The sequence below is a fragment of the Mesoplodon mirus genome (assembly GCF_964341445.2).
Source record: "Mesoplodon mirus genome assembly, contig: HAP1_SCAFFOLD_1130, whole genome shotgun sequence".
Taxonomy (NCBI): domain Eukaryota; kingdom Metazoa; phylum Chordata; class Mammalia; order Artiodactyla; family Ziphiidae; genus Mesoplodon; species Mesoplodon mirus.
The window spans coordinates 42883-114971 of record NW_028294939.1 but is presented as its reverse complement, the minus strand read 5'-3'; the positions used below and the strand labels follow the sequence as shown (position 1 = coordinate 114971).

Sequence of the window (72089 nt, the reverse complement as noted above, 5' to 3'; positions counted from 1 at the left end):
CTTACTTCACTCAGTATGACAATCTCGAAGTCCATCCATGTTGCTGCAAAAGTCATTATTTCATTCTTTTTCATGGCTGAGTAATATTCCATTTTATATATATATATATATATATATATATATATATATATATATATATATATATATATACCCTATCTTCTTATGCACTCCTCTGTCGATGGACATTTAGATTGCTTCCATGTCTTGGCTATTGTAAATAGTGCTACAATGAATATTGGGGTGCACGTAACATTTCAAATTATGGTTTTCTCCAGATATATGCCCAGGGGTGGGATTTCTGGATCATATGGTAGTTCTATATTTAGTTTTTTAAAGAACCTCCATACTGTTCTCCATAATGGTTGTACCACTTTACATTCCCACCAACAGTGTAGGAGGGTGCCCTTTTCTCCACAACCTTTCCAGCATTTGTTGTTTGTAGACTTTTTGATGATGGCCATTCTGACTGGTGTGAGAGGACACCCCATTGCAGCTTTCTTTCTCAATTGGGGTATAGTTGTTTTACAATGTTGTGTTAGTTTCTACTGTACACAGTAGAAGTGTAGAGTTCCCTGTGCTTTACTGCAGGTGCTCATTAGTTCCTCATTGTAGTTTAGACTTGCATTTCTCTTAGAATTAGTGACGTTGAACATCTTTTCATGTGGTTTTTGGCCACCTGTATGTCTTCTTTGGAGAAATGTCTATTTACGTCTTCTGCCTATTTTGTGATTGGGTTGTTTGTTTTTTTGACATAGACCTGCATGAGCTGTTTGTATATTTTGGAGATTAATCCCTTGACAGTCACTTCATTAGCAAATATTTTCTCCCATTCTGTGGGTTATCTTTTCATTTTGTTTATGGTTTCCTTTGCTGTGCTAAAGCTTTTCAGTTTAATTAGGTCCCATTTGTTTATTTTTGTTTTTATTTTCACTACTCTAGGAGGTGGATCAAGAAAGATATTGCTGCAATTTATGTCAGAGAGTGTTCTGCCTATGTTTTCCTCTAAGAGTTTTATAGCCTTATATTTAGGTCTCTAATCCATTTTGAGTTTATTTTTGTGCATGGTGTGAGAAAATGTTCTAATTCCATTCTTTTACATGTAGCTGTCCAGTTTCCCCAGCACCACTTATTGAAGAGGAGTCTTTTCTCCATTGTATATTCTTGACTCCTTTATCAAAGATAAGGTGACCATATGTGTGTGAGTTTATCTCTGGGCTTTCTATCCTGTTCCATTGATCTATATTTCTGTTTTTGTGCCAGTATCATACTGTCTGGATTACTGTAGCTTTGTAGTATAGTCTGAAGTCAGGGAGCCTGATTCCTCCAGCTCCGTTTTTCTTTCTCAAGATTGCTTTGGCTATTCAGGGTCTTTTGTGTTTCCATTAAAAATTGTAAAAGTTTTTGTTCTAATTCTGTAAAAAATGCCATTGATAATTTGATAGGTATTGCATTGAATCTGTAGATTGTGTTGGGTAGTGTAGTCATTTTCACAATGTTGATTCTTCCGACCCAAAAACATGGTATATCTCTCCATCTGTTTGTGTCATCTTTGATTCCTTTCATCTTATAGTTTTCTGAGTGCAGGTCTTTTGCCTCCTGAGGTAGGTTTATTCCTAGGCATTTTATTCTTTTTGATGCAATGGTAAATAGGATTGTTTCTTTAATTTCTCTTTGTGATCTTTCATTGTTAGTGCGTAAGAATGCAAGAGATTTCTGTATGTTAATTTTGTATCCTGCAACTTTACCGAATTCATTGATGAGCTCTAGTAGTTTTCTGCTGCCTTCTTTAGGATTTTCTATGTTTAGTATCATGTCATCTGCAAACAGTGACAGTTTGACTTCTTCCTTTCCAGTTTGTATTCCTTTTATTTCTTTTTCTTCTCTGATTGCTGTGGCTAGGACTTCCAAAACTATGTTGAATAAAGTGGTGAGAGTGGACATCCTTGTCTTATTCCTGACCTTAGAGGAAATGCTTTCAGTTTTTCACCCTTGAGTAGTATGTTATATAATACATAATTTTTAAGTATGGCCTTTATTATGTTGAATTATATTCCCTCTATACCCACTTTGTGGGGAGTTTTTATAATACACAGATTTTGAATTTTGTCAAAAGCTATACCTGCATCTGTTGAGATGATCATGAGTTCTTTATTCTTCAGCTTGTTAATGTGGTACATCACATTGATTTGTGGATGTTAAAAATCCTTGTATCCCTGGGATAAATCCCACTTGATTATGGTGTATGATCCATCTGATGTATTGTTGGATTTAGCTTGCTAATATTTTTTGAGTATTTTTGCATCTATGTTTATCAGTGATACTGGCCTCTAATTTTCTTTTTTTGTGTGTGATACCTTTTTCTGTTTTGGTATCAGGGTGATGCTGGCCTCATAGAATAGGTTTGGAAGAATTCCTTTCTCTGCAGTTTTTTGGAATAGTTTGAGAAGGATGGGTGCTAACTCTTCTCTAAATAGTTCATAGAATTCACCTGTGAAGCCGTCTGGTCCTAGAATTTGTTTGTCGGAAGTTTTTTTAAAAAATATATGTATTTATTTATTTATGTATTTATTTATTTATTTATTTATTTATTCTTAGTTGTGTTGGGTCTTCGTTGGTTCACGCGGGCTTTCTCTAGTTGTGACGAGCACGAGCTACTCTTCATTGCAGTGCATGGGCTTCTCATTGCAGTGGCTTCTCTTGTTGCAGAGCATGGGCTCTAGGCACATGGGCTTCAGTAGTTGTGGTACGTGGGCTCAGTAGTTGTGGTTCCCAGGCTCTAGAGCATAAGCTCAGTAGTTGTGGCACACGGGTTTAGTTGCCCTGCGGCATGTGGGATCTTCCTGGACAAGGGCTCAAACCTGTGTCCCCTGCAATGGCAGGTGGATTCTTAACCACTGCACCACCAGGGAAGTCCCTGTTGGGAGTTTTTTAAATTTTTCTTTATTTTTTCAATTTCATTAATAGTAATTTGTCTGTTCACATTTTCTATTTCTTTGTGTTTCACATTGTACATTTTGGTAATTTGTCCCTTTCTTCTAGGTTTTCCGTTTTATTGGCATATAGTTTTTCATAGCAGTTAATTATGATCCTTCGTATTTCTGTGGTTTCCGTTTTAACTTCTTTTCTATTTCTGATTTTATTAATTTGAATCCTCTCTCTTTTTTTCTTGATGAGTCTGGCTAAAGGTTTATCAGTTTTGCTTATCTTTTTGAAGAACCAGCTCTCATTTCATTGATTTTTTGTTTTGTTTTGTTCTGGTTTTTTAGTCTCTATTTCATTTATTTCTGCTCTGATCTTTATAATATCTTTGTCTCTGATTACAGTCTTTGTTCTAAATTCTATTTTTATTATATAAGTATTGCTACAACAGCTTTCTTTTCATTTCCATTTGCAAGGAATACTCTTTTCCATCCTCTCACTTTTAGTCTATGTGTGACTTTAGATCTGAAGTGAATGTCTTGTAGGAAGCATATTTATGGGTCTTGTTTTTTATCCATTCAAGCCACTCTATGTCTTTTGATTGGAGCAAAAATTCATTTACATTTAAAGGAATTATTGATAGGTATATACTCATTGCCATTTTAATTGTTTGGGGGTTGTTTTGTAGTCCTTTTTCATTTATTTCTTCTTTCCCTTACTTCCCTTGTGATTTGATGACTATCTTTGGTGTTATGTTTGGATTCCTTTCTCTTTTGTGTGTGTGTATCTATTATAGATTCTTGGTTTGTGGTTACCATGAGGTTTATATGTAACAATATATATACATACATATATATATATATATATATATATGATTATTTTAAGCTTAAAATCTCTTAAATTCGAACACATTTAACAATGCTGAATTTTTACTCCCCTCGTCCATATGTACTGTTTTCTGCATCATATTTTACATCATTTTGTTTTGTGTATCCCTTAACTACTTATTATAGGTATAGATGATTTTACTACTTTTGTCTTTTAACCTTTCTACTAGCTTTATAAGTGGTTGATCTACACCTTTACTGTATATTGCCTTTACCAATGAGGTTTTTCCTTTTATAATTTTAATATTTCTAGTTGTGATCTTTACTTTTCCACTTAGAGAAATCCCTTTAATAATTGTTATCAATCAGTTTAGTGGTGCTGAATTCTTTGAGCTTTTGCTCATCTGTAATATGCTTTATCTTTCCTTCAAATCTAAATGATAGCCTTGCCAAGTAGAGTATTCTTGGTTACAGGCTTTTTCCTTTCATCACCTTAAATATATCATGCCACTCCTTTCTGCCCTGCAAACTTTCTGCTGAAAAGTCAGCTTGTGGTCTTACAGGAGTTCCCTTGTAGCTATCTAGTTGCTTTTCTTGATTCTCTCTTCATCTTTAATTTTTGCCATGTTAATTACAGTGTCTTGGTGTGGCTCTCTTTGGGTTCATCTTGTTTGCAACTCTGTGCTTCCTGGACCTGGATGTCTGTTGTCTTTCCAAGGTTAGGGAAGTTTTCAACTATTTTGTCTTCAAATATGTTATCAGTCCCTTTCTCTCTCTCTTCTCCTTCTACGACCCCTATGATGTGAATGTTAGTATATGTGACATTGTTTCAGAGGTCTCTTAAACTATCCTTATTTCTTTTAATTCTTTTTTTCTGTTCAGCTTGGGTGATTTCCACTATTCTGACTTCCATTCACTGCTTCATTCTTCTGTATCATCTAATCTATTGTTGCTTCCTTCTAGTGTATTTTTTATTGATTGTTGTATTATTCAGCTCCATTTGGTTCTTTATATTTTCTAACTCTTTGTTAAGTTCTCACTGTGTTCTTCCATTCTTCTCCCAAGTTCGTTGAGCATCTTTAGGATTATTTCCTTGAACTCTTTATTGGGTAGACGGCTTATCTCCACCTCACTTAGTTCTTCTTCTGCAGTTTAGCCTTGTTCCTTTGTTGACAACACATTCCTCTATCTCCTCATTTTGCTGAATTCTCTGTGTTTATTTCTGTGTATTAGGCAGTTCAGTTACGTTTCCCAATCTTGAAGAAGTGGCCTTATGTAGGAGATGTCCTATGGGGTCCAGCAGCACCCTCCCCTCTGGACATCAGATCTATATGCTCTAGGGGTGCCCCCTATGTGGGCTGCATGGGCCCTTCTATTGTAATGGGGCTGACAACTGTGGGCATGCTGGTAGGCAGGGCTAGCCCCTGGGCTTACTTAGCTATTAGGCCCTGCTTTGTGTGTAGGCGCCAGCTTGCTGATGGGTGGCATCAGTTCACAGTGTGCCTGGCTGCATGGCCTAGGGGACCTAGAGTTGTGGTGACCCACTGGTGGAAGGGGCTGGGTCCCAGCAGCTGGCTGTGAGCCTTGGGGGACAAGGCCCAGGACTGGTGCTGGCCCACTGGTGAGCAGGGCTGTGTCCCTTATGGCTGAATTCTGAGCCTGGGGAGTCCTGGGACTGGTGCCAACCAGTTGGTGGACAGGTAAGCTCCCAGCACTATTAGGCCTGAGGGAGGACTCCAAATGGGGTTTGCCTGCACCAGTGTCCTCATGGTAGAACGAACTTCCATAAATGGCTCTCACCTGTGTCTGTGTCCCCCGAGGGAGTCCCAGTTGCCTCTTGCCTCTCCAGGAGGCTCTCAAAGATCAACAAGTGGATTTAACCCAATCTCCTTTCAAATTACTGCCTCCACACTTAGTCTTGAAGCATGTGAGATTTTTCATGCGCTGTATAAGAACAGAGTCTCTGTTTCCTACAGCTCTCCAACTCTTCCATACACAAGCCCCACTGGCCTTCCATGTCAGGCATTCTAGGGGCTCATCATCCTGGTGTAGGACCCCTAGGCTAAAGAGCCTAATGTGGGGCTTGGACCCCTCACTCCTTTGAGAGACCCTCTGCAATTATGATTATCCTCCAGTTTGTTGGTTGTGGATCTTGACCATACCTTGTCTCCACCTCTCCTACCCATCACATCGTGGTTCCTTCTTTATATATTTTGTTATGGAATATCATTTTTGGCTAGTCTTTAGGTCATTCTCATCAATAGATTCTCTGTAACTAGTTGTAATTTGGCCTTTCTGGCAGAATATCTGTCTGGCAGAACATCTTCTGTCCATCTGTCCAAACATCCAGTCATCTGAGGTTTGTCCTTCTGTCTGATCATCCATGTGTCAGAACAGCCATCTGTTAGTATGTCTGTCCACCGTTTGGAACATTCATCTGCCTCAACATAGGTCTCTGTGTCTGAATACAAGCATACTGTGGAGATACTGTAGGTTCAGTTCCAGGCCACCACAATAAAGCAGACAATGCAGGAGAGTCACATGAAGTTTTTGGTTTTCCTGTGCATATAAAATGACATTCACATTGTACTGTAGTATATTAAATGTGTAATAGAATTATGTCTAAAAAATAATGTATATACCTTAATTTAAATGTACTTTCTTGCTAAAAATTGCTAACCATCATCTGAGCCTTCAGCAAGTTAGTTGTAATCTTTGTGCTGGTGGAGGGTCTTGCCTCACTGTTGATGGCTGCTGACTGATCAGCATGGTGGTTGCTGAAGGTGACTGGGGTGGCTGTGGCAATTTCTTAAAATAAGATAATAATGAAGTTTGTGGCATCGATTGACTTCCTTTCACGAATGATTTCTCTGTAACATACAATGCTCTTCGGTAGCATTTTACCAAGAGTAGAACTTCTTTCAAAATTGTAGTCAATCCTCTACCCTGCCACTGCTTTATCAACTAAGTTTATGAAATATTCTTAATCCTTTGCTTTCATGTCAACAATCTTCATAGCATCTTTACTAGGAGTAGATTCTATCTCAAGAAACCACTTTTCTTGCTCATCTGTATGAAACAACTCCTCCACTAAGTTTTATCATGAGATTGCAGCGATTCGCTCACATCTTCAGGCTCCACTTGTAGTGCTAGTTTTCTTGCTATTTCCACCACATCCGCAGTTACTTCTTCCACTGAGGTCTTGAACCTCTCAAAAAAGTCGTCCACAAGGGTTAGAATCAGCTTCTTCCAAATTCCTGTTAATGTTTATATTTTGACCTCTTCCCATGAATCACGAATGTCCTTAAATTTACTTCGCCAAGATCCATCAGAGGAATCACTACCGATGGCATCTATAGCCTTACAAAATGTGTTTCTTTCTTTCCTTTTTTTTTTTTTTTTTTTTTTTTTTTTTGCTGTGCTGCATGGCTTGTGGGATTTTAGTTCCCCAAAAAGGGACTGAACCCAGGCCCTTGGCAATGAGAGCATGGAGTCCTAACCACTGACCACCAGGGAATTCCCCAAATGTATTTCTTAAATAAGAAGACTTGAAAGTCAAAATTACTCCTTGACCCAGAATGGATGCAGCCATGAAAACATTAATCTTGTTGTACATCTCCATCAGAGCTCTTGGGTAATCAGGTGCATTGTCAGTGAGCAGTAATATTTTGAAAGGAGTCTTTTTTTCTGAGTGAAAGATCTGAACAGTGGGCTTAGAATATTCAGTAAACCATTTGAAAACAGATGCGCTGTCATCCAGGCTTTGTTGTTTCATTTATAGAACACAGGCAGAGTAGATATAGCATAATTCCTAAGATCCCTAGGATTTTCAGAATCGTAACTAAGCATTGGCTTCAACTTCAAATCACCAGCTGCATTAACCCCTAATAAGAGAGTCAGCCTGTCATTTGAAGACTTAAAGCCAAGCATTGACTTCTTTCTAGCTATGCAAGTCCTAGATGACATCATCTTCCAGTATGAGGCTATATTAAAAATCTGTTGTTTGATATAGCCACCTTCATTAATTATCTTAGCTAGATGTCCTAGATTACTTGCTGTATCTTCTACATCAGCCCCTGCACTTTGATGTTGTAGAGACAGCTACTTTCCGTAAACTCATGAATCAACCTATGCTAGCTTCAAACTTTTCTTCTGTAGCTTCCTCACTACTCAAAGCCCTCATAGAATTGAAGAGAGTTAGGACCTTGCTCTGGACTAGGCTTTGGCTTAAGGCAAAGTTGTGGCTGGCTTAATCTTCTATCCAGACCACTAACACTCTTTTCATATCAGCAATAAGTTTGTTTCACTTTCTTATCATTCATGTGTTCAAAGGAGTAGCACTTTTACTTTCCTTCAAGAACGTTTCTTTGCATTCACTACTTGGCTAATTGTTTGGCATAAGAGGCCTAGATTTTGGCCTATTTGGGCTTTTGATATCCCTTCCTCCCTAAGTTTAATCATTTCTAGCTTTTGATTTAAAGTGAGACACATGTGATTCTTCCTTTCACTCGAATATTTAGAGGTCATTGTAGGCCTCTAGATTGACCTAATTTAAATATTGTTGTGTCTTAAGGTAGAGAAAGGCCCAAGGAGAGGGAAAGAGATGGGGGAGCAGCCTGTCAGTGAATCAGTCAGAACACACACATTTATTAATTAAGTTCACCATCTTGTATGGGTGCCATTCTTGGCACCCCAAAACAATTACAATAGTAATATCAAAGATCACTGATGACAGATCACCATAACAAATTAAATGATAATGAAAAAGTTTGAAATATTGCAAGAATTAGCAAAATGTGATACAGAGACACCGAGTGAGCAACTGGTATTGGACAAAATGGCGTAGATAGACTCACTTCATGCAGGGTTGCCACAAAACATCTGTCAGCACACCTGTCTGCTGAAATGTCTGTCAGAAGAATTGTTTGTCTGAACTTCCCTCTCTGTGAATAACTGTTCATCTGCCTAACTGTCCATTAGTGGGGACATCCATCCATCTGAACACTGGTCTGTCTGAACACCCATCTGTCCACATGCCCATCTGTCAGAAAGTCTGTCTGCCAGAAAGGTTCTCTGTCAGAATGTGTGTCCATGTGTTTGAATGTCCATCTGTAAAAATGTCTTTCTGAATATTAATCTGTCTAAATATGAATCTATCAGAATATCCATTTTTCAGAAAGTCCATCTCAGAACGTCTGTGTGTCAGAACAACCATCTCTAAGAATGCCCATCTGTCTGAATGTGTATCAATCTGTTCCAATGTCCATCTGTTTGTATGTCCATCTTTCTTAACTTATGTCCATCTGTCTGAACACCCACTGTCCGAACCTCAGTCTGTCTGTGCGAACATCCATCTGTCTGCATGCTTATCTGCAAAAATGGCTCTCTGTCTGAACATCTATCCATCTGTCCAACCAACCATCTGTCTGAACATCTGTTCACTTTTCTGAATGTGAGTCTGTTTAAACGTCAGTCTGAACCCCTGTCCATGTGTCTGATAATCGTGTTTCTGAATGTCCGTGTGTCCAAAACTTGTGTGTCGGAACATCTGTCAATCTGTTGAAATCAGTCTGAACATCTGTCTGTCTGTTATACCAAGCAGGACTCTTTAGGACCCTCTCAGGTATACAAGCCCACCACCCCGTGCTCCGGCTCTCTTAAGTAAAAGGCTTTGCTTCAGGCTCCCCTGAGTCTCAAAAGCTGGCTCAAGAGTTAATGATTAGGAAAATGTGAACATGTAGAAACAAAGAATAGCTGTCAGGCAGGGAAAGTGGTAAAAATTTAAACAATAGATCAGCCATATAGCAGAGCCACCAGACCTTCCATTTCTCACTGAAAGACATAGATAATAATGTCTGACGCACATTCCTAAGTTGTTTTTACAGAAACCAGATTCCCACCAGATGGAAACTGCTGACCACAAGTACACAGACTCTGAACTCATTGGGACCAGAGGTTGATGATTCAGATTCTTGAAACTTCACCCTGTTACCTCACCACCAACCAGTCAGAAGAGTGTCCATGAGCTGATCAGACATCCTGAAACCCACAACCCTAATGTTGCCTTTAAAAACACTTCCCTGAATGCCATTAGGGAGTTCTGGTCTTTTGAGCAAGAACTGTCCTTTGTCTTTGCTTGGTGCCTTGCAATAAGCACTTTACTTTCCTTCACTACAACCAGTGTCAGTAGATTGTCTTTGCTACATGAAGGGCATGTAGATCCAAGATTGCCAGTAACATCTGGACATCTGTGTGCCTGAACACCCATCTGTTGGCACACCCACCTGCCAGAAAGTCTGCCAAGGGAGGCATGCCTCATTGGAAGGCCATCTTTGGAGAAGAGCCTCCACACACCTTTATTAACCATTCTGGAGGCAGAATTGTGTGGTCTGCCATTTATTTGGGGCTGTGGACTACTTTCCTATTCTCATACACCAGGCCGCTCCAGGTTTTCAGTTTTTGCCTTAATTTGTAGTATGTGGCCTCATGGCCAAGAGATGGTACTCAAGTACCCTTTAGATTTAAGGTTGGTTTTACATTTCATGAATCATTACCTTTCTAATTTAAGGTTCTGTTTTACTGGATTCCTTATGCCACTTACAGAGGCTGGCCACTGACAAACAGTTCTGGTTGACAAATCAGCTGAAATATGTCATTACCAGAATTCAAAGCCATGCCTAATGCTGGTCTCTGTGGGCTAAAGTACAGAGATTAGTGCATGGGGAAGCCAACTTTGCTCAGAACCAAGGGTCCAGTTAAAATGCTCATGTGCTGTTCTCCTCAGATTTTTGCCAGCAGACACATAAGAGATTAGGACAAACAGAAAAATATAGAAGACAACACAAGCAAAACATTCTCTGACATAAATCATAGCAATGTTTTCTTAGATCAGTCTCTCAAGACAATAAAAATAAAAGCAAAAATAAACAAAAGGAACCTGATCAAACTGAAAGCTTTTGCACAGCAAAGGAAACCATAAAACTGGGAGAAAATATTTGCCAGTGATGTGACCAACAAGGGCTTAATTTTCAAAATAGACAAACAGCTCATACAACTCAATAACAAAAAACCAAACAACCCAATCAAAAAATGGGCCTAAATAGACCTAAATAGACATTTCTCCAAAGAAGACATCCAGATGGCCAACAGGCACACAAAAAGATGCTCAATGTTGCTAATTATTAGAGAAATGCAAATCAAAGCATCAGTGAGGTATAACCTCACACCAGTCAGAATGGCCATTATTAAAAAGTCTACAAATAATAAATACTGGAGAGGACTTCCCTGGTGGTGCAGTGGTTAAGAATCTGCCTGCAAATGCATGGGACACAGGTTCAAGCCCTGGTCTGGGAAGATCCCACATGCCACAGAGCAATTAAGCCCACATGCCACAACTACTGAGCCTGTGCTCTAGAGCATGCGAGACACAACTACTGAGCCCACGTGCCACAACTACTGAATCCCGCGCACCTAGAACCCATGCTCTGCAACAAGAGAGGCCACTACAATGAGAAGCCTGTGCACCAAAACAAAGAGTAGCACCCACTCACCACAGCTCGAGAAAGCCCGCATGCAGCAACAAAGAACCAACGCAGCCAAAAGGTAAATAAATAAAACAATAAAATAAATCAAAAAAATAATTAATTCTTTAAATAAACAAATAAATAAATACTAGAGAAGGTGTAGAGAAAAGCAAACCCTCCTACACTGTTGTTGGGAATGTAGATTGGTACAGCCACTATGGTAAACAGTATGGATGTTCCTTTAAAAACTAAAAATAGAGTTACCATATAGAGTTACCAGCTATCCCAGTCCTGGGCATATATCTGGAGAAAACTATAATTCAAAAAGATACATGCATCCCAATGTTCATAGCAGCACTATTTACAATAGCCAAGACAAAGAAGTAACCTAAATGTCCACCAACAGATGAATGGATAAAGAAGAAAAGAATATGTGATATATATATATATATATATATATATATATATATATATATATATATATATATATATATATAATGTGGACTATTACTCAGCCATTAAAAAGAATGAAATATTGCTATTTGCAACAACATGGACGGACCTAGAGATGATCATACTAAGTGAAGTAAGTCAGTCAGAGAAAGACATATATCATATGATATCACTTATATGTGGAATCCAAAATATGATACAAAATGAACTTATTTACAAAACAGAAACAGAATCACAAACATAGAAAGCAAACTTGTGGTTACCAAAGGGGAAAGGGGAGGTGGGGGATAAATTAGGAGTCTGGGTTTAGCAGATACAAACTACTGTACATAAATTAGGTAAACAACAAGGTCCTACTGTATTGCACAGGGAATTATATTCAATATCTTATAATAAACCATAATGGAAAAGAATATATATATATATATACACACACACACACACACACACACACACACACACATATACAACTGAATCACTTTGCTCTACACCAGAAACTAACACAACATTATAAAGCAACTATACTTCAATTTTTTCAATTAAATTTTTAAAAAAGAAAAGAAAAAGAGTAGACTGGAAATGTAAGGCATTTTTGACTCTAAATTAGGGGATGTTCAAGGATTTATTGTATTTCTTATTGGTGCATATTTGAAGAAAGTTTGTTTTGCTTTTCTCCTAAACATTACTCCTATAATGACATAAAATTAGTATATATGTAAAGGTTATCATCAAAACACTAAATGCTGCGGTACAGAGGCCCTTACAGTCAGCTCTTACTTTAATAGTATTAATGTTGATGATTTATGTACTTTCAGCCAATTCTTCTCTGTGTAAAGCTCACATTTTTGTATCAGTTGTTCCCCCAGGTTCATCACTGTCAGCAAACACGTTGATGTATTGTCATGAAAACAACCGTGCCAACGATAATAATACGTACATAAGTGTAGGGTCCTGCGAATAAGAGCAGAGGATTTAGGAGACTGGAAGGTGATGAGACTTATGGCACATGTCAACAGACACAGAGAAGATGAACTTCATTTAGGAGATGAAAACCAAAGGAGACATTTACAGACAGCAGGAATTACATGTTCTGATGTCTCTAAAAGAGCTCTCATGAGTAACAGAGATTGGATGAAGCCAAGCAAGGGAGTGGGAATTCCGCCAGGCACAAGAAGCTTCCTTCATCTCTCATAAGGTTTTGATCTCCTTTCCCTAGCATCTCTCCTCCACACACAGACATTCATAACTGTTCTCAAGAATGACTATGTGTGTTCACCCTCTCAACAGATACAAGGAAATGGCACACTACTAAAACACCAGTTAATAAACAAAAGTTTGAACATATCCTGTCTTTAAGAAGAAAGGTACCATTGAGGGTGCCTGGGAGGGGATATATTGTCAAGCAACTGTGAGGACACATATACATATGCATATGTTTGTATGCATACATACAAATCTGTTGCGTGTGCATGTGTGCATTATTCCAGAGAAATAAATTTTTGTCAGAAATTTCATTACCAGAGTTGAGGAATACCCTCTAGAACCTTGCTATATAAAGTGTGGTCCTTGAGCAAGCACCATCATCACCTGGGAGCCTTTTAGAAACTCTCAGGCTCTAACTCAGACCCACTGAATCAGAATCTGCATTAACAAGATCCCTTATGATTCATGTACAGATTAAATGTTGAAAATGCTGATCTACAATACTTTTTTCAAAGAGCCTAATAATCACTCATGAAATCAGTTTAGGCTGTTGGACCCAGCCCTTGAAAGAAAAATCAGGACAGGGGGATGGAAGAAGAGATGGCAGGAGACGGAAAGAGAAATGGAGAGAAGGCGAATCAAAACAAATAGGAGATATGAGAGCATACTGCAGTTAATATGGATAAGTATTATTTCATGAGCATGTGGTTTCCAAGGTCACCATAGCAGAGGAGCAGATATGGAGGCTGCACACTGACTTTATACAGCCTAAACCAGAAATCTATGAATGCCCACAGTCCATTGGCCAGATTTAGTCACATGGTTCCAACCTCACTGCAAGGAATGCTGGGAAAAAGAGAGGAGCACATGAATATTCAGTGAACACTGTCTCCTCCACAACCCATGCACTGTTTTACCCCACAAACTTGAATGTGACTTCTATGAGAGATTTATCTGTTAGGCCTCCCTGCTGGATCCCCAGCCATGAGCTCTGTACCTGGCACAGAGTATGCCCTTGTTAAATGTGTAGAGAATGAATAAATGTGCCTTTACCATTAAGTTAACTAGATACTGAGATTACAAAAATAAATCTGATGCCGTTCCTCTTTTCAATGAGCTCCCAGGATTCTTCTCTCACATTTTGGAAAAAAACAGGTTTCAGAAAGTTCACCTTGCCATCTCTATATCTCCTAAGAACTTCCTTTGGCCTTAACTACATCAATCATCACTTCTCTCCCTTGGTCATTACTCTTACTCTACACTTACAGGATTCTCCTGCTGCTCTCCAAGTGGCTTCACATCGTCCCAAACCTAAAATAACCTTCTCTCAAAACTGCTTCCCCTACATGGCTCCACACCTCCCATTCACATGCCACAGTCTTCTATCCTCACCTATTTATACTCTATTTAAAATGCTTCCTCAAAAGCTATTGGTGACATCCTAATTTTTAAAGCAGATTTATTGATATATAGTTCACATACCATACAATTCACCAACTTAAAGCTCAAAATTCAGTCATTTTTAGCATATTCACAGATATGTGCACTCATCACCACTCAATTTTAGAGCATTTTCATCACCTCAAAAAGAAACCCCATACCCTTTAGCAATCACTCCACATCTTCCCACCATCCCCTACCAGCCCTGAGCCATCATTAATATACTTTCTGTCACTCCCTTTTCTTTCATATGAATGGAATCTTATAATATATGGCCTTTTGTGACTGGCTACTTTCCTTAGCATAATGTTTTCAAGGTTCACCCATGTTGCAGTGTGTATTAGTACTTCAATGCTTTGTTTGTTTTTTTTTTTTTTGGTGTACATGGCCCTCTCACTGTTGTGGCCTCTCCCGTTGTGGAGCACAGGCTCTGGACCCGCAGGCTCAGCGGCCATGGCTCACGGGCCTAGCCGCTCCGCGGCATGTGGGATCTTCCCGGACCGGGGCACGAACCCATGTCCCCTGCATCGGCAGGCGGAGTCACAACCACTGCGCCACCAGGGATGCCCCCTTCAATGCTTTTTATTGCCAGATAATATTCCATTGTATGGATATGCCACATTTTGTTCATTATTCATCAGCTGATGGACATCTGGATTATTTCCACCTTCTGGGTATTATGAATAACACTGGTGAGAACATTCATGAACAAGTTTTTATGTGAACATGTGTTCATTTCTCTTGGATATATACCTAGAAGTAGAATTACTAGGTCATATGGTCATGTGGTAACTCCATATTTAACATTTAGATGCTATCAGACTGTACCATTTTAATTCTCTCAGCAGTGGACAAGGGTTCCAGTTTGTACATGTCTCACTAGACTAGTTATTCTCTAACTTTTTGACTTTAGCCATCCTAGGGGCTGTGATATCATACCTTATTATGGTTTTAATTTGCATTTCCTTGAAAATGAAAGACTTCCTAACTTTTTAATTCATTTTTTTCCTCATTCTTTATCCAATGTGTCCTTTCTTTAGCTTTTAACACAATTCTTGACACAACTCAGTTCTCTCCCCTTATATGGTACCTGAGATCTGCTGCTCACCCCAGGTTCTGTTCCTGAATCTCTGGCCTCTTTTTCTCAGTCTCCTTCACTGTCTCTTACACCCACCCCATAAACTCTGCTGCCCCCCAGGACTCCATCCTCACCCATGCCCATGTCCCTCCATTGTCCGTCCACTGACCCTGTCCCTGCCTGTGCCTCCAACCATCACCCAGATGGAACTTTGGAATGTATATACTTCCCAGGTCTTAATACCAAATTTACTTTTAAATTAGTTTTAATAAGAAACCCAATTAAAAGTTCAATCAAATATTAATAAAACGTTCATGGCTAAGATGCACCGAAAATATTATAAACTATAATTAGTGATATGATCCCTTCATCAAGCTATCAGTTAAAAATAGGTACATAGATAACATTATATATTAAAAGAAATCCCCAGATAAAAGAACATTAAGTTGTATCGTACTGTTTTCTCAGTGTCTTTGTGGTCCAAGAAGGCAATTCATGCTCTAGCCCAGGAGTCAGTAAACTTTGCTTAAAGAGCCAGATATTCGATATTTTAGGCTTTGCTGGCTATATGGTCTCTGTCATAACTTATCACTCCATCTTTGTAATACAAAAGCAGTTATACACAATATGTAAATAAATAAGCAAGGCTGATTTCCAATAAAACCTTGTTTCTAGAACAGCCAGCCAGCCCACGGGTTGTGGATTCCTGCTCTAGCGGATGTGATGACATCTGCATCACAGCCAGCAGGAGGAGGAAGGAGAATAGAAATGTATACCTTCAACATTTAGGAACATTTCTACTTACTTATCATTGCCTGAAATTTGTTCACAAGGCCTTACCAATCTGCAACAGAGTTGGCAAAATAGAGTCTTTAGTCTGACTATCAGCTGCTAAATATTGGGGAGGAGAACTATTACTGAGGAAGTAGGAAAGAGTAGATTTAGGGACAATTAGCATTCCCTGCATAAGTAAGCTATTTTTATGGCAGAAAGACACGTACTATATGACCTCACATGTAGAATGTTTAAAAAAAAACAACAGAGTTCATCGATACAGAGAACAGATTGGAGGTTGCCAGAGGTGAAGGTGGGGTGAGAGGTGGGGAGGGGGAAACACAGTGTGGGGGGAAGGCCAACATAGGTGAAGAAGTCAAAAGGCACAAACTTCCAATTATAAAATAGATAGGTCATGGAGATGTAACATACAGCATGGTGACTCTAGTTATTAATACTGTATTGCATATTTGAAAGTTGCTAAGAAAATAGATCTTAAAAGTTTTATGACACAAACACAAATGTGTAACAACATATGGTGATGGATGTTAACTAGACTTCTTGTGATCATTTTGCAATATATACAAATATCAAATCATTACATTGTGCACCTGAAACTAATATAATATTATATGTCAATTATACCTCAATAACTTAAAAAATGAATATCAGGTAAAAGGGAAAATGAACCCCTACCATCAGAACATTCCACTATAGCTCCTGAAAATTAATATAATATTACTATTCCTAGGTTCATTTTACATTGGAATAAAATGAGAACATGTATCTTTAATTAAAAAAAATATTATTCTTATGTTGATCTAATTTTTCTGAAAAGTCTCTCTGGTAAACTTTCCCCAGCTTGGGATTGGCTTAAGAAAACAGAAGTTATGGAAACATATGGTCACTGAAGACAACTAATCCCAATCTACATGGCACATGAAGACATGAACAAAAGAATCAGCATTAACAGAATTCTTGGCCAAAAGCAGCCACATTTCTTATTTAAGAAAAATAATATGAAAGTGACATAATGCAACTTCACATTAAGGATGTTAACCAAGAATGGGACCCATCCCTTCACTAGATGCAGATATGGCTCCTAATATTCTAGTTGGGAAGCCTACACCTCATTCTTGCGGTTATATTTTGCAGTTCTATCATCTATTTTTCTCCACAAAATACTCTCTACCCTATAAGAAAGAGAACAAAAATAAGGAAAAGTGAGCTGTTGGCTCAAAAAGGTAGCTTCAACCTGATTGAGACCAAGAAGACCTAAAGTTGTCACCAGCCAGCTCAAAAGCTTCTCTCAGGAGCTTCCATTCACTGAATTCCTTAACTCCCCGTCTGAAATATCCTATCCCTAAATCTCTCAGAATGCCACCGCTTCCATAGGTACCTAAGAGCCTGAGTTCCCTGTGATTCAGCTCAAAATATGACACTACCCTCACCCTCCTTCTCAGCTGTTTAAAAAGGCAATACTTATAACAAAGCAGGGAAGGGGGAAGAGGAGCAGGGAGAAAAAAAGAATATAGATCTACCACAGCAAAAAGGATGCAAAAACAGGCCAGTTTTCCCATCACCCTTGTAAAATATCTTCATGCATTACCATGACATATCCCTCCCCGTTCATTAAACACACACACACACACACACACACACACACACACACACACGGAAGAGGGGGCTGTAGCTACCACCTCTTTATCGTTCCCCAAAGAATCCACCCCTGTATTAGACACATAACCAGAATTGTGTGTTAGTGAATATGTTCATGCACAAACCTATTCAATCTTCTCATGTCTAGGTAAAGATCTCCAGTGACCCATCTGCTCTTTTACATGCCTACACTCCCATGTTAAAAAGGTATTATGCCCCCGAATGGTAAACACATATCACCTTTCCCTTGAACAAGTCACCTCTGGTAACTCTCCCCAGTGTTGCCCTATTCCCAAGGTCATGTCTCAGATACAGAAAAGAACTTTTCAGATCACTTTTGATGGCCCTCAGACAGCTATCTTGTGGTGCTCCTTGGACTGATGAATTAGCCTGCAGCAATGTGAAAGGGGGTAAGACAGTGAGACAAGATTTATGAGTTCCAGGTTTCTCTAGTATGACTCAAGTAATTCCCAAGACCAAATTATAGGCTATTGTGTGATGTCTCCACCATGAAAGGCATTTGTAAATATTTAGGCTGGTTTTATACAACAAAGAATTATTAACATGAAAGCATAATAATGGCATGTAATATATACATTCTCAGATTATGTAGATAACGGAAAGGTTTTTTTTTCATTTTAAATTGTGAGATATAATGCATGCACAGAAAAGAATATATTGAAAAGTAGAAGCAAGGTTTTTGAAATATTTGGGGTTTTTAAGTTGTAACAGATATGTTCATTTAAAAGCAAGGTATATTTTTTTGCCTATTGACTTGGAAAACATAAAAAAATATCATCTTGTGATATAAAGTTTTTGGGGTATGTATCAGAAAGTCTTAAAAAATGTGTACACACTTCTAGTGGAATTCCACTTCCAGGAAGTTATCCCAAGGAAATAATCTGACCAATGTATAATTATTTAGTTACAGGGATTATTGCTGTGTTTTTAAAAAATCATATTCCCAAATTGGAAAAAAATGTATCACAGAATCAATGAAATAAGTATAAAAGCAAATGTAAGATCTGGGAAGGAAAAAAAAAGAAATGTATAAGCAGGGTTGACAAACTTTTTCAGTATAGGGCTAGATAGTAACTATTTTAGTCTTTGTGGATCATTCAGCCTGTCACAGCTTTTCAACTCTGCAGTTATAGGGCAAAAGCCACTCTAGAAAATATGTAAGTGAACAAGCATGGCACTGTTCCAATAATACTTTATTTACAAAAAACAGGCTGGATTTGGCCACGCTGGCCATAGTTTGCCCATACCCAGGGTAAAGAAAACTCACAAGGCAAATACATAAGCAATCACTAAGTCCAGAAAGAGTGCATAGCCAACATTCACAGGACTTAATTATAAGAGTAGTAGAAATTCAGAGGTTGACTTCTCAACCCCAGTAAGTCTTCTATGCCGTGGTCAGGACCCTATGTGGGAAGGGGTAGGACCTGACACTTGGAATAAGGCTATCTGAGTTGATGCACTCAAGTATCTTGAATTCTTAGAATGCTCTGAGCCTTCTGGGCATGCAGAAGTAGCCTACTCTTCCCTGTAAAAGGCCAGTGCTGCCCCCCATGCTTGAAGATACTGAGACTTCTGCTTCACAAGTCAGCATGCGCCTTACTCAGGGTCCTCCCACACCTCCCCTCAGGTGACCAACAACTAAGCTGGCCAGGGAAGTCCTAGGCCTGTTAAGTGAAGAAAGGGACTGTGGGAAAAATAAGCTCCAGGGCCTTGCCAACAAATACTGGTGAGAGCTGAAAGAGTATATATGGACCTGGATCCTCCAGGTACTAGATAAAGAGGCCAGGGTGAGCAGGTCGGTGAAACAGAAGCTTGGAAGAGGGAGAGTTTATCAATATGGGAGAACTCACCTGTGACACAGGATTTTAATATCCTGGCAAGGACCCTGAGAGACAAATCTAGTATGCTTCTAGAATTGCTCTTAGAAGCTTAGAAAAAGTGCCATTCACACTATGTAAAGTACAAGTGCTGGAAATGCTGTGGAAAATGGTAGAGGAAGGAATCAAAAGACCCAGAAGTGGGCATGCTAGAGGGAACATATTCTATAAGACCAGAAAACTCATCAGCTGACTACGTGTTGTAGGAGGGCCTGGAGGATGCTGCATTTCCTAAAGTGATAAGAGAAGTGCTGTTGAGAGGGTCACCAGCATCACCAAGAAGCTCAGTGGTGAATATCCTCCAGTGACAGCACTGCCATAGAAGAAGTTATTCAGAAATGGAGCTCAGAGCAGGAAATGGCTATGTAGTAGGTCTAGGCTTCGGTGTACACAGCCCTGCCACTTGGGCTATACAAGCTGGCTGACCTATTGGTATTAGAGGTATCTGTGGTGGGGAAAAATATGCTATGAGGGGAATTTGTGCTCTATTTCCCCACAACTCTATGCTCCGTTGTTCCAGAGGTCTTCATTCTCAGAGGGAGAGTGCTCCCACATGGACACAGAAAGAGTCCCATAAAATTTAAGCTACGACTGCTGCCCATTCCCTTTGTGCTGCTTGTGCCAAGAGGGAAAGGAGTGAGTCAGAATACTGACCCCGACCATTAGGAGGAGGCAGGATTGCTGTTACACGATGGAGACAGGACGAACATGTTAGACACTGAGATGATCCACTTGGTGCTCCTGGGACTCTATTTTCCAGTCTTGACAGTAAATGGACAAGTATAGCAGCGATGACCTGAGAAGGACACAGTGACTAGGGGCTCAGACCACACAGGGTTGAAGGTCTGACTTACTTCACCAGGTGAGTCACCAAGATCAGTAAAGGAGCTAGCCAAAGACGAAGAGAATCTTTCTTTTCCCCTTGGTGAAATCTCTATTTTCCTACCTGGTATGTGAACAATGTGAACATGAGTCATAAAAGTCAGCTGCACTGAAACACTTCAGCCAGTTGTGGAAGAAGGAGAACATGGTTACCAGCTGTGACCTGGGAACCAGCTGTAGTGGAAGGTGCTATATATACTTCATCCCACTAGCCTACCTCTATTCCTCAGGAGAAGAGAACAACCAGAATCCTGGAAGAGTTGTTCTGGATGGAGTGGATTTATATGAAGGAGGTGGATCTGAGTAGTAGAAGAGGATAGAGTGCTACCCAGATCCCACTTCAGGACCAAGGCACTCGTTCCTCCAGCTGCTAGAAAGTCTGGGCTTTGCTGGCTTATAACTCATTCACTCTCCAGAAAATGCCTTCAGCCAAAAGAAGCTTCTTATCTGAAGTAACATGCTTTCCCTGGTGTCAGCCTACTTCTAATGGCTAGTCAATGTGTGAACATAAATATCTGGACTCAACTGGGACAACTGTGAAAGGTGACTTCAGAACTAGATTTCCTAAGAGGATCAGCTGGAGATCACCTCCACCCAACCCTGCTTCTCTTACATTTTTAGAGGTGTTATGCCCCAAAACATTCCTTAATAAACTTCTTGCCACAAATCTCAGAGTCTCAGGGTCTGTTTCCTGGGGGACCCAACGTATAGATTTCTGTTTCTGGGCTCTCTATTCTGTTCCATTGGTTTACCTACCTTTGTGCCAATACCATACTCTGTTAATGACTATAGACTTACTATAATATTAGAACATGTCCCCTACCTTATTCTTCTTCAAGTCACTTGGCTATTTGGGCCCTTTGTAGTTTCATAGATCTTTTAGAGTCAGCTTGTCAGTGTACAAAAAAAGTCTCATTCTGATTTTGCTTGTGACTGCTTTGAACCTAATGGGTCAATGTTTAAAGAACTGGCAGTTTTTTAAAAAAAATATTGAGTCCTTCACCCAGTGAATTTGGTATATCTTTATTTAGGTCTTTCAAAGGTATCTTAGTAAAGTTTTTATCATTTTTGCCATAGAGGTTTTATGCATATTGTGTTAAGTTTACTCTCAGCTATCTGACTTTTTAAAAATATTTACTTATTTTATTTATTTAGGCTGCACCGGGTCTTGGTTGCGGCATGCAGGATCTTTAGTTGTGGCATTCAGACTTCTTAGTTGTGGCAGCATGCGATTTGTAGTTGCAGCATGTGGACTCAGTTGCAGCAGGCATGTGTAATCTAGTTCCCCAACCAGGGATCAAACCCGGGCCCCCTGCATTGGGAGCACGGGGTCTTACCCACTGGACCACCAGGAAGTCCCTCAGCTACCTGATTTTTTATGTTAATGAAAATGGCATCCTTCAAATTTAACTTTCCAACAATTTGTTGCTTGCATATAGAAATATTTGATTTTTTTACATGATTTTACATCCATCAGACTTGTTCATAATTTATAGGTTATATTGCATTTTCTACCTATATACACTAACATCCACAATTATGATAGTTTGTTTCTTCCTTTGAAATTCATTTATTTCTTTTTCTTGCTTTGATGTGCTAGGATCTCCAGAAAAATACTGAGTAGTGTTGAAAAAAGCTTAAGGCAATGGAGAATAGCATAAGATGCAGCCAGATTTTGTAAAGCCTTATAGGTCATAGTAATGAATTTGGATTTGTTTTTAATTAAGATTTAAAATTATTGATAGCCTTATATAGAGTAATCAGTTTAATATTTTTCAAAGATTACTAGAACTTCTGTGTGGATAATGAATTAAAGGAGAGTAGAGAGAGACCCAATTTATTTCATGGACACAGATACACAAATCCTTTTAAAAAAAGTTTGCAAACAACAATGACCAAAATGTATAGATATGAGAGTTTTATCAGAAATGCAAAGGTAGCTTAAGTTAGAGAATATCTAAATATAATTTTTATGTTACTATAAAAAGCATATGACCATGTCAAAAGAAGCATAAAGAGCAAATTAAATGCCTACCAAGAATGTGTGTGTGTGTTTGTAAATTAAGCAAATTAGAAATAGAAGGCAACCACCTTAATCTAGTGAAAAGTTGCTACCAAAAACCTGTTATACATATCTATCTTAATGGCAGAATCTTAGAAATATTTCCTGTAAAATCAGACAGGACAGTGTTGCCCACTATTGCTGCTTTTATTTATAACTGTCTTAGACATCACAGGAACAGAAGAAAAATAAGTGGTGTAATGGTTGGAACAGGTGAAACAAGTCCATTATTATTTGCAGATGATATGGTCTTATATATAGAAACTCTAAAAGAATCCAAAGACAGAAATTTAGACATAACAAGAGAGTTTAACAAAGTGACCAGACATAAGATTGATATTAAAAATCAATTGCTTTTCTCTACTCTAACAAATGTTAGAGCTGCATGCTCAGTATAGTAGCCCCTAGCCAATATGCTAAATTGTGACTAATCCAAATTAAGATGAGCTGTAAGTGTAAAATATATATCAGATTGCAAAGACAGTATTTTAAAAAATGTAATGTATTTTATTAATAATATTTATATAACCAAGTCAACATACAAAAACCAGTTGCATTTCTATACACTAGCAATAAACTAGCTAAAAATAATCAAATGAAACACTCCCATTTACAATAGCATCAAAAACAATAAAATATTGGGAATTCCCTGGTGGTCCAGTGGTTAGCACTCTGTGCTTTCACTGCCGAGGGTGCGAGTTCAATCCCTGGTTTGGGAGCTAAGATCCCACAAGCCACGAGGCACAGCCAAAATAAATAAATAAATAAATAAGTAAATACTTAGAAATAAATTTAACCAAGGAGGTGAAAGATCTCTACACTGAAAACTATAAGACAGTGATGAAAGAAATTGAAGAGAACACAAATAAATGTAAGAATATCCCATGTTCATGGATCAGAAGAATTAATATTGTTAAAATGTCCATACTACCTAAAGCCATATAGATTTGATGCAATTTCTATCAAAATTTCAATAGCATTTTTCACAGAAATAGATAAAAACAATCCTAAAATTCATAGGGAACCACAAAAGACCCCAAATAGCGAAAGCAATCCTGAGAAAGAAGAACAAAGCTGGAGACATCACACTTCCTGATTTCAAACTATACTAATAAAGCTATAGTAATTATGACAGTATGGTACTGGCACAAAAACAGACACAGAGACTCATGGGAACAGAATCAAGAGCCCAGAAATAAACCCACATGTATATGATCAACTAATATTTGACAAGAGAGCCAAGAACACTCATGGGGAAAGGATAGTCTCCTCAATATAGGGTGTTGTGAAAACTGGATATTCACGTGCAAAATAATAAAATCGGACCCCCCTCTTACACTTCTCACAAAAGTTAACACAGAATGAATTAGAGACTTAAGTGTAAGATCTGAAATCATAGGACTTCTAAACGAAATTACAGGAAAAATCTTCCTGGCATGGCTTGGCAATGAGTTTTTGTATTGGATACCAAAGCACCAAGCAACAGAAGCAAAAGTAAACCCATAAGACTATATCAAGCTAAAAAGCTTCTGCACCAGACACACAAAATTTAACAAAATAAAAAGGCCTCCCTGGTGGCGCAGTGGTTGGGAGTCCGCCTGCCGATGCAGGGGATACGGGTTCGTGCCCCGGTCTGGGAGGATCCCATATGACGCGGAGCGGCTGGGCCCGTGAGCCATGGCCGCTGAGCCTGTGCGTCCGGAGCCTGTGCTCCGCAACGGGAGAGGCCACAACAGTGAGAGGCCCGCGTACAGCAAAAAAAAAAATAAAAATAAAAATAAAAAAAAATAAAAATAAAAATAAAAAGGCAACCTACTGAATGGTAGAAAATGTTTGAAGCCATATATCTGATGAGGGGTTAATGTCCAAAATGCATAAGAAGTCATACAATGCAATAGCAAAAAAAACAAAAACAAATAATCCACTTTAAAAATTGGAAAAGGGCCTGAATAGACATTTTTTTTCCAAAGAAGATATACATGGTCAACAGGTACACGAAAAGGTACTCAACATCACTAATCATGGAAGTGCAAATCAAAACTACAATGAGATATCACCTTACACTTGTTAGAATGGTTGTTATCAAAAAAAGAGAGAGTGAGAGAGATAAGTGTTGGCAAGGATATAGAGAAAAGGGAATCCTTGTGCCCTGTTGGTGGGAATGTAAGTTGGTGCAGCCACTATGGAAAACACTATGGATGTTCCTCAAAAAATTAAACACAGAATTACCATATAATCCAGAAATCCAACTTCTGTGTATACATCTGGAGAAAATGAATTCACTGTCTCAAAGAGATATCTGCACCTCCATGTTCATTGCAGCATTATTCAAAATAGCCAAGACATAGAAACAACCTAAGTGTCCTTCAAAATTTAAATGAATAAGGAAAATTTGATATATGTACAGTGGAATATTATTTGGCTGTAATAAAGGAGAAAACCCTGCCATTTGCAACATGGATGAATCTTGAGGGCATTAACTAAGTAAAATAAGTCAGACAGAGAAAAACAAACACTATATGATCTCACTTATATGGACTGTACAAAAGCCAAATTCACAGAAAAAAAAAAGGTAGCTTGGTGGTTGCCAGGGGCTGGGAAGTAGGGGAAATGGGGAGATGTTTGTCAAATGGTACAAGCTTCTAGTTATAAGGTACATAAGTTCTCTGGACCTAATGTACAGCATGGTGACTGTAGTTAACAATACCATATTGTATACATGAAAGTTGCTAAGAGAGTAGATCTTAGATGTTCTCACTGCACAAAAAATAATGGTAACTATATGAGGTGATGAAAGTGTTAACTAACCTTATTGTGGCAATCATTTCACAATATATACTTGTAGCAATCATCACACTGTACAACGTAAACTTACATGATGTTATATGTCAATTATATCTCAATAAAGCTGGAAAAACTATATAAGTTACATGTTTAAATGATAATTTGATATATTGCATTAAATAAAACAATTTAATATTAATTTTACCTGTTCTTTTTATGTTTTAACCATAAATATTAGAAAAATTTTAATTATACTCATGAAGAGTTTCCAGAAGAACAGATAGAAGACCTTGACACATCTTTTCTCCAAAAGAAGCAACTAGAAAACTGATGAATTACTAGAAACAACCATTTCAGAACTCTGGAAATTAACTAAAGGTATACAAGTTGAGAAACATTTATTCAAGAAAAACTACTGAGCCTCGGTAAGAACAATAGGGTCTGTGACATTTTAACTTGGAACTTGTTCCATCCTCACTTTCCCCGACTCAGCAACATGGTATTATAGACCTTGCTGGTGCCAGAAGGGATTGATATGATTTGGAGTTCCAAGGAAAAGCCCCATGTCCACAGCTCTGTTAAAAACAATAGTGCTTGGTAGCAAACAGTCAAAGGCCAACACGGAAGCTGCCTAAGGCTGTAATAACAATATGGGCAAGCAAGAGACCAGCCAAAAGTTTAAAATGAAGGGAATAAGACAGTTCAAATAAGGATATGAAAACTCTGACTTTTTCCTGCTGATTTGGAACGCTGTGCACACGGGTAGGCCTACATTCACACACAGGAAACACCAGAGAGGACCCCAGTCTACTGTTCATATCTGACTGACATTTAGACCCTGTGCAAGCAAGAAGTGAAAGCCCAGGCAGACTTGTTAACTCCCTGAATTTTGAATGCATTCCCTAACCCATACATAGATCACCTTTGCACTGAATGGAAGCCTAACCAACTCAAAGTGATAGAGTAGGGTAATTAAATGGTTAATTTGAATATCCCACTGGAGGATTGAAGACAGAGAGAGAATTTTAAGGGAGTCTGCAAGACTGTTGTAAGCTAATGACCATGCAAGAAAAGAATCCAGTAACCTAGCAACAATCTACACTACTTGAAGGAAGACCAGGCACATTCAAGCACCAGGCACACTCAAGCCACAAGTCCTGATAATTAAAATGCAAGACAGTAGATATGGGTTCTGAATCTTGTTACATGAATTCAGGGAGTTAATGGTTCTTGAAGAGTAGCATTTCTGCATGTGGCCAAGGCAGGAATATAGGTGAAAGGGGAAAAAAAACTAGGTGAAAGGGGACATTATACTGAAACCTGATATGAAGTACCATATTTTAGTATATGTTACCACCCCTCTGCTAATATACGTATGTTTAACTAGTACCATGACAGTCCCATTTAGACCATATAGGGCCAAAGGAGGAACTAATGATGTAAGCCTTGATATCTACCACAAAATGAGGAAGAAGGTGGTCTTCTCCCCTCCCCACTTTTTCTTTGATTATAAAAACATAGCCTGCTTTGTTCTTGGGGCTGCTGTGCTCCCTTGCCTGCCCATTTGTATCTCTCACAAGCATCCTATGCTAATAAGCTCACTCTTTGCCAATCACTTTGCCTCACACTGAATTCTTTCTGCATTGAGAAAAAAGAACCTGAGCTTCAATAAGTCCTGACACCAGGTGAGCAGTTTCAATTAAAAGACAGTGGGTGTGAGTCGTCTCCTAAGTCAGGGATCATGGGTTCAAGTCCCAATCTGAGTTTTGGCTGAGTTCGAGTCACATTCAAGAAGGAGTGCGGTTTCAGCAGCATTCAATCTGACTGACTACTAAACTATGCTGACCCAAGGTAATCCCTAGGAAGCCAGAAATGACAACAACCCCAGGAGGTGGTATCAGAACAATATATTATCTAAAATGTCCAGTTTTCAACAACAACAAAAATAAGACGTGCAGATAAACTGGAAAGTGTGGCTATACACAGGATAAAAAGGCAGTCAATAGAAACTGTCCCTAAGGAAGCCCAGATATTGGGTGCAATTCATAGAGACATCAAATAGGTATTAGAAATATGTTTAAAGAACTAAGTGAACTAAGTGAAACCATATTTAAAGAGTTAAATGAAAGCTTGACAAAAATTCACACACACACACACACACACAACCAAATAGAAATTCTGGAGTTGAGAAGTAAAATAACTGAAATGAAAATTTTACTAGAGGGTCTCAACAGCACAATTGAGGCTGCAGAAGAAAGGATCAGCTGAATTTGGTGTAGATCAATGTAGATTATTCAGTCTAAAGAACAGAAAGTTAAGGGATGAAAAAAAAATAATGAATGGAGTCTCAGAGACTTGTAGGATACCATTCAGCATATCAACCAACGTGTAATGAAAGTCCCAGAGGAGAAGCAAGAGAAAAAAGGGCAGAAAAAATATTTGAAGAAATAATGGTTGAAATTTCTCAATCTGATGAAAAACATGAATCTACACACCCAAGAAGTCAATGAAATTCAAATAGGATATAATCAATGTTACAACACTTTGACACATCACAGTCAGACTGCCAAAGGACAAAGAGAGAATCTTGAAAGTATGTGGAGTATCTTTTGATGTGCTTCTCAGTCATTTGTATATCTTCCTCGGAAAAAATGTCTATTCAGATCCTTCACCCATTTTTAAATTGGGTTCTTTGCCTTTTTATTATTGAGTTGTAAGAGTTCTTTACATATTCTATATACAATGCCCTTATCAGATATATGATCTACCAATATTTTCTTCCATTCTGAGATTGCCTTTTCACTTGCTTGATAGTGTCCTTTGAAGCACAAATGCTTTTAGTTTTGAGGAAGCCCAATTTATTTTCTTTTATTGCTTATTCTTTTGATGTCATGTCTAAGGATATATTGCCAAATCTGAGATCCTGAAGCTATACCCCCATGTTTTCTTTTAAGAGTGTTATAGATTTAGCTCTTAGCATTTAGGTCTTTGATACATTTTGTGTTAATTTTTGTATAAGTTATGAGGTAAAGGTCCAATTTTATTCTTTTACATGTGGTAATCTAGTTGTTCCAACATCACTTATTGAAAAAATTACTCTTTCTCTATTGAATGGCCTTGATGCCCTTGTCAAAAATCAGTTGAGTATGGACCTATGAGTTTCTGAATGCTCAGTTCTATTCTACTGTTTTAGATATCTACCTGTATGCCTTTACCCTTCCCCCATCTTCATTACCATTGCTTTGTAGTAAGCTTTTATATGGAGAAATATGGATCCTCCAACTTTTTTTTCAGGCTTGTTTTGACTATTCAAGGTCCCTTACAATTCTACATGAATTATAGGATCAGCCTGTCAGTTTCTACAAAGAAGCCAGCTGGGATTTGGATGCGGATTCCATTGCATCATTAGATTAATTTGGAGAGTACTGTCATCTTAACAATACTGTTCATCTTCTGATGAACATGGGATATTTTTCCATTTATTTAGACCCTCTAATTTCTTTCAATGATATTTTGTTATTTTCAGTATACAAGTCTTCCACTGTTTTTGTGAAATTTGAACCTAAGAATTTGATTCCTTTCAATGTTATCATAAATTGAATTGTTTTCTTATTTTCATTGTTAGATTATTCATTTAAAGTGCATAGAAATACAATTGATTTTTATTTATTGATCTTGTATCCTATGACCTTGCTGGACTCATTTATTAGTTTTAATAATGCTTTATTGGATTCCTTGAGATTTTCTGTACATAATTTCATGTCATCTGTGAATGGATATAGTTCTACTTCTTCTTATTCAATACAGATGCCTTTTATAACTTTTCCCTGTCTAAATTGCCCTGACTAGAACATTCAGTACAATGTTGAAGGAAAATGATGTGCACAGACATCCTTGTCTTGTTCCTGACATTAGGTAGAAATCATCCAGTCACTTACCCTTCAGGATCATGTTAAACATGAATTTTCATAGGTGCTGTTTATCAGGCTGAGGATGCTTCCCTGTATTCATAGTTTCCTTCTATTTATTTATTTATTTATTTATTTATTTATTTATTTATGGCTGCACTTGTTCTTCATTGCTGGTCACGGGCTTTCTCTAGTTGTGGCGAGTGGGGGCTACTCTTCATTGTGGTGTGCAGGCTTCGCATTGCGGTGGCTTCTCTTGTTGTGGAGCATGGGCTCTAGGCACATGACCTTCAGTAGTTGTGGCTCACGGGCTCTAGAGCGCTGGCTCAATAGTTACGGTGCATGGGCTTAGTTGCTCCACAGCATGTGGGATCTTCCTGGACCAGGACTGGAACCCATGTCTCCTGCATTGGCAGGCAGATTTTTAACCACTGCACCACAATGGAAGCCGTATTCATAGATTCTTGAGTGCTTTTATCACATTGAATTTTGTCAAATGCCTGTGTCTACTGAAATGATTAAGTGGTTTTTATCCTTTATTCTATTGATATGATGCATACCCTTTTCTCCTCAAATAATTTTAAAAACAACTGCATAAAACAATAATTATAGTGCTCACTTCAGCAGCACGTATCCTGAAACAATTATAAAACATTGTTGGGCTCATAATGTTAAAGATATACTTTACAGTAAAATAGCACAAAGGAGGGGGTAGGAAGAGAAACATATTTGAACAGTTTCTGTGTAATATTGGAATTAAGTTAACATTAATCTGAAATTGTTTTTTAACTTAAAATGCATATTTTATTCCTCACTTGAAAATATCTATTTAACACAAAAGAAGAAAGTAAAAGAGGACAGAGGCACCAAAAAAGATATGAGATATATCCAAAACAAATACCAGGAACACCCCACCCCCACCCCAGTCAAAGCCTCCGCCAGGCAGCACAGGTCCTGGTGGCCTGCGTGCTGCCCCCAACAAAGCCTCCTTTGGCCATGCAGGCCCCAGTGGGCTGTGAGCCATCCCCCTCCAAAGCCTCCTTTGGCCATGCAGGTCCCAGTGGTTTGTGCCATGCCCATGGAAGCCTGCACCCCAGATGGCTTACACTAGCACACATGCTCCAGGCCAGCTTCAGGATCAGAAGCTGATGAGAGGAACACACGCAGAGGTGGGTCCGACAAAGCAGGTCCAGAGACCTACCTAGAGGTCTTGCAGGGCCTCCTGGGGAGTCAGGGGTTGACTGTAGCTCTCTGTGGGTGCAAGGACAATAATAGCGGAGGCACCAGGGAAATTTTTACTTTTTAAATTTTTTTATCTTTTAATTTTATTTTTTACTTTTATTTTTTAAATATATTTATTTCTAATTTTTTTGAGCATAATCATATAATGCTTTTAATAAAGGCAAATAATATAAGGCAACAGGAGAAAGGTAATTCAAAGGAACATCCAGGAACAAGCTTCCCAATGTCCTTATTTGCCTGAAGACATGATTCATCATCTCTGAATGAAACTGCTGTTATTTGTGCTGATGTGCATGCGCTGAAACTTGGTTTCAGGAGAGCTCAGGCAGAAGTTTCCTGCAGAGTCTAGTCACCTAGTGAAGATAGGATATCTAACTGATTACCTCAAGTGAAAATTATCAATAAACAAATTAGTCATACGTTCGACTCAGGAATTCTTTTTTTTTACAACTTTATTGGAGTATAATTGCTTCACAATGGTGCATTAGTTTCTGCTTTATAACAAAGTGAATCCGTTATACATATACACATGTTCCCATATCGCTTCCCTCTTGCATCTACCTCCCTCACACCCTCCCTATCCCACCCCTCCAGGCGGTCACAAAGCACAGAGCTGATCTCCCTGTGCTATGTGGCTGCTTCCCACTAGCTGTCTACCTTACGTTTGGTAGTGTATATATGTCCATGCCACTCTCTCGTTTGTCCCAGCTTACAATTCCCCCTCCACATATCCTCAAGTCAATTCTCAAGTAGGTCTGTGTCTTTATTCCTGTCTTACCCATAAGGTTCTTCATGACATTTTTTTTCTTAAATTCCATATATATGTGTTAGCATACGGTATTTGTCTTTCTCTTTCTGACTTACTTCACTCTGTATGACAGACTCTAGGTCTATCCACCTCATTACAAATAGCTCAATTTCGTTTCTTTTTATGGCTGAGTAATATTCCATTGTATATATGTGCCACATCTTCTTTATCCATTCATTGGATGATGGACACATAGGTTGCTTCCACCTCCGGGCTATTGTAAGTAGAGCTTCAGTGAATATTTTGGTACATGACTCTTTTTGAATTATGGTTTTCTCAGGGTATATGCCCAGTAGTGGGATTGCTGGGTCATATGGTAGTTCTATTTGTAGTTTTTTAAGGAACCTTCATACTGTTCTCCATAGTGGCTGTACCAATTCACATTCCCACCATCAGTGCAAGAGTGTTCCCTCTTCTCCACACCCTCTCCAGCATTTATTGTTTCTAGATGTTTTGATGATGGCCATTCTGACTGGTGTGAGATGATATCTCATTGTAGTTTTGACTTGCATTTCTCTAATGATCAATGATGTTGAGCATTCTTTCATGTGTTTGTTGGCAATCTGTATATCTTCTTTGGATAAATGTCTATTTAGGTCTTCTGCCCATTTTTGGGTTGGGTTGTTTGTTTTTCTGTTATTGAGCTGCATGAGCTGCTTATAAATTTTGGAGATTAATCCTTTGTCAGTTGCTTCATTTGCAAATATTTTCTCCCTTTCTGAGGGTTGTCTTTTGGTCTAGTTTATGGTTTCCTTTGCTGTGCAAAAGCTTTGAAGTTCCATTAGGTCCCATTTGTTTATTTTTGTTTTTATTTCCATTTCTCTAGGAGGTGGGTCAAAAAGGATCTTGCTGTGATTTATGTCTTAGAGTGTTCTGCCTATGTTTTCCTCTAAGAGTTTGATAGTTTCTGGCCTTACATTTAGATCTTTAATCCATTTTGAGCTTACTTTTGTGTATGGTGTTAGAGAGTTAAGTGTCAAGACACTTTTTAAGAGGGACCTCATTAAAATGGAAAAGAATTTCTCATTTGACGTAGGTAATTTTTATGAAATTGCCAGGACTATCTTTTGAAATGGATTTTATTACTTGAAAAACTTTATTTTTTTTTACCTAGAGTTTGATGAAGAGATGCTAAGTAATACTGAAGAATGGAAAGATCGTATTATGCACTTCAACAAATCAAATTGGAAGGTCAATTCTCAGTTACCAATTTTATGCCAACACATGTTCAGTAGAGTGGGTCATAATGCTGATTATGAGAGTCTTTTTTCACTAAAGAATAGTAGTGGACAAAAGAATGAAATAAGGGACTTCCCTGGCCATCCAGTGGTTAAGACTTCCCCTTGCAATTCAGGGGATGCAAGTTCAATCCTTGGTTGGGGAGCTATGATCCCACATGCCTTGCAGCCAAAAAAAACAAAAACAGAAGCAGTATTGTAACAAATTCAATAAAGACTTAAAAAATAGTCCACATTAAAAAAACTTAAAAAAAATGAAAGTTTATGTACAGTTTAAATAGAACACAGATTATAACTGCATTAAATGTCTAAGCAAATTCTACAAAACAAGGAACTGTTGAGATCCAAACCATCAGGGAAACATAATTAAAGAGATGTAATTTAGATATGTAGAGTTTGTTTCAGATAAATAATAAAAAATTATTTTGTAGTAGAAGTATGTCCCATGTAATGTTTCTTTTATTTTAATATATGTAGTTGATTCTCGTTATTTGCAGGAATTAGGTTTTATAACGTTGCTGAAAACACTGAATTGGTGACTAGTTACTCATCACTCCTAGGAGAAATAAGGTTGGGTTTCTGTGAGCCTCTGGTTCACAATACTTTCATCATCCAATCAGCCCATAATTTTTGAAATGTGGTTTTCTGTTTACAAATACCTCATCTAGGGCTTCCCTGGTGGTGCAGTGGTTGAGAGTCCACCTGCCGATGCTGGGGCCACGGGTTCATGCCCTGGTCCAGGAGGATCCCACATGCTGCGGAGTGGCTGGACCCGTGAGCCGTGGCCGCTGGGTCTGCGCGTCCGGAGCCTGTGCTCCGCAACGGGAGAGGCCACAACAGTGAGAGGCTGGCATACCGCAAAAACAAAACAAAACAAACAAACCTTACCTAATAAACCTCGATGATTCATTAACATTCACCTCATGACCAAAAGCACTATTACTCATGTCTGAATGAAGCTTATCTAACATTCATATTTTCTCCATAAGGTGCATGATAACTTTCTTGCTTTTAGAAACACTACATAGCACTTCAGCACTACACTTAGGGGCCATTTTAAACAGGGAAGTCACCAAGAAAAAGCACAAAAATGTACTATTAAATAGACTGCGAAAAAGGCACTTCTTTTCAGTATGAGAACTGGAAAAGAAGGCAGAGCATTGCCTTGCTTGACTTCAGCTGGGAATGTACACATTGAGAAATTTTTTGCTGCTCTGCTCATGCCCATGAATAAGCATGAAGGCACTATGAGTATTGATTTGGGGGGTTACAGATAAATTTTAATGAGTAGCTGAATCCACCAATAATGAGGATTGGTTATATATAAGTATTAATTGGTATGGACCTATTTCCACAATACATTGAGAAGAAAAGTTACAACATGAAACTTAACTAAAACTTTAGAAGCATTCCCTTTACAAAGAGGAATAAGGCAAGGATGTCCCTTATTGTTGCTTCTAAGAGAGAAGGTGGTGAAACAGAATAAAGAACATAGCCCTTTGGGTCCAGGAAAAAACTCTCACTGGTGGTGAACTGGGATGAGGTTCAGATGGAGGTGAAACATCAGCTTATGCAATAGCTGGAGGCACTTGAATAGTATGGGGACAATTGCAGTTGTAAGAGTTATTGAGTTGTCTGCCTTTGGTCAGTTGTTTTAAAAGCTCTGAAAACGGAAACTGAGAAGATCAGGTCAGCCAGCTGTCAACTTAAGGCACACTATTGACTCAGCTGTCTCCTGTAGCCACAGGGAAGACTGTGTTGAAAATTAGACCCAGGGCAACAAAGCTACAAAGTAAACTGAGTGCATAGCCTAAATGGTCTCTAGGCTAAAGTTCAGAACTCTGAGAAGCACATCCCTAGTGTATTTAATATACTGTCTTTCCAATCCACTCTCTAACCTTTATTTAAATATATACGTATCCTCGAAAACATGTGGTGTAGTTGCAGTTTTTAAATATCTGCCTAAATGATATTGTTTTATAAATCACATTTTCTTCTTCATTCAGCATTAACTTTTTAGGTCTATTTATATTGCTATATGTCAATTTAGCATAAATTTAGCAAAATTGTTCATTGCTTTTAACTAATGTGTAGTATATATCCATTTTACTTATATCCATTCCTCTAGTTGAGTCCTAAGGAGATGAAAGCCAGTAAGAAATTATCTGTGATAAGAAATGATTGGGACCTTCAGAATTGTGAATTCTGATACAAAATTTCAGTTCTTTTTGTTTCTGTGCTGTACCCACCCTCTGGTATTCTCAAAATTTTAAGCCTATTCCTCATAAAAGGTACCTAGTCTTTGGAGAATCAAGGAGAAGTCTGTGTCAATACTTGGTACAAAATGTTCTGAAGCAAAGACAGCAACTGCAGATGAGATGGTATAAGGGAATTGAGGGATAGAGCCAGGAATGGGAATTTAGAGTGAGAGGTGACAGGAAGCCACCAGAGAAGTTAACACCTCTATAGAAATCATCAGAATACTCTGAAGGATACTGTACTTCCTACAATTACATGAAATAGGAGCTTGATATTTATACATTAAAATAAAAGGTAACCCCAGAAGATTTGGAGACAAATATATATTACATGTTTTCATATGCTTATGTAGGATTCTACAATATTCATAGAAAATTTAGAACTTAGGAATTTACTTAGGCAAATATATTTTCCCTTCAGTGGTTTCACTGGATGGTTGATAGTTGAGACTATTGGTAGCAGGTGTTGAGAAACTAATTTATTAACCTAGTTCCAAAGCCCTTTCATTAGAGGTAGTGAAAATTGACAAGGAGATTGGAAAGATCAGCTTACCCTATTCCCAAAAGAACCTCTGAATTAAATCACTCCTGGCACCCCTCCACTCCCCACCTTTGATACACTGCAAAGTGCACTGTGTATCAGGGAATGTTTCTGGCACTGTTTGATGATTGGATCCTGCTTCATGGTGTGCTGTATGAATCTCCTCACAACCAGTCTCAGGAAATATTGGAGAAACCTGGGATGTTATCCATCTTAGGCAGCATGGGATGCACGGGAGACCCTTTGTGACTTGCTGTTGAACAGTGAATAAGGCACCCTGGGACCTTTGATGACCTTGATGTGCTGGAGATAAACTGAGTCATTGTTTCATCATGAGGAGCCCTTGATGATATATCACCTTGAAAAGTGCTTTTTTTAAGACGAACTCCTTTGATCTTGCTGAAAGATGAACTCAGCCTGGTTTCCCTAATGACTAAGTAAAGTAAGTTGCTTTGTACTTTGCTGTATGAGTTGAAGCAGCCAGTAGAACGGGTTAAACACAAGAGCTTTGGAGCAAGTAAGTCCTGAGATTGAATCTCGGTTCTGGTACTTGATAACTTGACTGCAAGCAAGTAACCAATGATCACTTTACAGTGTTGTTTAGATTATTAAATGAGATCATGTATACAAAGTAGTTAGCACATAATGAGTATTTAATTGATAGCTAAAAACACAAAAAAAATCTAATTAAATACAGATTGGTAATTATCAGTAATAGCAACTTAGAAATTATAAACTCATAAAGGTTTATAGCTTTGTAAAGATTTCTCCATATAGCTGACAATCTTCTGTTAAACGTAATTTACACAACAATTTAGACTTTTACTCTGGAACTCTGCTTTCAGAGATGACTGTTTCCTATATCTGAAGTTAAACTTGTAGAATGTCTGTGCTAGAATATATGATAAGAATATTCCTCTGGTTGCTCTTCAAAGCTAAGATTTTCTTTATATATGGTTTAACTTAAGGATTTCTTAGACATACTTGTTCTTGTGTTGAGACAAAGTTACCAGATTGGACAGATTTTCTGGTGTTAGTAGTAGATTCTGAGAAATTAGACAGACTTTTTATTAAGTCCTCTGACACAAGGTATTCATTTTCCAGGTAACTGACTTAATAGAAAGGGTTAAGGTGCCAGGTAAGATTATTAAGCCAACTGGCCCAGGGATTCTGGGAGTAAATTTCAACCTTTGATTTAATCCAACTTAACCCAACTGAGCAAAACAACCAAAAGCAGCTTCCATAAACAACCTACAAATATGTACTGGGTTGTAGCCACTGAGATACCAAAGATAATATAAATCAGGTCCTTGTCTCCAGTCAAAGCACATAAGCCACAGAGAGTAAATAGGAGCACCATACATGTCGACCTCCTCCTGATCATGACACACTTTCAAATATTAGACCTTAATATTTAAGTGGCAGACAAACTTGAATATTCAAAATGACACTAAAATAAGATAGCAGCAACTACAAAGCAGACTCCACTACTGGGTAACATTGTTTTGTGATGTCTATAAATCCCTCTGTAGGGGGCCTTTCCACTTGGCTGTCTTTTAACTTTCTATTGTTGTTTGAGCAAAACTGTGCACTGTCCTGACCACATTCTCTTTTAGCCTCACAAGACAAAGATCCTTCATGTGCCAGGAAAAAAGGGGAACTTTTCTTTGCTGCCAGCTTAATTTATGCCTCTATATGCCTCAAGCTGAGTCCCACTTTACCTCGCAAGATGGCCCAGTCTACTCAGATAAACATTCCAACTGATAGATGTCCCTGAAATAGTAGGTGTAATCAATTGTAGAACCAATACATTTCACACTATGGGCAAAATTGGTCATCATATTTTGGTGGTTCCAGGCACACCAGTGTGCCTTGGCCAACTGATTAAGGACCTCATCTCTAACCAGAGTAGTCAAGAGCAGGGAGATGGGTGGGAACTCATGTAGTCAGAGATAGCATGTTAGAGATAGACCTCAAAGGATGGGTAAGATTTACAATTGTAGATGCATAAATGGTGGCTATTCCAGGTGAGGAGAATAACGTCTGTTTCGTTCTACAGCATAAAGAATTTTCACTTCCAATTTTCCAAGTATCTTTTCAACTTCACTTCTTCACTTCTTAACATGGGGTACAATCTCCATAACAATTCAATTTATCCAAAGTACGTGGCACACATTTTCTACACTATTAGATCATGAAATGACAGGGCCCTCCTTTCACCTAACAAGGTACAAGGTACAAACCCACATGTTATTGGATTTATGCCTGCAAGAGTCCAACCGTGCCCTCCCAAATCTGATTTCTGACTTTCTCTTTTATCCATCGAATGTTTGTCAGAACACAAAATCCCCTTGACACTTTTCAGGACCAACCCTACCTGACTCCTTCCCAGCATTTGTCACTGTCAGCCTTTCCCTCATTTAAACCCTTCTCTCACTTACTCTGACACCAAACTCTTGCTTCTCCTCTCCTTCTGATCATTCCTTCTCAGGCTCTTTTCCTCTGTCCCTGAAGTGCTCCCCAGGGCTCAGATTTTGGCCCTCTTCTCTCTTCTCACTCTACACGCTCACAACGGGAAACTGTCTGGGGATCTTTAGAACTGCGAAATACCTTATTTGAGGTAAGCAAGCCCCTTAACGGGGCTCACTAGCTCTCAGACATTACTCTGCATTGGTTAACTAAAACTGACTCACAGGAATAAATAATGGGGAAAAATTTGTTAGGGAAACTTCCAGCTACCGAATCTGCCCAGGAGGCAGGGATCACAACAGGAAAAATTTTGTAAGGAGTCTCAACTGAAACTTATTTTTTTTGTTCTTATCAGGAACACAGGCCTTAAAAAGATAAGCACCTCTGAGCTTGTTTCCTAAGACATCTTATTTATCAGAATCCATTTTTAGACAGGACGTTCCAAGCGGGCTGGACTACACAATCGCGTTCACTGAGCTAACCCCAGCACCAGCCTGGGCCTAGCACCGAGACGGTTTGGGGTTTGTCTATTGCACGGTGGCTCTGCCTGACAGTTCAGCCGTGCTGCGGCCCACTGGGGTGGGAGAGCAGGAAACGGAGCCAAGGTTGGCTCGGCTAAGAGGTGCTGCATTCAGCATAACTCCTCGAGTAGCAGCAGACACGTGCCACAGGCTTAAGTCGTCTCCTCCTGACTTCACCCAGGTTCTCCCGCAATGAAAACAATCTAAGGAGTCGCCTCAACCACTGCACATCTCAGGGCCGGGACTGCTCCGCCCACGCAGCAGCGTGGTGGAGGGCCGGGCGCGGCCCTGACGTCACACTGGGCCCCGCCCCTTAGGGGCGGGGCGGGAGCGCGGGAGCTCTGTTACGCAGGCGCCTTCGTCCTATATAAGTGGCGCTAGAGGCCGACGGTGGGGTTTTGGGGAGATGGTTTTGCTGTCATTTTGTCGGGTGTGTGTCGCAGCGACAGGGATTGAAGACGGCGGTTTGGTGACAGTTATTGGCCAAAGGGCCTTTTGCTTTTGAGGAGGTAAGGTTTCGGATAGGGTGTTCTGGGCTGGGCGGTTTCCCAGTGTTTTAGGTCTCGAAAGCCAGGTGTCAGAAAAACGACGGGATTCGGGGCCTCGGCGACCGGGGTTTCTTCGGGACACAGCTCTGCTCGTGGCATTTGAAACCTAAAGTTGCCCCGGTGTCATGGTAGATTTAAAATCCTAGGGCGGAAAGGCCTCGGCTCTGCCGCTGACTCGTCTCAGAGAGGCCAGGCCACTCATATCACGGCTCCTTAGGCCCGTGACCCGTCCCGCCGATCAGAGTGAGACCCTGCGAGAGCCTCCTGGGGCAAGTGTTGTCCTAGATCAAGCCTTACTCTGGGTCCCTGGCCTCGGCCGTTTGTAGCATTCTGGGATTTTCCGAGGTCAGACTTCTGCCTCTGAGTGCGCCAAAGGCCCTGGCCAGGTGCCCTGGCGGAGAGGCGAGGGGTGGGGACTGGGCGTCCGAGGAACTGCTAGTTTGCGAGTCCAGGTGGTGGAATTTAGCTCGTGCTTGTGAGAGGTAAATACGGAGAGGCTCATCCTTTGTGCGAACTGTTTTTTTCCTAAAGTGGAGCATAGTATTGTTGCATCAGATGTGCATTTCTGATACTTTTGGATCACCCTGTCCTTGATTACTTAAGTAACCATGAAACGCTTATACTATTCTTAGGAAACAGCGCTCCAAACTGACCACGTCAACCACCTGGTCTTATTTTAGAGCTATCTTTGTATGATTGTGCTCCATACATACACCCACAGGCTTCTTGTTATCCATTCCATACAGTCCTCTTGGAGCCATCTAATCATAACTTTAACCTACATAGATATTTTTATATAGATAACATCAAATTGTCGGGTAATATAGGGTGTTAAAGGGCAGTAGAGAATCAGGTTTCTACGATGGATATAAACATCTGATGTTTGTTGTATCTGATGTTTTTATTGAAGGATGTCCGATGATTCTAACATGTAGGATTCTTTGTTAATAAGAAATAGTGTGATAATTCTAGCTAGTTTTTCTCTTTTTTTGTATGCGAAGGAACCTAATCTGTATAACCTGGATCTGGGATTCTTCTCTTGGCCTCCTGAGAAAATATTTCTGAACAGTAGTGGTGGGGGGGGGGGACGGCTTCCTATCAGCTGAATTAAATTTAAAGTAATGAACTTGGCTAGAGAAATAAAAACCTTTGGCTCTCCCAAGATGCTTATTTTAATATTTGCATATTGATAACTGTGGTTATTTAAGAATTCTGCCTTGGTGAGCTAGTTATGGCCTACTGATAGTAGAAGGAAAAAACCAAAACTGAAGCAGACACACGTGTTTTGCAAAAAATGCATTATAATAATCATAGTAATAAACCTCAGTCATCAGATGTTGTAATTTTGCTTGCTATGATTTAAGAATGCTTAACTAAACAATTTTAAAGAGTTCCTATGTGGTTAAAATATAATTTGGGTAATTGAAGGGTTAGAAGAATTCCACTAGAAATATAATTTTTTTGATGGCTTTTCTGATGGTCTTTTGGCTCAGGTTAATTTGTAATGTCATTTATTTCCGTTTCCCATATTCAAATGACTATGTAAATCAGAATGCTCACTTATCAATTTCCAGTGAGAACCCTGACTCGAGTTTTAGGATTTTTGTTGGACCTAAGAATCAACAAGAGAAGTGAGTTAAAAGATCTAAATATTTGGTGGCTTCGGTCCCTGATGGCATGATACCTACATTTTCTTAGGGAATACCTCCCAGGAGATGCCTCATTTTAAAGTCTTTTAATTCATTTGAAATCTTTTAAATTTTTTACTTGAATTTGTCTGCTTGTTACTGAGTCATTTGGGCTAACTGAAGGAGGTTAACTAAGTTGGTTTTGCTCCATTTTACCTGTTTTCAGCTCCTTGCTGAGTTGTGAACCTCACCCTCTTCAACAGTTTGGACATCACTATTAAAAACTTAACTGCTTTGTGAAAGAATTAAGATGGGAAGAGGCAGATAGGGATGGCATTGTTAGAACACAGATCGTGATCCTGAATGCAACCTGTGAGGATGTAGATGGAGTCAAGGAATTGTCACAATTATCTGATTTCAGTGTGACCCTATTCATCCTTATAGGTTCATTTCTTTAGTCACCCCAGATCTATAACAAATATGTTTAATTTTAAGAATGGTGGCAGGATGATCTGAAAATAAACAGTCATCTCCTATATTCTATCCCTAAGTGTTTCTCTGACTTCAGTTATTTGTATCACAGTATTTCAACAAAGCTGCATGACACGTGTGATATTTGTTTTAAATTAGTTCACATTTAAAGTTAACATCAATAACTTAATAATTTGATTATATCAATAACTTAAGAGATTAGTAATAATTTACCATAGAAAGAAGGTCATGATAAAAATAAAACCAAAAAAGTTATTAATTTCTAGCTAGATATTGTTGTCTACTGAAGGCTGTAAGCCTGAATCCTGACTCCTTTTTAAAAAATGGCAGTTAGCAAGTGTTAGTTGAAGATATGCACCAAGCTGAGAATTTATCCAGAAGAACAGAAAGAAAATGCATTCAGGTCTCACAGTGTTATCGTTTAGTGCTAGGTGTGTATGCCACTTAGAATCATCTGACATACCAGTGGGACAGTGCCTCCATGCCTTGGGAACCATTACCTACGAAGATTTTAGAACCTGTAGGACCCCATGTGCTGGGTTTTTCTATTTAATTAATAGTAATGTGAAATATTTTATTTACTAAATATAACCATCTGTAAATTCCACAACTCACTTTTCATTTCCATTAACAGATGAGTCATTCCAACAGAACTCACTGCCCTGACTGGGATAACAGAGAAAGCCTGGGACATGAAAGCTACAGTGGAAGGCACAAACAGAAGAGGAGATCCCACAGTAGTACACAAGAGAACAGACATTGTAAACCACATCACCAGCTTAAAGAATCTTATTGGTAAATTACGCTTGAACTAGTACCATTTTAACACTAATAGTTGTAATGACTTGTCATTAGCTTATATAACTTTCATCTGTCAGATTGTTTTATAAATCAGTCAACAAATACTCATTCAGAAAATATTTACTGAGTGCCTATTATATGCTAGCCACTGCTGTGAATAGAACAGAGTTCCTGCTCTCACATATCTGTGTCCATTTGGGAGCTGTAGGAGACAGTTGATGGAGTCCCAGCTGCCAGTAATATAGTTGTGGGAAATGAGACACACGAAAGTTAAGTAAGTGATTAAAGGACCAGTGAGTGCCTTTAACTTGTATGTAGTAGGGAGAGCTGTACATTGGGGCACTTATTTAGGGTTCCACAAATGAGAGCTAATGAAGGGTGGGGAAGAGTTCATCCAGATGAGAAAAATAGCATGTGGTGTGTGAGAATGTTACAGTGTGTTGGGGATTAGTAGCCTATACTGTATTCTACAGGTTATATTTGTAGATAAGGCCAGTGGATATGTTTGGGATTTTTAGAAGCTTGGCTGTTGTAAGAAGGGCCTCAATAAAAATTTCCAATGGCATGTGTCCTGTTCTGTTGTATTCTTACCCGTGTAAAATTTGGAGGTACTACGTTTATATAGAATTGAAGGAATTTTTCAAGTTCCTAAATGATTAAACAAAGCCTAGGTGAATAGAGTTTCTTTCATTCTGTCCTCCATTAATTTCCCTTTCTCATTTGTTTTTGTTGGTTCTATGTTTTCTCCTTGTTTTGTGCAGATGTTCCACTGGGACTGTTTGCCAGATTGCTTTCTAAATTAGCCAACTGGGGTTACTTTAAAAAACAGTATGCAATTTTTTTCCTTCTCCATGCCAAAACAGACTTGTTCTGTAGAACAGTGAGCTTGTTGTTAATCAGTGCAGACTAATCATTCTTCACACACTATCATATGGAGGGAAGAGGGAGAATCTATGCCAGGATTTCAATGACCTGAGCTAATTAATGTATTATACAAGAATATCTGTACCCTATATTAAGATAACTACAAAATACTCTGTAAGGCTGAACATATAGTACTAACCATTCATGGATTTATTATGCATTGTATGTGTCGAAAGGAAGTGATATGAATGATGAACAGTTATTCATATTCATAATTAACCACAGAAAGATGATACTGAGTCAGTGCAATAACCACTAGGCCAATAGTTTCTTCTTTGATATTGGCACCAGAGATGTCTGGTGGTAATTGCTCTCCATAATCTGGAGTAATCTAATAGTCATTTTCAAGATTCAAAACTTTATAAGAGTGTTTTTTTGTAAAATTCTAGGAAAAAAACTGAAAAATACAGAAGCATATAAAGAAGGTACTCTTGGTAGGATGCTAGTCCCCCATTTGGATGTAAAGTTATTTCTTCTGAAAACTATCTTTGTATACAAATCTTTGCCTCTGAATATTTCCTGAAAATAGGTTCTAAGAAGGGACAGTTTCAAGTGAAAGGGTGTGAACTCTTATAAGGCTCTTGCTACATATTCACATATTTTTCCACATATTTTTCTAGAAAGTTTGTACCAAGTTACACTCCCTACGACATGCTGTCACCAGTCTTGTCTATTTTGAAATGCCAAGAATAGTGTTTTCTTTTCATTTGAATGTTTAAATTTCTGCTGAATTTGTCCTCTGTCATGTGCTTATTGAACACTTGAATATTTTTTAATTGAAGTCTAGTTGATTGTGAACATTATTTTTGTATTCTTAGCCTATTTTTTCTATTAAAGCATATTTTTCTTATGATTTATCAGCGCTTTTATTGTAGATCAATTATCTTACCTTTTTTCCTATATATTTCAGAGTGTCTTTTCTTTCTGATTTGTAAGTAGCCTGTGAATTGCTCCCTTCCTACAAGCTTAATCAATTAATTCTACACAGGAAGACTGATGTGGCTGTGAACACTGTGAACACATTTTATATCCTTAAATGTCTTGTTGTAACATAGAGTATCAAGCCTTAAACCAGTGATTCTCAAACTTTAGTGTGAATAGAATCACTTTGGAGGTATGTTTAAAATGCATAGTACCAGATTATTCAGTGAGTCTGACCTGGGGTTCAGGGATCTTCATTTTTAACAATTCAGTATTTCGATATTGTTAATAAACAGACCACCCTTTGAGAAACACTGTTTTAAGCCCTTTAGCCTGGCATGCAAGATTTTGGATGATCTGTTCCCAGCTTATTTATTTGCCTATGTTCCCCTATGTGAAAATTGCTCTTGCTGAAATTGTCTACTTACTAGTTCCTAAGTAACATGTAGACAAACTCATCTCTAAACCATTCTGGCTAAAAGTACTCTATAAATGTAAGATGGTAATATGCCATTTTTCTTTCCTGGCACTTCTTCTACTTCCTACTTTATCCAAATCCTGATGTCCCTCTAAGATGCAACTCTTCCCTTCTTTTTCACGAAATCTTCCCTGACCATTTTAAGCATTATGAGTTTTTTCTCCTAAGCACTCATATCCAGGCTTTTGGCATTTCCTGCATGGTTGAGTTTTGTTTGATTTTTGTGTGAGTAATCTCAAATTGAACAGTTATTTGTTGGCAGGGATTTTGCCTCATATATTTTTTATCTTCCACAGGACCTGTGTGGAAATAAAAATGAATGCCCATAGCCTCATTAGTCTTGGCTGTTTTAAAGAACTACAGTGAAATATTCACTGGACATTCAGTGACTCTTTTTAGAAATTCAGTCAGTCTGTTCATCCTGTTCACTCTGTCCATATAGCCTTTATAATTCTGTAGACTTTGTTTATCTAATCTCTAAGGCTCGGTTGTTGTAGGCTGAAGAGGTCCTCATCTTTTTAGTTTATCCTCATAGTATTACTTCACTCCATGTTTGTTATTCTATAGATTATTTATGGATTATCAGCAGCTCTAATTTCATGCACTAGTCCAGCTAAGGATTATTAGTGTTAGAGTTTTCCGATACATTTTAGACTTTTATGGGAAGGATGCCTTACAGAATTAAACAGATGCCCTTTAGAGTATGGTAATTTCTAGTTTGACGTATTGTAGATCTCTCCCTTAACAGTTCCAAGCAACGGATCAGATCCCTGACTTAGACCCAGATTTAGACCCTAATATCCTGAGTTGTTTCTCCAATGGCTAGAACTTAAGGCTGACACTGGGGAAAGGGGGCTTCTGCATCTCCCCAGCCTGGATTTGATGCCAGCCCTGTTGAGTAGCAGTTTTAGAGATGCTTCTCCTTTATTTTTGCATAAACCAGCCTCCTGAGCAAAAAGAATGACAACATATTCTGGGAAAAAGAACGAGGTTAGTGAGGGCAGTCTAGTTAACATCTGTCACTCCATTGCTTGTCAGGATTATTTTAGCTGGTGTGTCTGACTGGGCAGGTGTCCCCTCTCTCCCTCAGTGCTCCACGTGCATCCCTCTTGAAGCTTCACACTGTTGAAAAGGATACTCATCCCAGGTAGAGAGGGGGACGGGAAACTGGGTCAGTTGACTCTGTCTTTTTCTTTCCATCAAATCAAGGCTGCTTAACTGGAATCCATTGACTTCCTGAGGTCCATGATCTCTGAAATTCCTTGCCAAGATTTGTTTACGCATTTGTGCGTTTCTTAGGGGAGAGGGCCCATACCTCTCAATTAGATTTTCAAAGGGATCTGTAGATTCAGCAGTCAAGCACTATGGGGCTTACCTGGTGGTGCAGTGGTTGACAGTCCGCCTGCTGATGCAGGGGACACAGGTTCGTGTCCCAGTCCGGGAGGATCCCACATGCCACGGAGCGGCTAGGCCCATGAGCCATGGATGCTGGGCCTGCGCATCTGGAGCCTGTGCTCCACAACGGGAGAGGCCACAACAGTGAGAGGCCTGCGTACCGCAAAAAAAATAAAAACATCAAAAAGAAGGTAAGCACTATGGTACCAGATGATGCTGTTTTCCCTGAATTCTTGTTTATTTCACAAGCAGGAGTGACAGGAAATTCAAAATGCAAAGGCAAGTAGGGGGTTGGGAAATCCTAAGCAAGCAATTATAAGAACCTTTTCTCATTTGAGGGGCATATATTTTGGATATTTTTGGCACATGAAGCAGCGTTCAAAAACTGTGTTGACTATTTCTCAGAAAGATACAGGAAGCTCGAAATAGAGGAGAGGAGATGGAATAGGTGGTGTGTATAATAATACTGGCACATACAATAGGATTTAGAATGTGCTCTACAACCATGGCAAATCGTTTTCCTTCTAGGGATCTCAGTGTAGTCATCTGTAAAATGAAAGGCCTGAAATATATTTAAGATTCCTTTTAGCTCTAATACACCCTTCGTGCAAGAACTCTGTGTGCCAGAGATACCTAACTTACATTAAGAAGGAAAGGAATCCTGTTTTGCCTGCCTCATGTTGTGTGTGGCTCTGCAAAGAGGAAGAGAGCTTAGTTACAGATGCATATATCATAAGACTGATGAATTTCAGAAGAGCAGTTTTGTGAATTTTTGGTCTTAACTTTCACCAGAAGGTAAAGGGACACTTAATCAAGTAAACACTGAATATGTTGAATGATTTGACCCAAGGTTTGTTCCTTCATAGCAGTATATATTAATAGAGATATATGTACCCATTTGCTTGTTGGTTAAAGTAAAATTATTTAAGTTTTGTGAGTTAAGTATAAGTTCTAATTCATCAATTTGTATTTTTTTCTTTTATTGAGTTAGCTGTTGAAACCAGGAATTCTTGAGAGAATGTTTTATTTTAACCACGTTAAAATGTGGTTAAACGTTAAAGCGTTCTAGAATGAAGAGAGTAATTTTAAATCCTTTAATGTGTTTGCAGTCATTATTTAGAAGCAAGGTTCTTGAATGAGAGATATTATCAGGACCGGAGATACATGGCTGAATACAGAAATGACTACTGCAAAAGATATGTTCTTAACATTGCTGAATACAGAAATGACTACTGCAAAAGATATGTTCTTAACATTGCTGAATACAGAAATGACTACTGCAAAAGATACGTTCCTAACATTGATGAATACAGAAATGACTACTGCAAAAGATACGTTCCTAACATTGATGAATACAGAAATGACTACTGCAAAAGATACGTTCCTAACATTGATGAATACAGAAATGACTACTGCAAAAGATACGTTCCTAACATTGATGAATACAGAAATGACTACTGCAAAATATACGTTCCTAACATTGATGAATACAGAAATGACTACTGCAAAATATACGTTCCTAACATTGATGAATACAGAAATGACTACTGCAAAATATACGTTCCTAACATTGATGAATACAGAAATGACTACTGCAAAATATATGTTCCTAACATTGATGAATACAGAAATGATTACTGCAAAAGATGTGTTCCTAGACGTTATCACAGAGACGTTGAAAGCAGTTATCGAATCCACTGCAGTAAATCTTCAGTCCGAAGCTGGAGAAGCAGTCCTAAAAGGAAGCGTAATAGACAATGTTCAAGTAATCAGTCACGTTCGGTATGATTGATTTTGTTTTTATTTTGGGTGGATACTTATTTGTGTGTAAAAGCTCTTACTGAGCCAATAAGTTTGAAAAAGTTTATAATACTATATGAATATAATTGTGTTTATATTACTTGAATCCTTAAAGGAAACTTCCAAATTCTTACAACTAATCTGCATTTATTAGTTAGTCCTCATTTGCCCACATTTACTCATTTTCTGCAGACCAGATCATGAGGTTCTTGATTTTAATGTTAAAAATATTTTTATCTTTTATAACATAATCATACGAAAAGATGAAGCACCCATCTTTTCTTTCATCTTAAACATATTTTACTTTAAAAGAAACCCCTTTCCCAGTACTTGGAGACAAATGTAGAAAGTTGCACTGGTGGATACTTACCCTGTGTATAGCACAATCTGCAATTAGTTCCATTGGAGTTCTGAAAGTGGGTGCTGAAGGGGAAATTACTGTCCAGAAAGCCTGCCTTTTTTTTTACACTCATGAATCTTCACTTGTTTGCAGTAAACTATGAGTTATTATTTTCCTCCCCAAGTTTTCTTCAGTAGAACTATCATTGATTAGATCAAACATTGACATTAGCCTTTATTTTCCCCTTTTATTTTAATAAGTATGTTTAAAAATATTGCTAAGTATCAATTTGAGCTAATCTTGACGTTTTAAAACATTTTCCTGACAAACTAGACATCTCAACTCACAGCATAGGCTATTTTATAACGAGATTGATAGATCATGACGTTGCATTCTTTAAATTTCAGACTTCAATTAAGTCAGTATTTTAGAGACAATTGTGTTGTTTTTTCTATTGCCACTTTAAGTAACTTATCTGAAAATCTTGCCATGTTTTTCTTCTGTAACATAAACTGTGTCCTGTGAATCTCTGGGGACTGAATTTGAACTTGCTCCTGCCAACTCTTCGTGGCCTGGTTCTTATCTGAATGCCTGAATATCTCCCCGCTGAATGAATTGCGTATTCTGCCCTGAATTCACTCTGCTATATTGATTGGCTGGACGATCTTGGTGCTGCCCACTTGCCGTTCCAGAAGAGCCACCAAAGGAAAAGATCCAGGAGTATAGAAGATGATGAAGAGGGTCACCTTATCTGTCAAAGTGGAGACGTTCTAAAAGCAAGATGTATAGAATATTTTTCAACACTTTTTAAACTTTGCAGACAGAATAATCTTTTTAAGAATAGTTTGTCAGCGGGGGGCTAAAGAACTCTTCATTGCTTTTTTGTTTTGTTTTTTGTGGGTTTGTTTGTTGTTCTTTTGTATTTCTTCTTTTCTATAGAGTTTAAATATTTCTACTCTAAAGTTCCAAAATAATCAGTGGAATTTGAGATTAGAGCAAGAAAGATAGCTATCTACATTATTTTTGTAGCATCTGAAAATAAAATAATTTGAGGGCTGGAACCTTAATTATGCTTTAATAGAGAGCATTTGAAAAAATTCCACACTTAAGCATTCATTATTTGAATAACTGATAATTTGTACTCAGGTACTTACACTTCTTTCTCCCCCCTCACTTTAGATGAAATCGTGAACACTTTGGGAGAAGGGACCTTTGGCAGAGTTGTAGAGTGCATTGATCATGGCATGTAAGTTTGTTGTTTTTCTTTTTTGAACATTCTGATATTTTTGGTGGAGAAGGATCCATAATTTAGATGAAATGGAATTTAAGTGGTAGCTATGTGTTTTCCTGGGAGGTATAAGTATTCAGAAGTTCTTGAACTGTGTACGATTTATTTACCATAAGTATGGATTTTGACCAAGAATGCTGAAAATGTTTATCAGATGGAGTTCATGGAAATTAATGTCAGTGTTCAAGTGAAGACTTTCCCAGAACTTAGGTCCTTAGCTTTCTATAAGAGATTTGGAGTGCTTTACCCTACTTTTGAATTGCAGAGACAATAAATTAGCATGTCTAATCTTCTTGGTTCAAAAACTTTTATTTCCAAAGGATAATATTTGCACGTTAGGGTTAGCTTCTCAAACTATAAATAAATTATATTACTTGAAGCCTACAGCATAAAGTCCAGATTCTTTAATGAGTTATACTAAACTTTTTGTTCTTTGACCCTCTCTGCTTCATTTTCATGTTTTCCTCTAGGATCTCTCTTCTGCGGTTGCAAATTTTTTTGTAAGTGAACGTCTTACAACAGTTTAGTGGAAACTGCACATTTCTAAATTGACATCTATACTTTTCATCATAAAATAGTTGAGGATGTAATTTCCAGCTTATTGTAAATGGTGATTTTTTTAAAAAAAACATATCTCTCTTTCTAAATATGTTTGGGGGAATCTAAATACAACAGCTTGATACCTCCTGTCATCCATGAACAAACTTTTCTTGAATACTTAGAAATGCTTTATCTTGAACTTAACTTTTACTTCACTTTTCATAAAGAATATTATCCTAAGTGTCTTTTATTATCACCCTTTCCTCTCTATGACAAAAATGTGAACATAAAGTAAAATTTTAAGATATTTTGAAATACTTTGACTTAGGAAAGTTGCTAAGAATTCCCATCTATTCTTCACCCAGATTCCACAAATGTTAACATTTTACAGTGTTTAATCATTCTCTATATTTACATGTTATATGTATTTTCAAGTTTTGCCAGCTTATCTACAACCTGATTCACATTTCACTAGTTGTCCCATTGAGGTCTTTTAAAAATTTCTTGAGGTTCCAAGACTTGAGTATTTGAGATATTCCAATGAAGAGTATTCAATTGATCAAGTACAAATCTGTTACAAATTTTGATACTTATTAGACCTAAAACATACAATGTAATTGTAAATATATCTTTTATCGAGATGGTTGGGGCCTTTAAAAAAATGAGTTCATGTGTCCATAGATAAATCTTACTGTTTTAACATTAAGTTTCCATTTTTCTTTTTTTTTAATTGACAAGTAATATGAAAGCTTATAAGTTTAAGGTGTATAACGTTGGTTTGAACATTTATATACTGCAATATGATTACTATAGTAGCATTAGCTAACACCATTATCCATTGTTCATTTTTATAGCTATTAGCACTGTTCATTTTTATAGCTTATTAGCAGTTAGAAAACTTGTCCATATGATGAAATAGATGAGACTAGAAGAAGTTTTGTCACAGCAGTTTTATAGTAATTCTTTTAAGTCTTGAGATATATGCTATACATCATAGGGAGATAAATCATTAAAAATTTAGTTTGATGATTATGTATCAGCCCACAACTTCATTGGGACCTTGTCAAAAGAAATGAGTTCGGAATAGGTTTGCTATTCAGCCACTAGAAAAATTTTTGCCTCAAAGAATTTTTTTTTCTTTTTTATAAACAGCCTGGGTCACAAACCTTGCCATATTAATTTCACGTGCATGGGGTTCTCTTTTGTAATGTGGGAAGGCCATAGTGAAAAATGCAGGGTTGACTGCTGGCTTGTATTCAAGAAGATCAGGTTTAGAAAAGAGGACAGAAGGAAGCTGAAGATTTGGAAATCCTTTTCCTCAAAATCATTTACGGCTTTTTTTTTTTTTTTGGCCGCACCACATAGCTTGCGGGATCTCAGCTCCTCGACCAGGGATTGAACCTGGGCCCACGGCAGTGAAAGCTCATGTCTTAAGCCACTGGACCACCAGGGAATTCCCTCTGTACTTTTTAGGAAGTACTACAGATGCCCCGGTCTAAAACACGCTGCCCTACATTGTTGCTATTTATACCTCTTCGCATCCGTGAATGCACTAAACATTTTTTTGGCTTGATGACTTATTGCTGGTGTCTCCTTTGCCAGAATTATCTAACAAACTGATAGTTGTCTTCCTTCTCTGAAGAAGTCTGAGCTCCCCTAACTCTGATGGTTAGGTTCTTTCTTCTCTCTATACCTTATACCAGGCACTTCTAACCTAATGATAAGTTGTTCAAGTGTCTGTCTTTTCCATTAGACTGTGAGGTACATGGGACAAGCTCTTTTTAACAGTGATTCCAATGCAACATCTGGCACATTCGGTCTAGCCTGGCGAATGAGTGAATGTTTTCAGCAGTAGTATCTTCAAGGTTTATATTTTTATCCTTTTTTAAAAAAAAACTACTTATAAAGTCTAGGTCAATTTAAACTTTTGGAAACAAACATTAACGTTCTTAAGTATTAAGAGAAATCATCACTCTGTATAATGTATATTTTGTCAAAATGTTTTGAAAAAATGTTTATAGATCTGCTATAATATACCCTGAAAGATTATTTTAGGAAAATAGCATAGAGTGATTGGTACTTAACAAGATGATGCTTTAGAGCAGGGGTCCCCAACCCCTGGGCCGTGGACTGGTAGGAACTGGGCCTAACAGCAGGAGGTGAGCAGTGGGCGAGCGAGTGAAACTTCATCTGCTGCTCACCATAGCTTGCATTACCACCTGAACCATCACACCCTCCCCTCAACCATGGAAAAATTGTCTTCCATGAAACCGGTCCCTGGTGCCAAAAAGGTTGGTGACAGCTGCTTTAGAGGATACATGTCTTCAACGCCCTTCTGTACATTTACCATTTTCATTTTGTTTTTAAGGGGTGGCATACATGTAGCAGTGAAAATCACAAAAAATGTGGGACCATATCGTGAAGCAGCTCATTCAGAAATCAAAGTATTGGAGCATTTAAATAGTACTGATCCCAATAATGTCTTGTAAGTAAGAAACTTGGAACTGTGATCCATTATGTTACATGAAATAATCAGAATTCTGTGAACTGAATTATTTGTATTCTGATCTGTTTCAGCCGATGTGTCCAGATGCTAGAATGGTTTGATCATCATGGTCATATTTGTATTGTGTTCGAACTCCTGGGACTTAGTACCTATGATTTCATTAAAGAAAATAGCTTTCTGCCATTTCAAATTGACCATATCAGGCAAATGGCATATCAGATCTGTCAGTCAGTAAATTGTAAGTATACTTGTTAAATTTTTAAATACCAGTCAATTAAAGGTTTTATTGGACAAGCAACATATCAAACCATTGTCACTAAAAATGCACGTTGCAAGTAAAGATGAAACCACTTTTGATCCCTACCTCTACTACTAATTCTCCTTTCCCCCGGTACAGATTAAATTTGTAAGTGAAACTAATAATGTCTTTTTGTTCTTTTGTAGTTTTGCATCATAATAAATTAACCCATACAGATCTGAAGCCTGAAAATATTTTATTTGTGGAGTCTGACTATGTAGTCAAGTATAATTCAAAAATGGTAAGTTACACTTGTTTTAATTTTGGTAGTTGTCTTTAAAATTAATTTAGCTTGGTGATCCTTGGATGAAGAATTTTACCTTTGAGGCTTATTATATCCTGACGTTTAACCCCAAAAGGGTAATCCTTTGCCTTTCTCATGGGGTTATTTTGAAAATCAAAAAGAGAATTCATGTGCAAGCCTTTTGAATAGTGCTATAAAATATTTCATATCTTTATTGATCTTTGTGTTTACTTAACTGTATCTCTAGAAACGTGATGAACGCACACTGAAAAACACAGATGTCAAAATTGTTGACTTAGGAAGTGCAACATACGATGATGAACATCATAGCACTGTGATATCTACACGGCATTACAGAGCTCCAGAGGTCATTTTGGGTTAGTAGATACCAGACTTCCTGATATTTTAATTGAAAAAGAGATTTTTTGTTCTCTATAGCTTTTATTGGGGGGCAGGTAGTTGGGGGATAGCTGTAATTTTCTTAGCAGTGTACAGAAAATGTTTTCTGTTTTCATAAAAGCTGTCTGGACATTGCTATAAATAATTTTCCTGAGTGGGAAAAATGTGATATCATCTGTAAAGATATTCCAGGTGGTGGTTCTTTTTGAACAAGTCAGTCTTACAAGATCATAACAGAACAAACTGTATTGGCAAAGTCCATGACAGCAGTGTGATTTTGAAGAGATGTGGGCACCTCTTTTCGTCTCATCACAAAGCATGGTGCTGGGGAAAATGCTAAAGATTTGGCTGGCAGACGTCTAGATGTAGGGTGGACGGAGGTTAAGAGGAGAAGAAAGAGGGGCTAGTCTAAGAGGAGAGCTTCTTTGATCATCTTTGACATGGGAAAGCATGGAAAGGAAAATTAGTTAAGGTGCAGGGTTTTTCAATATTAATAAAAGGGAACTCAGTGAGGGAGAGCGCATCTTATGCCTCAAAATTTAAAAGTTCGAGACCGAGTCATGTTGATAGAGCAAGGAAGTCAGAGATGGATTTGGGGGCTTGGAGACAGTGGGAAAAATTCAGATCAGGTGATATTGGGAGATAGTTAAATGGTATAAGCATATTACTTTGCCAAAAGTAAGTTTCAACCGAGGTTGGATAGTAAAACATCTTTGTGGAATCAGTCTTTTCCACTTTTTACCTTTTGTCGAAGAGGACTGGGTAGTTGAGAATATGAGTGTGAAAGCAAACTAATGATGTTTACCTAGAGTAAAGAATTAGTAAAAGGGACAGGAAATTAAGAATAGTTTGTAGTGCTGGCTAGTAGAACTTTCCATGATGATAGAAATGTTGTATATCTGCACTATCCAACATGGTAGCCATTAGTAGCCACACGTAGACTACTGTGTACTTTCAGTATAGCCAGTGTGACTGAGGAACTGAATTTTAAATTAATTAAACTTTTAGATTTAAATAACCACATGTGGCTAGTGGCTACCACATAGGATAGCACAGGTTTGGAGCTCATCTTTGAGATTGATGTTACTAGGATTTCTGCTTAGTATGGTCTGAAAGAAGCTGCTATGTTGCAGTAGTTTAGAAAGTGTATTCATGGTTGAGGACTGAAGCCTGCAATGAAGGTAAAAGAAAAGAGTGTGGGAGGAGATTGTGGACAGATAGGTATTTTCAGAGCTTAAAAAGAGATAACTTGCTGTGTTTTATCAATTTTAAGAAGAAGATTTTTCTCCACATTTTAACATGTGAGGAAACATAAGACAAAACAGCATTTTTTCTTGGTTATTGGTTCATAAAACAGTGGTGTATCTTACAGTTAGTTAATGGCCTCCTCCTAGATTGCGTAAGATACAGTGATTCTTAGTAATAATACAGTCCCATGTGTGGCCAGGCTGGGGATAGTTGATATAAGTCTGAAATTGGGGTTATTGGTGTTTAGGAAAAGAAATGAACAGATGGGAAGATTAGAAGGGTTCTTTGTGTGTTTGTGAAGTGTTACTCCTGAGGATTAAGGCAGAATTAGGTTGAAGAGGAAGATGTTGTCAGGTGCCACCACTGAGGAGGGCAGTTAGTCTCATGTCTTGGGTGTTGGTAGTAAACAGAAGTTGGTCAAAGTGAATGATGTGAAATTCCAAAGAGTATGAGAGCTGAGCCATAAGAGAATGAGGTAGTTTACAGTCACTTGGGAGAAAGCTGGACTGGGAGACAGGAGTGGCTGGAAAAGAAAACTTTCATCTTAGATCCAAGCTCTATCATTTGCAGATTTTGTATGTGTTACTGTAAGTAGAAACCATGCTCCATTATCCTTTTGTTCAAGTGATAAGTACCATGAGGGTTAACAAAAATGGCTAAATCATAGTCAAGTTCCTTGAATATATTGTTTCTTCCTTTGTCTTTAAATTCAGTAATGTTACTGAAAGTAATTGAAATGTCTTTTAAAGTAGGTTTTATTTGTACATTATTTTTTATTAAAAACTTAATCTTTAAAAGGTTAAAACATCTGTATGGTTTAGGTTTACTCTTTTCCTTTCTAAATAGATAGAGACTTAAGGCTAGGTGTTTTTTTCTTTTCTGAATAATGTTACTATTGAGAATTCTGAAGGAGTAATATATGATCATGTCTAGACAACCTGAAAGTACATATATAGATACCTCTCTATGTGAACTTTAAATATCTGTATAATTCTGCTTATGGGTGACACTGCTTATAATATCCATTATAATTCTTACATAATTTAGGTGACACTACTATTTCTTTTAATGGAAGAAATAAACTCAGATATCAAGCTGATGGTAATTGATAAGGGGTTAGTAATTACACTCTGAGGATAATTATTGACCTATGTTTGCACTAATAAAATGTAAAATTTCATAGAACAACCGTTAAGTGGGTATAACAGTGCTCCTCATTGCACAAGCAATTCAGAGACTACGGACTATTTGCTCACCCCTCTTACTTTCCATAAAATGCCTCCTCCCCCAGGTTAAAATACTGTAAGTTGATACAAGGATATGGAGGACTGTGAAAGCATACTGAATCATGTTTGGTATAAAACTAAAAATGTAAACCCTGAATTTACTATCATCTTCTCCTAAATGGGCTATATAAAGAGAGCACCCACATAGGAAAAGATATTGTGTATTGGCAATTAAAAATTGTTGCCTAATAAAATGTTTGGTTTTGTTTTTAAATAGCTTTAGGTTGGTCTCAGCCATGTGATGTTTGGAGCATAGGTTGCATTCTTATTGAATATTACCTTGGTTTCACAGTCTTTCAGGTATGTATTTAGTAAATGTTACTTACTGATTCATAATGAGCTTTAATGTTAAAGGCATGTTAAAGTTTTGGTTTCCATATTGGAAAGTTGCCATAGTGTCATTATTCTTAAGATGTAAACTTCCATGTGCAAAATAGTCATCCTTCTCTAAAACCACAGTTGAATGAACTACTCTCAGTGAATGGTCATAATTCATTCTGCATGTGGAGCTTTTAAACACATGGTTCATATTGACTTCATATGATCCATTTTATTGTGATGCTCCTTCATAAATTTACATTAGTGTTACTATGGTCAGTTTTAATTCAGCGCTGGTTATGTTGCACTTTTATTAAAAGAATTCAGAAACAGTAAGTTGTATTAAGCATGTATGACACCCTAGGCACATTTCTAAGCACTGTGTGTATAAAAATGAAAAGACAGCATCTCTCTCCTCAAGGAAGACATACACAGGATAGACATGGGAAAACCTACAGTACAATATGATACTTGCTATGATGGAACAATGTAGAAGGGAACCCAGAAAAGGTGAACGGTTAAGTTTCCTTCGAGAAGGCATCACTGAGGAATAGGGAGTTTAATCCAAGCTATAAGGAAGAGTAAGAGTTTGTCAGAAAACTAGAGTGTGTGATGGCCATATCAGGAAGAAATGGTATTCATAAATGCAAGAGGCATAAAGGAAGCTACTCTAGTTGAGGAAGGATGAATAGTGCTGCCGGAGTGTCTTGGATAAATAGGAAAATGGTGTCAGTAGGCAAGTACTGATTCATAGTGGACTTGTTTGCCATAGAAAGGTATTTGTTTTATCCTAGGAGTCAGTGGTTTCCAAATGTAGACCGGTCTAAAATGAAAATGATTTTGTAGGGTTGCCGTTCTGGCTTTCATTTAGAAATTATCTCTCCTGTTTTTTTTGGTATTAAAATGTTCTTTCTATGCAATGATAATAGTTATTGGCTTACTTGGCAGAACAAAAAGGAGAAAATGTTATTTAGGTCTCTACTTGTTTTCCTCATAATTTTGCTTATGTCGGAAAACTAAAAGTCTTGAAAGCTTCAAGTGGTGTAAGCATTGGAGAACTTTAAGAGGGTTGTGATTTGATCAAGGTGTGTTGTTGGATGGGGTGAGGGTGGTTAGGAAGTTCCTGGCTAATACTGTCAAGGTTGCTTTGAGGTTATGGCAATGCAGGATGAGGAGGGAGGAAGCTGTGATGAATTATAAGTCACTTAGGTGGCTGTTGCAGAATATATGTGTTCGCCGCTCTGGGGCACCTCACCAAACTTCTGTCTACTCCGTAGAGATCTGTTAAAAGTACTCTGAGTTTGTAGACAAGTTTGATATCTAGAACATAGCTGTTGGACATTTCTAGGGGGTGGTGTCTAGTTTTGTGGTAGTAAGCTATAGGGTCAAGGAAAAAGTTGAGCACAGTGCATGCTTTCTTCATTCTGACACATATAAAATCCTTCAGATGGTTTTATGATTGTAAATCATTCTGAGACCTTAAGCGTCGATTATTAACTTTGGTTTGAGATGTGGTTTATATTTTAATTGCACCCTCCAAAATAGTCTTCAACTAAGGAACTTTTTGAAGATAATGGAGCTTGTATTATTTATTCCTGTCATGACTTAAGAACATTTTGAAAGCAGTGTGCTAGGCACAGTAGTTAATGGATTTAAAAAGCATTGCACATAGACTCTGCTCTTCAGAGCAAGGATTGGCAAACTATATCCTATCTGATGCCTGCTTTAAAAAATGAAAAAGAATATGTGGTGGAGACCATCTGTGACCATCCAAGCCTAAAATATTTACTATCTGGTCCTTTATAGAAGAAGCTTTCCAGCCTCTGCTTAGGAGTGTACCATTTAGTTTAACAATTTATTCGACTTTAGCCAAAGCTCTGTTACTGTGTAATTTAAGAATATGAGTTTTGACTTGGGTTCACAGCTCAGGTTTCCTCATTGATGAGCTATATGAGCTTGAGCTAGTATCTTAACCTCTTTGAAAGTTATGTTCCCACATTCCTAGCTCAAGGTTGTTGTAAGAATTATTGGGACTGTATTTTTATTGTCTAGGATTAGTGTTACAAAGTTGCTATCCATTGGGTAATGGAGGTTAGTTAAGCAACCGATAAAATGAGTAGCCAGGTTATTGGTAATCTTCCCAGTCATCCCTCAGTTAAACAGTGCAAGTAATACAAATAAGGAAAACTGTTCTGTTTTACATTAAACAAATTATTCGAACATTGTAAATCAACTGTACTTCAGTAAAATATACTTAAAAAGTTGTTCCTCAATCAGCTCTACAAACCTTACCAATTCATTTCAGAAATCAGACAATCAGTGTAGCTCATTCAGTTTTATTCCATCTTTGAAGTAGAGTGTAATATAAATTGTATAGCTGTCTAATCTAGTCCTTTTATGGAAACACTATTTTCTTTTTTTTTTCTTAACATTTATTTATTTACTTTTTTTGGGGGGTTGCATTGGGTCTTCATTCCAGCACGTGGGCTTCTCTCTTGCTGCGGTACGTGGGTTTTCTCTCTCCACTTGTAGTGTGCGGGTTCCAGAGTGTGTGGGCTCTGTAGTTTGTGGGTCGCGGGCTCTCTTGTTGTGGTGGGCAGGCTTAGTTGCCCCGCAGCGTGTGGGATCTTAGTTCCCCGACCAGGGAGCGAACCCACGTCCCCCGCATTGGAAGGTGTATTCTCTACCACTGGACCACCAGGGAAGTCCCGGACACACTGTTTTCTTGTGTTATCCTTTTATGTGCGTGTAGGGAAATGGAAAGTGCTAAGTTTCTTTTTCCTATATTTTTTAGACTAATGATAATAAAGAACACCTGGCAATGATGGAACGTATATTAGGACCCATACCAACACACATGATTCAGAAAACAAGGTATGCTTTTTAAGATTAAAGTCCTTATTGGGTACATGCAGTGGCCTATATTCAAACTATAGAAAACCCATCTTTGTTGTTATTGCTTATTCCAAAGACTGTAGATTTTGAATTCTTTTTCATGAAGTCAAGTTTTTGAAAAGTAATGCAATATTTACTTTGTGATCCAGTAAATAAAGTGGTGTTTTTATACTCAGGTTAACCTTTGCATAAATGTTTTCCTAGGTTGATTTAAAAATAATACATAGAGTAGTAAAAAGAGCTTGATTTTGGAGTCCTATCTAAATTTGAATTCCAGACTGTTGCAAACCACATGTACGTCTTTGGACAAGAATACTATAAGTGGTTTCAAAACATAGCTTCACCGCAGAAGTCATCCAGGGAATTGTTAACGATTTCTAGCCCCATTCCAGATCTAGTGAAATCAGAATTTACAGGAATGGATCTAGGAACCTCTGTTTTTGAAGCTGGCATTGTTTCACATATGGTACAACTTAGGTGGGATACTAAAACTTCAGAGGGTACAAGATTAGGAAAAATACCATATAAGGTATCCGATATAATTATTGCTGAGATTTTTAGAAATTGTATGTTTATGTATATATAGAGAGATGTCTATGGTTCCATCTTTTCCCCCAATCCCCTGTTTGGGGCAGGGTAAGAATGTGGGTTTGGGGTTTCTTTTTTTCTTAAAATTTAATCCAGACTTCTCTTTCCTATAGGAAACAGATGTATTTTCATCATAATCAGCTAGATTGGGAGGAACGTAGTTCTGCTGGTAGATATGTTACAGGACACTGCAAACCATTAAAGGTAAAACAAAAAAAAAACAAAAAAAAACCCTGTTTTAACTATTTTTTATTGTCTTTCTTAAACAAAGTCATTTTTCCCCTCAGGAATTTATGCTCTGTCATGATGAAGAACATGAGAAACTGTTTGACCTGATTCAAAGAATGTTAGAATATGATCCAGTGAAAAGAATTACCTTGGATGAAGCATTGCAGCATCCTTTCTTTGACTTATTAAAAAAGAAATAAAATGGAAATCAGTGGTCTTACTATACTTGTCTAGAAGAGATTATTTAAGACTGTGTCAGTCAACTCTAAACATTCTAATATTTTTATAAACCTTAAATTATTTTGTACAGTTAAGTGTAAATGCTGTATGTTTTGTATCAATCGCATAATTATCTTGTTAAGCAAATATGGTCTTGATAATGAATGAAATATAAAAGCTAAAATTAATTTTCCTTTTTTGAGATTAATTACCATTTTTAAAGACCTTTGGAATATCCTTTGTGTCCAGTGATTGATCTTGCCTTTTTGTACATGGAGGTTGACTCTTGGAAGTGATTTTTGTGTTTGGTTTTTTGTTTTTTTTGAGTAAAAGGAAATCTTGACTATTTCATTCTTAAATGAATATTCTTTATTTACCTCAAACTTTCCTTAACTTTAAAAGATTTTTCTGTAATTGTTGAACAGGTAATAAGTATTATTAACTTTAGGTAGGCAGGTATTAGAAACCAAAACCCATAGGAACTGTTTGCTGTTGGAATTTCATTAAATTGTAAGTATTGTGTTCTGTTTCATTGGTTGATGTCAGTGGTGGTAAGTAGCATTCATGGAAAGACATCCAACTTGTGCATTGTAGTAGATTAATAAAACCACATACACACTTCGTTTAAGATTAAAGTCTAACTGGAAAGTTAGCTTGGAAAGTCCTGTTTTCCAATGGTTATTTATGTAGTTAGTCACAAACGTAGAAATAGGAATTCTGATGACTGAGGTTTTTGTTTTTAATGCCAAATCTTCAGGAGTCTAGAAATTGTCCAATATCTGTCTCCTTACCATATGAAGTATAAATACTTAAACCTCAGCCTATGAGACTTTATGGTTATTATTAAACAATTTGTATTTATGTTACTGTTTACTGGAAAACAAAAAAAAAAGATGATTTGATCGGAGAACACTTGGGAAGAAAACTGCAGAAGTTTCCAGACCCTGATTGGTTAACATAATGAACTTTTTGTTTGTCTGTAGGTATTTTTTTCTTCTTACCTGTTTACACATGAAAAACTAAGTGGTAGGGGCTTCCCTAGTGGCACAGTGGTTGAGAGTCCGCCTGCCGATGCAGGGGACACGGGTTCGTGCGCCGGTCCAGGAAGATCCCACATGCCGCGGAGCGCCTAGGCCTGTGAGCCATGACCTCTGAGCCTGCGCGTCTGAAACCTGTGCTCCGCAACGGGAGAGGCCACAACAGTGAGAGGCCTGTGTACCACAAAAAAACAAAAAACAAACAAACAAACAAATCTACATGGTAAATGTTAATTTAGTAAAAAAAACCCAAAACTATTGATCAGTCTGCCAGGTAAAAATATTTTTTGTTGTAGAATTCATGATTGCTTATCCAGATAAAGATTTTTGTTAAAAGTATTCCCATTTCTGTAGTGCATTACCAAAGATTTGAGTTTCATCTGTATTCTGAACATAAGCTGCATGTAATTTTTTGGTATGACAAATGGTGATACCAAGTGGGTTTCTCTACATGATCTGCTGGTAGCATTTGCACATATAGTAAAGCTGTGTTCCTGACGTTGGCTAGGAATTTAAGAGAGCTGAAAGAAGTTTTGCCATAGAATCACTGCCTAAGTTATTCTTAGGCCTCTGATGCAGTCCACATATAGTTCAACTATGTTATATGTTATAAGGTTTTTTTAAAGGAGCATTTGATGTAAAGAAAAGGTTTTTCCTTAACACAGCAATCTCGTTATAGAGATTCAGAAGTCAGCCATCCTTTAGTTTCCTCTCCATTTCCATACTGCTAGAGCCACTGCACTACCGAAGCCTCCTGACCTTTCCCTACAAGTGCTCCAGGTTCCCAAATTAATGTTTACTTTCTCCCCCATCAGAAACTCATTCCTTTGGAGTAGCTGATCTCAGGATATAGGAGGAAAGAAAACTATCCACACTCTTTCTTACTAAAAAGGTAATGATTGCTAACCCCTTTCCCTGCTGAAAAGTATTTACATTCTTCACTAAGGGTATTTGCTAGTTCCCAGGCCTAATTCATGGAAGTTTAGGAATTAAAGTGAAACTTCAGTGAATTAGGTAGGATAGAAGAAAAGTTTAGTGGTGAGGATGGTACCTCTGGTATCATATGACTGTCTCCTGCTAACCTTCCTTCCCATCTTCTGTGAACTCTCGGGTTCCTACTCTTACTTGCCTTTTTCCTTGTACTTCTGGACTCAATTTCTGAAAGCACCAGGTTTTTATTTGACAGTGTTGGGAGCTTCAGCACTAACAGGAAAGGTTTAGAATGGCCAGTGTATAAATATGGATCGTTTGTAACTGGGTATTTTCCCTCATGATTTGATGTCTCCTAGTTTACTATTTCTAGAAATTCCATTGACGTCAAACCTAGTTTTAAAAGTGCAGCTAAATAGGTTATTTCCAGTGTTTTCTGCTACTGCTTATTTGCTCAGGTGTTCTCATCCATGCATTCATCAAAATTTTTGGAGTAGACGAATAAAATTGACTTATGCAGTTGACAGTAGAAAAATACCCAGTGGAGTTCTGTAGTTCGTACAGCTGAAAACTATTCCTCTGAATAATCTTGAAGGGCTTGATGCTAGAGAAATTAGAAATGACTCAGCCACGACTCCTAATAATTGCGGCTGAATTGTGACTTAAACTCAGGTATCCTAGATTCTAGCATTGTGCCTTCTTGTGATAATACACCTTACTGAGTTAAAAACTTCAGTTTGATTCTTGTTCATGGTTCTGTGAAATGGGATGAAATGAATGTAATGGCTAATAGTTTAATTACTTGGATTCCATTTTTCTCACGTTTTTCTTTAGTAGTTGATACATAGCTTCAACCATCAAAATGGTTAAAATGGTATGATAATTTGAAAATATACTCTGTTTTAAGTAGATAGGCAGATAACCTATATTTAAACTATCTTGACATCCTGGAATGAAGAAACACTTTGTCAGTTAGTGGCCTGGCTTTTTAACTCATTTCCAGTTTGAAATTTCTGATTCCCACAAAATTTGGTGCAAGTAAGGTATTTTAAATTTAAACATCCAGGGACTTCCAGGGTGGTGCAGTGGTTAAGAATCCACCTGCCAATGCAGATGACGCAGGTTTGAGCCCCGGTCCACGAAGATCCCACATGGTGGAAGCACCTAACTTGGTGTGCCACAACTGCTGAGCCTGAGCTCTAGAGCCCGAGAGCCACAACTACTGAGCCCATGTGCTGCAAGTACTGAAGACCGCATGCCTAGAGCCTGTGCTCCTCAAGAGAAGCCACCGCAATGAGAAGCCTGCGCACCGCAACGAAGAGTAGCCCCCACTCACTGCAACTAGAGAAAGCCCACACACAGCAATGAAGACCCAACACAGACAAAAAGAAATAAGTTTTAAAAAATTTGTAAATTTGAACATCTAGTACTTCGTTTAACAAGCTGCACTTTCTGGGAATTCCCTAGTGGTCCAGTGGTTAGGACTCTGCTTCCACTGCAGGGGGCACTGGTTCAATCACTGGTCAGGGAACTAAGATCCCACATGCCAAGCAGCCAACAACAAAAAAAGGCAACCTTTTCAAATAGAACAGAAGAATTCATGAGTCATTAACAGTATTAATAGCGTCAGTAATTTTTGGCTTAGTAGATTGCACGTTTGCAAATAAATAGATAGAAACAATTTTAATTCTTAAAAGAGTTGATCAAGTTAGTTGGTTAATTGGTTTTATTTTTTCCATATTTTCATAGAGGGAAGGTAAAGTTTTAAGTCAGGTTGGCTTTACAACTCCTTGGCCAGTCTAGCCTTTGCGGACAGTTTTATGTTAGTGATTTTTTAAAATAACATGCAAAAGTTGAATAATGAACCTCTAAATATATATAGCCCAGCTTAAAAAATCAAAAGCATTTTGCAAATTTTGTTTCATCAGTTCCCCAACTTATTTTCCTGTTGCATTTAAGTACAAATGTCAGATACCATTTCATCCATATTTCTGTACTGTATATCTTTTACCATGAGTTTCTAATGCGAGTATCACACCTAACAAAATAATTCCTTATCTGGTAGGGTCTATAAAGTTTCCTGATTGTCTAAAGAGTTATTTTAAGTTAGTTTGAATCAGTACCGAGTCAGGGTCCACACATAGCTAATTTGTCTCAGATCTCTTAATCACTATGTGCCTTTTTCTCCTCTTTTTATGTCTTTGCTAATTGAAACTTGGTCATTTGTCTTTAGAGAGTTTCCCATATTCAATATTTCATTGGAGTGGTGTCCTTTCCTCTAGTCCCCACTTATCCTGTAAACTGAGAGTTAGTGAAGTTTTTTTTATAGTATTCCTTCTGATAAATACAGAAGGGATGTTAGAAATACACTGTGTTGCTACTCTTTATGAAATACTATATTTGGGCACCAATCATCAGTGGATGCTAAAACCATGAGGGGAAAACTGATGGAGAACTTTAAAATGAAGGGATCAGGCTGAACCTCAGGTTGGCAACCAGATAGGTGTGTTGATATGCGTCTGAGGTGATGCAATAGGAAATACACAGCACCTGTGGGGTATCACTGCCTTTAAAACAAAAACATTGAATTTGGATCTAGTCAAGCCTGTAGATTGAAATTGAAATATAAAGAAGCATCCCGACCCTTTTTGTTCATTTCTTACCTGTCTGTTAATTCTTTGGGGTAGCAGTTCAATGAATTAAAAGAGCTCAGACTTCTTACTAGCATGGTTTCAACTTTAGTCCTAGGTCTTCTCTGTGTTTGGAGGAGTAAGTTACTTTAAAGTAACTGTACTTCCTTACTTGGAATTACTGAGGGATAATATCTGTTATCTAATAGCCAATGCAGGGGACACAGTTTCAATCCCTGGTCCGGGAATATCCCACATGCCACGGAGCAACTAAGCCCGTGCGCCACAACTACTAAGCCCACACACTGCAAATACTGAAGCCCATGCACCTAGAGCCCGTGCTCTGCAACAAGAGAAGCCACAACAGTGAGAAGACCGTGCACCACAACTAGAGAAAGCCCGCACTCAGCAACAAAGACCCAACACAGCCAAAAATTTAATTTTTTTTAATCTAGCAGATTACCTGGCTTTTAGTAGACCCACTAGTAAATAGCAGTTATGTACTTTGTTCTCTATAAATGCTTTAACCCCTAGTAAATAGCAGTTACTTTGCTTTCTATAAATGCTTTAACCCAGGTGACTTCATGTTTTTTAAATTTTCCCAGTAATGTTGCTTGTTCCTCTTTAGGGCACCAGGAATTACAAAACTATCAAGAATTCTACTTTTTTTTTTTTTTTTTTTTTTTTTTTGCGGTACGTGGGACTCTCACTGTTGTGGCCTTTCCCGTTGCAGAGCACAGGCTCCGGACGCACAGGCTCAGTGGCCATGGCTCACGGGACTAGCTGCTCCACGGCATGTGGCATCTTCCCGGAGTGGGGCACAAACCCGCGTCCCGTGCATCGACAGGCAGACTCTCAACTACTGCACCACCAGGGAAGCCCAAGAATTCTAGTTTTGACTCCCTATCATAGCAGTTTTTATTGTGACATTTCACTGAAACTGGAAGGGGGAATAGAATTTTCAAAGAATTTTCAAAGAATTTTTCCTTTTTTAACCAATCAAGAATGGTCAACTATTCAGATATATTTTCTTCTATTCACTCCTTTCCTGGTTTTAGTTTGTTTTTAAACGTTGCAATTCTGGGGAGAAGTTATATATAATTAAAAGACTTTAGCATAGATTTAATTGTAAAGGGACAATTTGTGGTCCCTTTGGGATATTTAATCCTAAATCCTAAATATCCCAAAGGAGCAGACACCTCATAGGTCTAGTTCTTTAGATACTATCAACAGCAGTTACATGTAATGAGATTAAAGATTAATTGTAGATTTGGAGGAGTTCCCATGCACCCCCTCCTCCCAGTGACTTAAAATGTTTCCCATTACAAATATAAATGAAAATTAAGGTTTTTTTAACTTAAAAAAAAAAAACAGTGCTCCTTTTTTTTATCATGAGCTTTGAATTTTATTTTTATTGAAGTATTAGTTTCAGGTATACAGCAAAGTGATTCAGTAATATATATACATATATATGTGTGTATATATATATATATATTCCTTTTCAGATTCTTTTCCATTATAGGTTACTACAAGATATTGAATATAGTTCGCAGTGCTATACAGTAGGTCTTTGTCATTTATTTTATATATAGTAGTGTGTATCTGTTAATCCCAAACTCCTAATTTATCCCTACCCCACTTCCCCTTTGGTAACCATTTATTTTCTATGTCTGTGAGTCTATTTCTGTTTTGTACATAAGTTCATTTGTATCATCTTTTTAGATTCCACATATAAGTGATATCAAGATATTTTTCTTTGACTTATTCACTGAGTATGATAACCTCTAGGTCCATCCATGTTGCTGCAAATGCCATTTTTCATTCCTTTTTCATGGCTGAGTAATATTCTAGTGTGTGTGTGTGTGTGTGTGTGTGTGTGTGTGTGTGTGTGTGTGTATCCACTCATCTGTCGATGGACACTTTGGTTGCTTCCATGTCTTGGCTATTGTAAATAGTGATGCTATGAACATTGGGGTGCATGTATCCTTTCCAATTAGAATTCCTTTTCATCTTTTCTGGGTATATGCCCAGGAGTGGGATTGCTGGATCATATGGTAGTTCTAGTTTAGTTTTTTGAGAAACCTCCATGCTGATTTCCATAGTGGTTGCACCAAATTATGTTCTCACCAACAGTGTAGAAGGGTTCCCTTTTCTCCACACCCTCTCCAGCATTTATTTTTTGTAAACTTTTTGATGATGGCAATTCTGACTGGTGGAGGTGATACCTCAGTAGTTTTGATTTGCGTTTCTCTAATAATTAGCAATGCTGAGCATCTTTTTGTGTGCCTCTTGGCCATCTGGATGTCTTCTTTGGAGAAATGTCTATGTAGGTCCATTTTTTGATTGGGTAGTTGGGTTTTTTGTTATTGAGTTGTACGAGCTGTTTGTATATTTTGAAAATTAAGCCCTTGTTGGTCACATCATTTGCAAATATTTTCTCCTAGTCCATAGGTTGTAGTTTTGTTTTGTTTATGGTTTCCTTTGCTGTGCAAAAGCTTATAAGTTTGATTAGGTCCCATTTGTTTATTTTTGCTTTTATTTCTTTTGCCTTGGGAGGCTGTCCTAAGAAAACATTGCTATGATTTATGTCAGAGAATGTTTTGCCTATGTTCTCTTGTAGGAGTTTTATGGTGTCATGTCTTATATTTAAGTCTTTAAGCTATTTTGAGTTTATTTTTTTGTATAGTGTGAGGGAGTGTTCTAACTTCATTGATTTACATGCAGCTGACTGTCTAGCTTTCCCAACACCACTTGCTGAAGAGACTGCCTTTTCTCCATTGTATATTCTTGCCTCCTTTGTCGAAGATTAATTGACCATAAGTGGGTGGGTTTATTTCTGGGCTCTGTATTCTGTTCCATTGATCCATGTCTTTTTTTGTGCCCATACCACACTGTTTGGATTACTGTAGCTTTTGTAGTATTGTCTGAATTCTGGGAGGGTTATGCCTCCAGCTTTGTTCTTTTTCCTCAGGATTGCTTTGGCAAATCTGGGTCTTTTGTGGTTCTGTATAAATTGTAGGATTATTTATTCTAATTCTGTGAAAAATGTCATGGGTAATTTGACAGGGCTCGCATTAAATCTGTAGATTGGTTTGGGTAGTATGGACATTTGAACAATATTAATTCTTCCACTTTGAGAACATGGGATATCTTTCCATTTCTTTGAGTCATCTTCAGTTTCTTTTATCAATGTTTCACAGTTCTCAGCAAATACGTTTTTCACCTCCTTGGTCAGGTTTATTCCTAGGTTTTTTGTTTTTTGTTTTTGATGTGATTATAAAATGAATTGGTTTTTTACTTACTCTTTCTGATATGTCATTATTACTGTAAAGAAGTGCAACAGGTTTCTGTATGTTAATCTTATATCCTGCTACCTTGCTGAATTCATTTATCAGTTCTAATAGCATTTGTGTGGAGTCTTTATGGTTTTCTATATAGAGTATCATTGTCATCTGCATATAATGACAGTTTTCCCTCTTCCCTTCCAATTTAGATACCTTTTTAAAAAGAACCCAGTGCTTTTAAACACTGCTGGATTTACTCTTAACTAAAGGCAACATGGGTAGGTACAGTTTTGAGAATGATTGATAATAACCAGCCTAAATGATTAGAGCATGTCATTAATAGAGGAGTTTAATTTTTAAAGATTTTGCTATTATTTTTTTAATATTTTTCCCATTATTTTTAGGAACATTTAAGTTATGTTGTGTGTCCTCACAATAATTGCACACGTGAGAACAATATGACTTGTGTGACAATGCTTGCCTGCAGAGTCAGATTGAATTTAGACCCTGGGATTCCCTGTATAGGTAGACAAATTAGGTATTCTCTGTAGTCTCATCTATGAGTTGAAATACTAATACCTAACTTCCCAAGAGTGGTTGTGAGGATTAAATAAGGGAATTTATATAAAGTAGCTGTTATTTTCACCATTTCTTGATTTATACCCTATATTCTTGATTTATACAGTATTCTATAGTCTATAAATGATTTTCCTATCCTTTTGGTTTTAGTCCTGTAGGAACCATATGAAATGAGCACAAATAGATACTATTTCCATTTGTATGTTACCATGGTACATCTTTTTACCACCCATTTATTTATTTATTTATCTATGAAGTGTTTTATGTAGGAAGTATATATTTGGGTCTTGCATTTTTATCTAATCTGACAATCTTTTTTTAAAAACATCTTTATTGGAGTATAATTGCTTTACAATGGTGTGTTAGTTTCTGCTGTATAACAAAGTGAATCAGTTATACATATACATACATCCCCATATCTCTTCCCTCTTGCGTCTCCCTCCCTCCCATCCTCCCTATCCCACCCCTCTAGGTGGTCACAAAGCACTGATCTGATCTCCCTGTGCTATGTGGCTGCTTCCCACTAGCTATCTATTTTACATTTTGTAGTGTATATATGTCCATGCCACTCTCTCACTCTGTCCCAGCTTACCCTTCCCCCTCCCCATATCCTCAAGTCCATTCTCTAGTAGGTCTGCATCTTTATTCCCATCTTGCCCATAGGTTCTTCATGACCATTTTTTATTTTTTTTTAGATTCCATATATATGTGTTAGCATATGGTATTTGTTTTCTCCTTCTGACTTACTTCACTCTGTATGACAGACTCTAGGTCCATCCACCTCACTACAAATAACTCAATGTCATTTCTTTTTATGGCTAAGTAATATTCCATTGTATATATGTGCCACAATCTTTGCCTGCTAGTTGTGTTTAGACCATTTATATTTAATGGGATTTTTGATATTTGGGGGTTTAGATTACCATCTTCCTATTTTTTTTATTTTTCCCATTTCTTCCCATTTTCCTTTTTCTGCTTTATTTTGAACTGAGTATTTTTCATAATTCTACTTTATTAGCTGCTTTATTAGCTAAACCGTGTGTATGTGTTTGTGTGTGTGTGTGTGTGTGTGTGTGTGTGTGTTTAGCATGTGCTTTAGAGTTTGTAGTATACATCCTTATCACAGTATGCTTGTAATTGACATTATACTATGTCACATACAGTAAAAGAATCTTGTAACAGTACACTACCATTTTCCCCTCCTGGGCTTTATACCATTTTGCCATACATTTTACTTAGCCATATGTTAAAACCCTGCAATACATTGTTATTTTTGCCTTAAGCCATCTATTATCTTTTAAAGAGATAATACATGTTCTTTTTTTTCTTTTTTTTCAAGCTTTTTCCTTCTGTTTCATTTTAGATAGTTTCTACTGCTATATTTTCCTTTTCTAAAATATATATATTTATTTATTTGGCAGTGTTGGATCTCCATTGCTGTGCACGGGCTTTCTCCATTTGCCATGAGCGGGGGTTACTCTTCGTTGCAGTGTGCGGGCTTCTCATTGCGGTGGCTTCTCTTGTTGCAGAGCATGGGCTCTAGGTGCACGGGCTTCAGTAGTTGTGGCTCATGGGCTCTAGAGCGCAGGCTCAGGAGTTGTGATGCACGGGTTTAGTTGCTCCATGGCATGTGGGATCTTCCCGGACTAGGGCTTGAACCTGTGTCCCCCGCATTGGCAGGTGGATTCTTAGTCACTGAGCCACCAGGGAAGTCCCATCTGCTGCAACTATGTTAATCTCCTGCCGTGTCTAACCTACCTTTAATCCCATAGAGTTTAATTTTCATCTCAACATTGTCATTTTAGCCTCTAGATTAGACTTTTAACAAAAATCTTTTGTCTCTACTTAACATGTTCAGTCTCTCCTCTTAGTTCCTTGAACATATAGAATACAGGTATAACCTTTAATATCCTTATCTGCTAATGCTATCATCTCTTTCATTTCTGAGGTGGTTTTGATTGATTGCTTTTTCTCCTATCATGGGTCATATTTTCTTGCTGTTTTGTGTGCCTGGTAATTTTGGCTTTTTGTTTTACCTTGTTGGTTATTGGGTATTTTTATATTCACTTGAGCTTTATTATGGAACATGATTAAATTACTTGAATCATTTTGATCTTTTCAGGTTTGGGGTTTAAGCTTTATTAGGCAGGACCAGAGCAGCATTTAGTCTAGGGCTAGTTTATGCCCACTGTTGATGCAAAATCTTTTGAGTACTCTACCCAGTGCCCTCTGAATTAGAAGGTTTTCCATGCTGGCTGGTGGGAAGAAGAGCTCTCCCTGGCCTGTGGGCTGTGGGGATTGCTTCCTCTCTAATTAGAGTCTCATCCTTTTGAGTGGTTCTGTCCTGGCCCCAGTAGTTTCCTCACAAATGTGATGAACTCAGGCGGAGAGTTCTCTTTCTGTGTGCAGCTCTGCTCTCCAGTCCTCTACCCTGCAAATTCTAACTGCCTCAGCTTCTTTGGACTTGCAGCTCCTTCACCTTAGGGTGGCTCTGCCTGGGTCCCCCTTCCTGCACTGTGGCCTGAAAACATCTCTCCATAGAGTAAGGTGGGACAATCCTTGGGCTCACTTCATTTTTCCACCATCTCCCAAGGGTCACTGTCCCTCATTGCCTGATGTCCAGTATCTTGAAAACTGCCGTTTCATATAGTTTGTTTAGTTTTCTAGTTTCAGATTGAGTAAGTCTAGTCCCTGTTGGTATATCCATTTTGCAAACTAGAAAACTGGGGGTCTGAAATAGTAAGTAGCTGTGAGCTATTAGTGGAACCACAACTGGAATCTAGGCATTATACATCAATACCTGATGCTTTTTCCACAATATCATACTGCCTTTTCTAAGTAACAATTTCCTCATGGAATTGAAACTTATCCTTTTAAGACTTAAAGCTTAATTTGAACCATTTTTGTTGGAAATTTTTAAAAAATGTTTAAGTACCCCTGCCTTCTTAAACAGAGCATTTTGAATATATCTGAACCTCTTCATTATCAACATTATTTATAATCTTATACAGTGGTTATCAACCCTATCTGACCCAAGTAATCCCCTTTTAATAAAATATTTTATAACGCCCTTTTATTCTGAAGAGTCTGAGTCCTTGACAATCCTCAGGCTGGGTTGCTGCACTTGCTATTTACAGTTAGGATGGGCAAAGGAGTGCCAGAAGGTGCCTGGCATATTCCTCCCTGTCCCCACTGTATAAAAGCAGCCTCCTCTCCCTACTGTTGAGGGTCAGTTACTCCTGCCAAAATGGTGACTCTTAGACTTCAGGTCCCTGGACACAGAGTTCAAAGTGCCCTGGGGGGCAGCCATAGCTTGTAGTTGAATGGACCCTTGCTGTGTGCCCTTGCAAGTGTAACACTCTTGAGAAGTAGGACCTCCAATCCTGCAGGGCTCAGCTTTGTGAGGACAGCAAGCACAAAATCCCCCAGTGAGTCATGGGACGTGATGGTGAGTGGAGCTACTCTTGCTTCTACCCCGTGGTTCCTGGACCCACGCATTATTAGAAAAAAGTGTCATGTAGAGGTCCCTCTTTTTTTTTTTCTTTCTTTTTTTTGCGGTACGCGGGCCTCTCACTGCTTTGGCCTCTCCCATTGCAGAGCACAGGCTCCGGACGCGCAGGCTCAGCAGCCATTGCTCAGGGGCCCAGCCACTCTGCGGCATGTGGGATCTTCCCAGAGCGGGGCACGAACCCATGTCCCCTGCATCGGCAGGCAGACTCTCAACCACTGCACCACGAGGGAAGCCCGAGGTCCCTCAT

General features: G+C 38.0%; 1 protein-coding gene across 4 annotated transcripts; it reads left to right on the top strand.

The window, feature by feature from the left end:
• Positions 1-41789: 41789 nt before the first annotated feature.
• LOC309797861 (dual specificity protein kinase CLK4-like) lies at positions 41790-59861 on the top strand (the record flags this gene model as incomplete). Of its 4 annotated transcripts, none has more annotated exons than XM_082646256.1 (14): positions 41839-41950; positions 42718-42784; positions 46784-46874; positions 47325-47456; positions 48507-48597; positions 48994-49060; positions 52011-52127; positions 52220-52386; positions 52593-52687; positions 52938-53067; positions 55841-55923; positions 58736-58815; positions 59538-59628; positions 59712-59861. In XM_082646256.1, the coding sequence occupies 14 exons, from the start codon at positions 41848-41850 to the stop codon at positions 59850-59852; spliced, it is 1455 nt and encodes a 484-aa protein (XP_082502382.1). In that variant the 3' UTR covers positions 59853-59861. The 4 variants fall into 4 exon arrangements, with proteins under 4 accessions (XP_082502379.1, XP_082502380.1, XP_082502382.1 ...); XM_082646255.1 differs by having other exon boundaries at positions 41848-41950; positions 46784-46870; positions 47321-47456; XM_082646253.1 differs by lacking the exon at positions 42718-42784 and having other exon boundaries at positions 41790-41950; positions 46784-46870; positions 47321-47456.
• Positions 59862-72089: the final 12228 nt, after the last annotated feature.